Source organism: Thalassophryne amazonica, chromosome 9 (assembly GCF_902500255.1).
Source record: "Thalassophryne amazonica chromosome 9, fThaAma1.1, whole genome shotgun sequence".
Taxonomy (NCBI): domain Eukaryota; kingdom Metazoa; phylum Chordata; class Actinopteri; order Batrachoidiformes; family Batrachoididae; genus Thalassophryne; species Thalassophryne amazonica.
Window position 1 is genome coordinate 81,411,597 of NC_047111.1, and position 53,685 is coordinate 81,465,281.

At 41.5% G+C, this 53,685-nt stretch overlaps 1 protein-coding gene across 1 annotated transcript; it reads left to right on the forward strand.

The window, feature by feature from the left end:
- The first annotated feature begins 981 nt into the window (after positions 1 to 981).
- On the forward strand, positions 982 to 29,800 carry LOC117517508 (transmembrane protein 47-like). Its single transcript, XM_034178538.1, has 3 exons — positions 982 to 1,285; positions 8,448 to 8,588; positions 28,552 to 29,800. The coding sequence occupies exons 1-3, from the start codon at positions 1,015 to 1,017 to the stop codon at positions 28,731 to 28,733; spliced, it is 594 nt and encodes a 197-aa protein (XP_034034429.1). The 5' UTR covers positions 982 to 1,014; the 3' UTR covers positions 28,734 to 29,800.
- Positions 29,801 to 53,685: the final 23,885 nt, after the last annotated feature.

Below are 53,685 nucleotides of genomic sequence, written 5' to 3' on the forward strand. Positions count from 1 at the left end.
TTTTTTAATCTTGTTCCCTTATTTAAATATTAACTTACAATCTTTTTATTTTCTTTGATTGACTGGTTTGAAATGCAACATGTACTAAAAAGGCCAAATGTAAAAGTGGTACATTACAGTACATGTCAAATTCTGACACAGAACAAGACTTAATTCCAGTGGGCCTCAAAAACAAAATCGATTGATTGAATTTATTTAGTGCAGCGCCATACGTATATATCAAAGTATGTGCATCAAATAATGCATGGATAACACAATTAAGTAAAACACCTATTGCCATTGCGATCCATAAAGCAACAAACCAAAACCATACAATGATAGCAGAATACAAGATAAATGATGGCAATGTTTTAAAAGTGTAAAACAAGTGAGCAGTGCAAGCACACATAGTTAAGAAAATTCGGTGTATAATACAAAAATGGTATAAAACTAGAAAAGCTATTTACATGTTGTAAATAGCTTTTTTAATTTTTTAATATTAAAAAAATTAAATGTCATTAATAGGTATTAAAAGGTTTAAGTTCCTATCCTGTTTTATCTGCTAAAATGCATAAAACAACACATACCCAGTAAAATCACCAGTGTAAAACAGTACTGGTGATTTTACTGTGTAGAAACACAAAAGGACTAGATTCCTATATGATTTTTTTTTTTTTTATTCTCCACTGTAAAAACACCAAACGTTCATAACAGTAAACAAATACTGTGGGTTGTTTTGGTGCTGAATCACAGACTCCATCTTGTTTTAAAATTTGGTTTTTAAAATCGAGGAATTATAATAAAACCTGCACAGCCAAAACCACTGCAAGAACCACTTTCTAATATCATTATAATTTTTGTAAGACAGTATTTTTTGTTTTTATCTCGATATTTGGAAAATAATTCCGGTCAGTCAGTGGGGAGTGGCATATCGAGCTTTTATTTTGAAACTCCAGTGTAAGGTCTGCATCCTGTGTAACTTTTTTTGTTTGTTTTTTGGGAGGGGGAGGGGGAGCAGAGCGGTGAAGACGATGGATGGAGACCGAGCGTGGCCGTGAGCGCGTGCAGCAGCAGCAGTTTGTCGCGATGTCGGTGAACGAGGTGATCGTGTTTCGGCCCTTTAAGCTGATCGCTCTGCTCTGCGTCTTCCTGGCTCTGTGTCTGGACCTGGTGGCGCTGCTGAGTCCGTCCTGGGTCACCGCCGACCACTTCTCCCTGTCCCTGTGGGAGTCCTGCTCCCAGGAGGAGGTGCGGCACGCGACGCTGGAGGAGGCTCCGTGGAGCTGCTTCTCCACCCTCACCTCCGGTACGAGCACGCGCTCATTACTTTATGCTCGACTTTTTTTTTTTTTTACTTAAGCAGTTTTTTCTTTAAATAGACGGTGCACTTTAAGTACTTTTTTTTTTTTACCTGCGCGTGGAAGTCAGAGCGCTGTCCTGAAATATTTTATTAATCAAACAGGATTTAACAGAAAGTAATAGTAAATATTTCAACAGTCATTTATCATTAGAATTTGTTGTGTTTACCTTCTCATAACTTTGTTTCAGAACCACCAAAATTTAACCAAAAACTTGTTTCGCTCTGGAAGTTTTGGGGCTTCTTTCAGGTCTTTTAGTGATGCTGAACATCATGACCCGCCACCCAATTTCACGGAAGTTCGTGATGGCATTATGAAAAGTAAATTAATCTGGGATTTCTGATACCATCGCGACAATGTTACAGGGGCACAAATTAATTTTGAGACAGGGGCATGAAACATGGAGTGGCAGTGGGGGGGGGGGGGGGGGGGGGGTGGTCCTGGGGAGTTAGGGTTAGGGGAAGGGAGAGACTTATGTTATGGTTAGCATTAGGAGAAGGGGTAGATTATAACTGGTAAAATAAAATAAAAAAAGACATGTCACGAAAATGTGACTCATTTCGTGACAGGGGCATGAAAGAAAAAAGCGTGACACTGGCTGGACCCGCCTGTACACAGACAGACTGACTTCTTCCCAGTCAGTTCTGGTGTTCATCATGGATGTGTTCTGGGTCCGATTCAGTTGGTGTTGGATAAAACTGTGTCAGTTGTGTTTACATGCAGTTTTGTTTACATAAGAATGTCACCATCATTTTTGTTACATATTATAATACCAGAATAAATAAGGGGGAGTTTGGTACCATTGTAAGACATGGGCGCAGCATCTAAACTGAATCATCAGAAACGTTTGCTGTTTTACCCTCTGGTCTCTGTGTTGGAGTTACACTGCAGAAGAGGCGATGGTGAACTAGGTGAAGATAATGCACTACTCAAGACTAGTAAGATTTTTTTTCCCAGAGATTGGATCATTCAGCCAAAGCATTCCGAAAACGTAAGGGCTCATTTATACTCCGCTTTCATAAGTAAATCTATGCATGTGTTTCACGCGGAGAAACCATCGCTGTCCGATTACTGCTATGTTTCTTTTCCATTGGCACAGATAAGAAAAATATCCACTGCAAAAAATTAATAAATAAATTGTTGGAGCAGTACTGATGGCGATGGCGCGATGCGAAGCTTTTGAAAATTGGAGGTTAAAATGGAGCATTATGAGTCTGCCTTCAGGGAGAAATTGTTGTATGTATGGTTTGCAGGTTGCAAACCATATTTAGCTGCATTACTCCCCTCTTCTGTGTAGGAGTGCATCTGCATTCATTCTCTATACATGCTTATTCCAGTTAAGGGAGACTGGTATTATTGTGTTAGTATTATTCACAGCTGTAAGTTGCGAATTATTTATTTATTCATGTTTTCTTATTTTATTTCTTGCCCTTGTACAGCACTTGATTTCACATATTGTACTGTTTAATGTTTAGTTCTGGTTTGGCATGGTAGGGGTACTTTTGGTGTATAATTTTTTATACTTGTTTTTATTTCTTCATGTGTGATGTCTTGATGCCTGCTGCAAATCAATTTCCTTTGGGATAGTAATAAAGTTGAAGGTGAGGTAGCAGGAGCCTATCCCAGTGGTCATTGGGTGAGAGGTGGGGTACACCCTGAATAGGCCGCCAGGCACACATAGACAAACATATTCACACCTGTGTTCAATTTAAAGTTTCCAGTTCAGCTGACCTTTATGGTTTTGTTGAGGTGGGTGAACATGCAAACTCCACACAGAATGGACTGGGTTGGAAGAAAACGGGAAAGTCCATTTTTATTCATGGACCAGTTTAATTTACTGCTTGCAAAGATGAGAATTATGGGTGATCAAACAACACAGTGGATTTTTAAACACTGATATGCATCATGGCATCTGGTACCGTGTGTGGGGCTGCCCACAAGGGTGGGGGAAAAAAGGCCAACACAGGCAGTGCCAACATACTGTAGCACGGCAGTAAAAACAAACCAACGGCTCAGTTTGATTCTTTTAAAAAAATCCAAAATACAGACATACTAGCAGGCCATAAGATGTCTAAATTATACTGCAGTGTGGATTGTTGACCCTCCTCCCCATAACTAACATGACCGCTTTAATGAACTAGTGTCATTCAACAACTTGGTTACTGCAAAAATATGTAATGAATCAGAGTTGTCTTTACATATTGATTTGGTGGAAGTGACATTGTTGATTTAACTTTTTTTTTGTAGGCTAAATGGACAATCTTTCAAAAGAGAATAAAGATGGGTATGTAAATAAACTAAACTGTTAAAGCACTTCATTGGTGTGTTTAGTCTGGCTTTTACAGAGGTTTGGAATCACCACCATGGCTTTTGTCAAGCACGGTGCCATGTGACAACAGTGTTTACAGCCCTCAGTCCCCTTTTTCCTCACGCTGGAAGAGGAAATCTGCCATAAATGCAGGACAATGTACCAGCACTTGGTTGGTGTGTACATGGCAGACAAGTGTAACAGCAGTCAAATGAATCATACTGTAAATACTAAATTTGTAAAAAAAAAATGAAGTCATGCTGTCATTAGTTGTTGCCATAAAAGTATAAAATCTAAAAAAGATCCCGTCACAAAGATTGGTGCATGTGCTATAAAGCACAGAGGCCTCTGTGTGACCACTCGCTTGAACACTGTGGAATGTGTCGGGCTGACCAGGAGGCGGGTTTGTGGTGTGGATCCCTGCATGGTTCAGTGAAACAGCAGCAGAGGAAGGGCCCCAGTCAGAAAAACATCACAGTCTGCTTTGCTCTACACATGTACATATAGTGTAAATAAAAACAGAAAGTTGGGTTTTTGCTTTGGTTTGTTGTTGTTTTTATAACCTGGATCTATCCAGTTTGTTTTTTATCCCCTGCTGACCAAAGGCCCAAAGGGCAATTATGTCATTGTAAGTTCCATCCATCCATCTGTCTGTCCATCCCAAAACGGGTATCAACTCTTCTCATGTTTTTAGGAGGAATTTCATGAAACTTGGTACACGTCCTTGTTATAGGTTGTTAATACACGTATTATCATATTGAACGAATTGGGTGCATTTTACCAGAGTTATGGCCCTAGATTAACAAATCTAGGCTCAGTTTCATGAGTGCGTGCCTGCATTCTGAAATCAACTCCTCACATTTTTAGGAGGAATTTTGGAAAACGTGGTGCAAATCCTTGTTGCGGGTTGATAATACACATACGTATTGTAATATAGTATGAGATTGACACATTTTACCAGAGTTATGGCCCTTGATTAACAAATGTAGACCCTGTCAGTTTCATGAGTGGGTACCTGCATTCTGAAATCAGCTCCTCACATTTTAGGAGGAATTTTAGGAAACTTGGTAGATGTTCTTGTTAAAGGTTGATAATATGCATATTGTAGTACTGTACAAGATTGACACATTTTGACAGATTTATGGCCCTTGATTAACAAACCTTGACAGTTTCATGAGTGGGTGCCTGCATTCTGAAATCAACTATCACATATTTAGGATGAATTTTGTGAAAATTTGTACAAGTTCTTGAAATGTTATTAGAATGTAGCAAGCACTTGTACCAAAGCAGCATTTGACAGCAGGGGATATTGTGCTCTCGGAGAACTCTAATTTCCACATCAGCCAAGCTTTTCAATACTCTTTGTGAAAATTGGTTGTAGAGCTGAAAAACGTTTGTCAATCACCAGAAAAGTAATCAACTGTTTTGATTGATTCAGTTCATCATCTACTGTAGATGGATAACTTGAAAGATTTACTTCACTTAGTCATCAGTTTTTACTACAAAAGTAAGTTAGTTTGCTATAAATAACATTATGTCAATAATGGAATGAACAGTGCTATTTACTAGGGATGTCCCAATCCAACCGCAGCGCAATAATCAGACCAGATAAAGGCATATTTTTGTTTGATTGATGGGGATCACAAATGCGAGTCTTTACATACTCTCACTAGGCTTTCTTGCGTTTTTCTGGTCTCATTGCATGATGTGTTCTGGGCCAAACCATGTTTACGTCATCATGATGTGACTGGTTTTGAGACAGAGGGGTTGTCCTACACAGGGTTGCCAGGTTTCTGTGACAAAACCAGTCAGTTGGCCAATTAAACCCGCCCAAAAGCAGAACTAAAAAAAAAAAAAACAGGAAAAAATAAAAATGGTTTACAGGGAAATCTGTATAATTTGCCTGTGATAAAATCTGGCCCCAATATTCCCGCACCACAATAATCAAGAACATCATTCAAACATTACTGCCTTTGTGGCATATTTCAAGTTGTTTTGAGGCCATGATGGTCTCTCACATGCCATGCAGGATAAATTATACAATATGGCATTTATCAGTCAATCGTGTTGCACACATGACTTTTAAGGAAGCAGCAGATGATGAGGGAGGATTTTGTGGCTTTTTTTTCGTTTGCTGACAATACTCATTCATAAGTAAAGTGAGAAAAGATCCATTTTAAACCCAGATGTTCTTCATTGAATTGCTATCAAAGGAGCAGTAATAATAGTTGTAATTAAGTGGAACCGTCACATAATTGATGCAGCATCTGAGATCCGTGCTTCTCTACGGCAAGCAGTCACACTAGATGTGTACCGTGCCCCAGTCTAGGGATGGGAATTGACAAGAGTTTATCTATCAGTGCCATTATTGATTCTGCTTGTCCATCCAGTTCTTTGTCTGTGCCTGATCAGTTTTCTTTGCTGTAAGCTGTGGACCTGTATAGGTTTTCAGGATCATTGCAGCTGTTTTCTTTGTTGCTACATGCCAAGTTTGGCATCATGACATCAGACATATTTGTGGAGAATGTGCGGACTAAATTTGCATTCAGATATGTCCCTGTGGAAATGTTACTTTTCTGAAGCCAAACGATTAAGAAGCTCGGCAAGAAAATACCCAGCAGCCACTGTTGTCTGAGCTTTTTCGCTTCAACAAAGGAATTGAGTCTGACACTGATAAGTGTGACATCAAAGAGCGAAAACACAAAGCAGACGGCAGTGGAGGGACAATAGGAGGGCGCTTCCTCCTCAGTACTTGTCTGTTTTCTGTCAGTGCCTCACTACACGCAGTGCAAACGCTGGCTCAGAAAGCTTTAGAATTTTTCATTTCAACTACCTGCCGTTCCACAAGAATCCTTTGAACGTGTGGGTGGTGATGTGTTATATTTTTCCAGCAGGAGCGGCTGCCGTGTGTTTGGATTAAGTAAAACAGCAACAGTGTGTTAGTACGAACAGCCATAGAAACCCGAGCATCATCAACACAAATCTCCACGGAGACATGAGACAGTATATCTGCAAAGCTAATGAAATGCCAAAGATTTCAGCAAAGACAAAAGAATCAAATTGATGTGTGAGTGAGTCTAGAAGGTCAGTCAAGTGTATAAGCTATTATTTGATTAATTTTGATCAGCCTAGTCTCTGTGATTTTCATACAAAACACAAAATGATATTTTACACATCTGCCTCGCTAGTGTGTGGTTTTGACTTTGCATGTAAATTAAAATGAGCTTGTTGATCACTTTGTCATATTGACACTATAAGTCAGACATAAGTTTGAATACCTGCACCCAGTCCCCAAAAATATGCCTTAATCAGTTAAACCCAGGTTACCTAGCCTTATAGCAATCATTATTTTAAGGTGCAAAAAAAAAAAAAAAATCCCCAGTCTTGTCGAACCATTTTAATCACTAATGACAAGTATTTTAACTAGACATTGGTCTAGCAGTGGAAAATATCAACTAGACATAAGTGAAGAGTTAATGGTCCGTGTCATCGGGCGACACAGGTACGGCAGGAGACATACAGCTGTTTATCATCCAAATATCACGGACAAAGTGACAAGAAGAACCAAAACCACTTACTTATGGAAGGAAATATTGTCTTCCTTGTTCCTCCGTTTGTAGCTTTGCCAACATGCGCAGCTTTCCGGCATATTCCACCTGTTTCTTGAACTTCTGTGCACGCAAATCACTAACTTGCCCGGAATTAAAATGGCGATCACGCCTCCTTACTGACAGGATTTACTTAATGGTTTTCATTATGCTGTTGTTCTTATTTTAAAAGTTCAATAAGTAGACTGATATGTTAAACATGGTGCGAATTTACTGAACAAGTAGTAGACTTTTTTTGTTTTGTATATTGTTCTGCAAGCCACTTTTAATTACAAATTCATCCGCACACGCCTGAGTTTTCATTATCCTTCATTTGTTTGGCATTTTTTGTTCAAAATTTAGAAGGTGAACACTGGGTGTGTTTAAAACAATATTGTGGCACTCTTAATTCATAATGTGAAGTAAAACAGAGCATGCCATGTAAAAGAAACAGTTTTATTGTTGCTTAATAAACTGTACTATGTGGTCAAGACTATTTCTATTTAGTTTCTTTTGTCTTTGTTAGCATAGTTGATATTGGAGTAATCCAGAAGTAATTGAAAGTAATCAAATGACATTAATATTATGGTACTTGGATTACGTTACTGATTACATTTTTCAACAGGTAACTGTATCGGAATACATTTTTAAAGTAACCCTCCCAACCCTGGCTATATGATATATTTAACTGAAATTGCTGATCCACACAACCAATGATTTATAAAGGAAAATCATGGAAATCATCAGGGGTGCCCAAATGTTTATATACAATTGTATATATTCATCCTGCAGAGGGTGGAGGAATTATACAGTCTGATTACCACAGGTAGGAAAAACCTCCTGTGGCATGCAGGGGGTGGGAGGTGCTGTCCCGGATGCTGAGCAGTTTCCTCAACATCCTCCTCATTGACACCTCCACCACAGATTCTAGCTCAACCCTCAGGACAGAGACAGCTCTTTTGATGAGCATGGTCAAGTCAGTCAAGGAAATGAGGAAAAGAATGTCCAATAAGTACAGCAGCTTGCTGTCTGAACAGTCCAGTCCAGATGGAGCCCCTGGTTTCCCACAGTCTCCCCAACCCGACACAGTAGAGTCTAGCATTCCCAAAATGGTGACAGCCAGAGCCAACCCACTTGAGCTTCAAGCTGGATCTTTGTAAGACTTCAGAGGGTTTGTCCGTTATTTATATTGGCTTTGCCGGTCTTGTTTTGCAGACTGGCAGATTGCCACCCTGGTTTTGCTGGTGACTGGCGCCGTGGCGACTCTGGTGGCCTTTTTTGTGGCACTCATCACTCTGTGCCAGGGGACACAGACACGGCACTACCGCACAGTGGCTGTGTTCCTCTTCACTGCAGGTACGTATTTGTTACTACACCTCCTCATCTGCCCTCTGCAGTCACATGTGCACCTACACGTCAGGCTCACGCAGATTTGGAAACAGAAAAACGTTTTGCCACAACAGTTTCCGAAAAGAAACATAATGCTCGCGTGAAACAGAGCGGTTGAGAAGCAACTCAGTGAGCCCTGTGGGATGAGCTCAGTTTTTCTGTGGTGTGGAGTCTGGAAAGCTGCTGGGTCATGGGCCAAATAATCATACCCACAGAATTTACAGATTTACCAATGACATTAAGTCATTGTAGAGAAAAAATAAAAGGCTCCACAGACTCGCACAGGGCTCTGTTGTACTTAGACTTTTTTCAAAATGCATTTTAGGAAGAAAGCAGATTTTGACACTGAAGAGGGAGGATCTTTATATGAAACGTGTAATCAAAGTGCACTTTTAGCATTCAAGACACATTGTTCCACATAGCCACCTTGTAATTACTGAGACATAACCAATGCTTACATTATGTAACAGCATAAAAATACTTCACACATACCACAGTACAACTTTTGTCAGTTATCAAAATAAAAGAAACATAAGTTACGTATCGGTATTGATAAGATTTTAATCTATCGATTACCTTATTGATACCTCTTTTCTGTGTACTAAAAGTAGGCTTTACAGGTTTTCTATGTCAACAACATTTTATTGAGTCTTTAACTAAATAAATATGAAATTGGTCACTGGATCCTTAAACTCTGGACATAAATAAACTCTACATGTTGGATTCTTGATCTCTGGACATAAATAGAAATAAACAAAATCTGTAGTTTTTGTCAAAAGTATTTCCTTTCAGAGATTTTGGCATGAATGTCACTCCATACCTCTGAGCTGAACTCAGCCGGCTGCTGCACGTCAGCGCAGGACGTCTCATTTTGGGAAGAAAAAAGTTTTGATCGATTGCAGTTTAATGTTTGTATTACAGTGTTTGGAAAGAGGTGTCATTTGAGTTAAACGGCAATTCGCTTTGAAGTTATTAATTCCAATCAGACACGAACTTGACTCGGCAGAGAGCCGCGCAACATTTGGAGCTATGCAAACGGAACGGAGGACGATTCTCGTTTCTTTCTCACAACAAGACAGGAGTCCGTTAGTGACTTTAATCTGCACAAAAGTGACTCACAATTGACATTTTTTTATGGCTTTGAGAGAGGTTAAGAAGCGGATTTGCTACTTCTGAAAAGCAGCGAACCAACGAAGCAGCGGGTCGGAGCACTGCTTCATTGCTTCAAACTTCAAATCAGAGCAACGCTGTAGAAGTGGTTGATTACAGACCCACTGCAGGGTTTGTAATCAACGTAGAAAAATGATCATTTTCCCGACAAACACCCTCAAAAACAACAGCTGTTCTGAAGGACCGATAGGAAATCATTAAGCAAAAAGTCTATTGATGCCGGTCGATTGAATAATTTCTTAATGATTCTGGAAAAGAACCGATTAGTGTCTGTTGACTAAAACTTTTGCTTGTTGTCTCTCTCTCTCTCTCTCTCTCTCCCTCTCTCTCTCTCCTCTCTCTCTCTCTCTCTCTCTCTCCTCTCTCTCTCTCTCTCTCTCTGTGTGTGTGTATAGTACCATATTCTTGAGCACACCAGTGTTTCAGTATAAAAATGTTTTTGTATATCATTGAAAGTCTTAATTTGAACTTTCTTAATATTCATTTTCAAAATAAAATGAACATGGTCCAAAGAATTTACCTTTAAAAAAAAAAAAAAAAAAAAAAAGTTAAAGGGTATATTAAAGGGAGTAACACATTTTTTGATAGTTTAGTTGATTGTTAATTTAGGGTTCCATCCCAAGACAACAGGAAGTAATCATTAAATAATGAATTAATGTGATTTTATGTAAAATCACAGAAAGTATTTAGCTTTAACGGTGAGTAGAGTAGTCACAAAATATTTATTTTGTTTAGTTTATAATGGTCAGCATTCTTTATCAATATATTTCAGATTTTTTTCCAGCATTGTTGCTTAATTACTTTTTACACAGTGCTGTAGGATGTTATTGTCTTGAATTTTGCAGGTCCTTTGATGGGTTCATCATTGTAAAAACAAAGTGTGTGTGTGTGTGTGTGTGTGTGTGTGTGTGTGTGTGTGTGTGTGTGTGTGTGTGTGTGTGTGTGTGTGTGTGTGTGTGTGTGTGTGTGTGTGTGTGTGTGTGTGTGTGTGTGTGTGTGTGTGTGTGTGTGTGTGTGTGTGTGTGAAGGCACTGTTAAAGCCTTCATACATTTTATTTTGGAAAACCAATGAAGAGGTTTCTGTTGAAACTTTGTTCATATATTGACGTGGTTCATTTTCCCGATTACCACAAGCTTTGATTGGTTAGACAATATATTGTGAGGTGTGTGTGTGTGTATATAATGTAAAACATAAAATGACATGGAAAATACAACATGTTTTTGTCTCTTTAAAAGTAACCCAGGCACAAAGGAGCAGTGTTTGTGGTCCATTTACTGGCTGTGGGAATCCTGCTGTTATTGTTTCCTATGTGTAATTGCTATAAAGGCCTCGTTACGGACTGATAGCTCTCAGCAGGAGCAGAAATACGGCTGTGTGCTATTTATTTTCTGTCCAGTAACATGACCTGAGCAGCCAGACAGCTCAGTCTGGGCTCCAACGGCAGCGCCACATTCTTGGGCTGCTGTCATGTCTCCTCACAGCCACGTGCTCCTTCCTACAGGAAGGAAAGGTGGAGTCTGTGGCTCAATAACACAAAGTGCCTTCCCAGAGCGCCGCGACACCTCATACGCACAGAAAAGAGCTGCAGGGGCCAACGATGAGAGCACAGTACGTGCACTGACGCCACACGGTTACCGCAGAGAATTCTCGTTCCTGGACGCTTAAAGGAAACAACAGTCCTGTTGTGGCGTGAAGGTCACAGGAATGATGTTAGAGAGCACTCGTTGTTTCACAAAACAAAGGAAGTTCATATGCTGTGTAAAAATGGGGGGAAAACATTGAGGTGTTAAGGAGGCAGTAGCTTCCAGGATGTGACACATTTCCAAGTTAGACTGGATACTAGAACAGCATTTCACATCACAAGTGACTGGATTGATTCAAATTGGGTATGGAGAGTTTGGAAAACATCAGTAATTTGACACTGTCATGATGAAGTTTTCCTTCATGCTTGACAGAACCAAAGTTTGATTGATTTGTTTCAATAAAAGGTGGCGGTCCTGTATCAATAGTTAGCTTACTAACACCTGATTAGCGATGGTTCAATATCTTGTAAATCACCTCAAAGGTATTATTCTGTTACAAAAACATAGCTTTTAGATTCAAAACAGTTAATTTTTTGCTTTTTTTTTTTTTTTTACATAATATAAGGGGGGATGTTGGGCATATTTATACAAAGATACAGCTGTCTGGGAGGGTATTCTGCCATCTAGGATCAACTTTGTTTGAGCAGTAAACCAACATATGGATTCACTTTGATTGGCAGTCATCATGTTGCATCGCTCAGCATTTGCATACAATAGACTTCTCGCCTAGCTGGCGGCATAGCATCCATTTGTCTGTTGCCACTGTTAATCATCCACTGACAGCTGGTCACTTTACCTCTGTCTCTCATTGTTGAGGCCCTGTTCAGTCTGAGGTTTGCAATCCTGCTCAAGACAGATATGTTTTTTTCTCTGAATTTGAATGGCGCAAATCAGATTTAAGCCAGATTGTTTTCTTGGAGGTGGGTTGAGTTGGATTTGAGCGGGATTCACTGTGGTCTGAATGCTTAAATCCGGCTAGCTCTGGACCACAACATCACACTACATCCACGTTCCCACAGTGTCTTCTCCTGTAAAGTGCTCAGTAAAGCAAAGAAGCAATCTTTCTCGTGGCATCTTATTGCCACACAGCAACACGCATGCAGACACATGTAGGGATGGGTATTGATAAGATTTTATCGATATCGATGCCATTATCGATTCTGCTTATCGATCCCATTCCTTATCGATTCCCTTATCGATACCTCTTATGAATTTTGTACTAAAAGTAGGCTTTACAGGTTTTTTATGCATTTCATTGAGTCTTAAAGTAAATAAATATGAAATTGGTCACTTTATCCTTGATCTCTGGACATAAATAAAAAAACAAAACGGTGTTTCGCTTTGAAGTTATTAATTCCGATTGGATTCTGTCGTTCTAACTTGACTTGGCAGAGAGCCGCACAGCGTTTGGAGCGAATGGAGGATGATTCTCGTTTCTTTCTCGCAACAAGACAGGAGGCCCAGTTAGTGACTTTAATCCGCACAAAATGACTCACGATTGACATATTCAGGGATTAAAGTGGTGAAAAACAAAAAAAAGCTGAAACCCAAAATTACCCCCCAACACCACCCGCACAAAAATGTTTGAATTCTAGAAGCTCTGAAATGCAATCTGGGGCTATTCCAGACAATAAACTGCAGTGAGTGCAGCATCCATTTAGGTGAGGAAAAAAAAACCCAAACAACTTTCCTTATTCAAATTCATTACAGTGGTATTCTGCTATTACAAGGATGCAGCAGTTTTCTAGCTTGGCAGATAGTTTTGGAGGAAATCACTGAAGAAATTCACACATTGAAAATATTGTTTGACCGAAACAAACTGTCATTAAACTTAAATAAAACAGGGATGAAGTGGAGATGTAAGAGTCACTAGGTGTTCACAGGAAACATTTATTTATGTATGCATGTATGTATGTATTTATTTATGTATGTTCATTGTTAGTTTTATATTTTCTGTTGTGTTTTTATTCAGGTTCTTTTTGTCTCTTTCTCTAAAATGTTATATAATAACTAATCATTAAATTAGTTATTATCACTATTATTGTTGTGGTTACTGTTATTATTATTAATATATAAACAAAAATAAATTTAAAAAATATTACAATTTGTAATACATTTGACGCTTTTATGACAACAAACCCTTATACAGAAAAATGCACTGGAACGTGCTGACAGCTGCAACTGCTTAATGCTAACTTTAACATTGAAAATGCCATAGACATGCTAACATGTTAGCATTGGTCCCGTTTAAAATACATCTGTCAACTGTTTCAGAAGACCATAACAGGTCGGCTTAACATAAAAAAGGTAAATAATACTCAGACGTATGCTCTTTATAGGGTTTTAGCAGGGGAAAAATAAGATAAAGTGAAAGAAAAAAAAATGAATAAACGAAGCAATAGATCGAAGCACTGCTTCAATCTGCGAACCACTGCTTCGATTGGTTCAAGGTTCAAAGCAAAGCCGCGCTGCAGAAAAGTTGATTACAGACCCGCAGCAGAGTCTGTAATCAATGTAGAGAAATGATCATTTTCTTGACAAACACCCTCAAAAACAACAGCCACTCTGAAGGACGGATAATGGAATTGGTTATGGAAAAAGCTTATTGATGTCAGTGGATCGACTCATTTCTTAACGATACCCGAAAGGAACCGGTTCTCGATACCCATCCCTAGACACATGTATGCGCATTCAGATGTCACCGTCCAAAAACCATCACAGGTTTCGTTATAGCAGTATTGATCTCGTCTGCAATGACAGACCGCAGGTTTATGATGTGAACTTGAAAAGTTAACTTTTTGTGAGGTTATAAATTTAATTCCTTTCTGAAATATTACACAAATTCATGTTTACCTGTTTAAAGCCAGGCACATGAATAATCCATCAAGGTGATGGTTATTCCTCCTTGGTAAAGATAAAACATAGCCAGGCTGCCCTTGTTACTCCAGTAAGCAACACCCCGTACACACGCACATGCACAGCTTGAATTCGGCTTGAAACTGATTGACTTTGGACGTGTGTGTAGGATCAGCCAGATGTGAAACATGGATCTGAATGTTATCTGGCTAGAAAGCAATTTGGATTGAATCTGGCTTGAACTAATGTGGCCATTGAGTAAGACTGGTATTGAGGGTGGTTAGCAATGAACCTGTAGTCTTCTCATATCACTCCTCTTAACATTTTGGCCATGTAACATACACTCAACAAAAATATAAACGCAACGCTTTTGGTTTTGCTCCCATTTTGTATGAGATGAACTCAAAGATCTAAAACTTTTTCCACATACACAATATCACCATTTCCCTCAAATATTCTTCACAAACCAGTCTAAATCTGTGATAGTGAGCACTTCTCCTTTGCTGAGATAATCCATCCCACCTCACAGGTGTGCCATATCAAGATGCTGATTAGACACCATGATTAGTGCACAGGTGTGCCTTAGACTGTCCACAATAAAAGGCTACTCTGAAAGGTGCAGTTTTATCACACAGCACAATGCCACAGATGTCGCAAGATTTGAGGGAGCGTGCAATTGGCATGCTGACAGCTGGAATGTCAACCAGAGCTGTTGCTCGTGTATTGAATGTTCATTTCTCTACCATAAGTCGTCTCCAAAGGCGTTTCAGAGAATTTGGCAGTACATCCAACCAGCCTCACAACTGCAGACTACGTGTAACCACACCAGCCCAGGACCTCCACATCCAGCATGTTCACCTCCAAGATCGTCTGAGACCAGCCACTCGGACAGCTGCTGAAACAATCGGTTTGCATAACCAAAGAATTTCTGCACAAACTGTCAGAAACCGTCTCAGGGAAGCTCATCTGCATGCTCGTCGTCCTCATCGGGGTCTCGACCTGACTCCAGTTCATCGTCGTAACCGACTTGAGTGGGCAAATGCTCACATTCGCTGGCGTTTGGCACGTTGGAGAGGTGTTCTCTTCACGGATGATGCGAAGGAGATGTGTTGCACTGCATGAGGCAAATGGTGGTCACACCAGATACTGACTGGTATCCCCCCCAATAAAACAAAACTGCACCTTTCAGAGTGGCCTTTTATTGTGGGCAGTCTAAGGCACATCTGTGCACTAATCATGGTGTCTAATCAGCATCTTGGTATGGCACACCTGTGAGGTGGGATGGATTATCTCAGCAAAGGAGAAGTGCTCACTATCACAGATTTAAACTGGTTTGTGAACAATATTTGAGGGAAATGGTGATATTGTGTATGTGGAAAAAGTTTTAGATCTTTGAGTTCATCTCATACAAAATGGGAGCAAAACCAAAAGTGTTGCGTTTATATTTTTGTTGAGTATAAGTATACCATCATATACTGCTGGCTGTCTTGAAATTACTTATTAACACAGATAAATATGTTTTAATTTACATTGTAATATAGGTGGGTAATATTCCCTAAATTTGTGTTGGTACAGTCTTTTAAAATGGCAGCAAGAGTCGTGTGTGTGTGTGTGTGTGTGTGTGTGTGTGTGTGTGTGTGTGTGTGTGTGTGTGTGTGTGTGTGTGTGTGTGTGTGTGTGTGTGTGTGTGTGTGTGTGTTTAAATGTAAAAATTGTCCAATTCATCCTTTGCACTGATTTGTTCTTTTAAAAATATGACCAAAAATGCACCATATGTAAAATAAAATATGCTGTTGGGGTCACTTGCAGCGTCACAAAACCTGAATAACAGCTTTAAAAAAAATAAATAAATAAATCCCACCAGTGCCCATATAAAGTCAGGCAGATTAGTATTTGGACTGTGACACAAGTATTTTAATTTGCCTCTGTACTCCACCACTGTGGAGTTGAAATGAAACAATCATTCAAAGGGTTCAATAAAAAAAATATTGACATAATCATCAAGGAATTACAACCACATTTATACACATTCCCTCTGTTTTCAGGGGTGATCTTATATTTCCAAGTCACTGAATATGTCTTATACTTTATACAGACAGTATGGTACTGTGGTAATCTCTCTGGAGTAGGTAGCTCTCAAAGACAAAGTTCCCGCCAAGAAGGAGGCTAGTGAGGGAAGCCACCAACACACCCATATAGGCCTGGAGTTACATGCTTCTGTGGCTGTGAGTGGAGAAATTGTGCCTACTGGAACTTTTTTGTCTGTTGCATTACCAGCTAAATATGGTGTTTCATGCCACCACTTTATGGGGGCATGAAACAGAGAAGGATTTTCTTCAGTAGAAGAAAAGAAATTAGCTTCAGTTTGCCAGAAGGTGCATGGGAGACTGAAGCTTAGATTTGACCTCTGTGGTTGTATTAAAGTCCTTCTATATTGCATTCAGCCACAGGGCTGTGACTGATGGTGCAACAGACAAAAGCTGCACCATCGTGATTTGGCTATATTTTCATTTTTTTTTTAAGTATCTTAAGTTTTTTTTCTGATTGTAAATAGGTAGTTTGTGTTTGTGTGAGAGATCTGGTTCAATCACAGATTCCACTGCCAGACTTTAAAATTGAGAGATGTTCTTGGGCATGTGGAGCACTGCTTTAGCCCACTGTTTTCACAAAAAGACACGTTGAATTCTAGCGCTGTGCAGCCAGCTGAGGCAGAGGATATTTTAAAGCATTTCTAACATGAAATTAAGACGTAATCCTAACTGAAGATGTAATGCAAAGTCCACTCACATGAGCAGGAAGGAGCACAGAGATGAGGCAGAAGGATTTTGGCCGGCCTGTGAGTGACATACGAGGTCTGTTAGAAAAGTATCCGACCTTTTTATTTTTTTCAAAAACCATATGGATTTGAATCACGTGTGATTGCATCAGACAAGCTTGAACCTTCGTGCGCATGCGTGAGTTTTTTCACGCCTGTTGGTTGTGTCATTCGCCTGTGAGCAGGCTTTGTGTGAGCACTGGTCCACCCTCTCGTCGTTTTTTATTGCGAATAAATGAACGATTTGGAGCTTTGCTGCATCAATTTTTTTCCAGAAACTGTGAGAGACCTCCAGGTGGACACCGTTCGGAAAATTTATATGGCTTTCAGGGACGATTTTATGGGGATTATACAGATTAAGGAGTGTTACTGCCGCTTTAAGGACGGCCCACAACTGCTGAGAGCGCGGCGCGCTCCCAGCGCCGATCGACATGCTCAGACCCCGCTGAAACAACCAGATCATTTCCAACGTGAAGGCTTTGTTGATCCGCGACCTCTTCTGACTTTCACAAAAAGGCAGAAGTCGTGGACATCAGCACTTTCTCTGCACATTCCACTGTTACACGAGTTTTTTTCATGGAAAGAAAAGCGGAGGGATGTGCCACGGAGCCGTTCATTACGCGGCACAAAACCACCTCCGTGTTGGTCTCACAGGACGGCTTTCAGGTGGATTTCAGATGGATTCCGGTTGCTTTTCAGTCGTGTGATTGTGCATGAGCTGGACATGCCCCAACATGTCCTGGAAGGCTTCATCACGGCGTTGCTTTGCGCCATGCGGCTCCACCACGACGCACAGTGGAGCCGCTCCTCTTTCCATGACAAAAACTCCTTTAACAGTGGAATGTGCCATTCATTTCTAAACTGGATGCTGTCTTGATCCGGTATGTCGTCTGACTAGCACAGGAATTGTGAAAAGACGTGGACATCAGCACTTTTTCAGCCCATTAAGACAGACGTGCGGAGGAGTTCCGCCCGTCCTTAAAGCGGCAGTAACACTCCTTAATCTGTATAATCCCCATAAAATCGTCCCTGAAATGTTGTGAAAGTGTAGTGACACAGACCCACAACAGGGGGCGTAAATGAATGGACAATGAATGAGCCGAAAATAGAACACTTTACTGTTGTGAATGTGCACCACGAAATACAGATGGTTACAGAATTTGTATGCAGTCAATCTACAGAGGTGACGTGTGGGCAGGCTCGAGGATAGAAGACATCTGTCCAGAGAAGAACCGGATCCCACACGATTTCCACTGCCACCGAACCCGGAGGATACTGGAGCCGCCAAGTCCCGAGTCCCCAGGTGGCCACCGTCTCCGGCTGTCGGATCTGGTACTGCTGGCAGGAAGCAGAAACAGTTAGGTGTGGGTGTGTGCACACCCAGTAACACAGTCAGCTAAGCAGGTGGGAATTGCACCTCCACCTCCGCAATACTGAACACAGTCAGTCCGCTAAACCTGACCAGTTGCTTGTCTTACAAGTCGTGAAGGGTGAGATCCCGCACCCTGCCGTCACGACTGATTCAGCCTCCCGCTGACACAAGCAGACAGGTCCTTCTGAAAAGAATAAACACACGGTTACGTGCAATACAGCACAGTATCTGACTGAGAGAATTACCTCTAATGGTAGGCGATATCTTGGCAGCGGGGTGGAGATGTCGTCTGGCTTTTATGGAGCAGTTGGTGAAGTGGAGATGAGTGACAGCTGTCAAGAGTTGATGAGTAACAGCTGTCACTCCTGGATGTTCCCGTGAGGCGGCAGCGCCCTCTCGTGCCTGAAGCCCACACTTCAGGCAGGGCGCCTTCTGGTGGTGGTGGGCCAGCAGTACCTCCTCTTCAGCGGCCCACACCACAGGACCCCCCCTCAACGGGCGCCTCCTGGCGCCCGACCAGGCTTGTCGGGGTGTCGGGTGTAGAAGTCGGCCAGGAGGGCCGGGTCCAGGATGAAGCTCCTCTTCACCCAGGAGCGTTCTTCGGGTCCATACCCCTCCCAGTCCACCAGATACTGGAACCCCCGGCCCATATGACGGACGTCCAGGAGCCGGCACGTTGTCCACGCGGGCTCCCCGTCGATGATCCGGGCAGGAGGCGGCGCCGGTCCGGGAGCACAGAGGGGTGAGGTGTGGTGTGGCTTGATCCTGGAGACGTGAAAAACAGGGTGGATCCGCAGTGAAGCTGGGAGTTGGAGCTTCACTGCAGCCGGAGTGCGGACTTTGAGGATCTTGAAAGGTCCAATGTATCTGTCCTGCAATTTTGGCGAGTCCATCTGGAAGGGGATGTCCTTCGTTGACAGCCACACCTCCTGCCCGGGCTAGTATGCAGGGGCCGGGGAACGCCGGCAGTCTGCATGGGCCTTAGCCCTCATCCGGGCCTTCAACAAGGCAGAACGGGCGGTGCGCCACACCCGACGGCATCTTCGCAAGTGGGCCTGGACCGAGGGCACACCGACCTCTCCCTCCACCACAGGAAACAATGGGGGCTGGTACCCCAGACACACCTCAAACGGGGAGAGGCCGGTGGCAGAGGACACCTGGCTGTTATGTGTGTACTCGATCCAGGCCAGATGGTCACTCCAGGCCGCCGGGTGCCATGCAGGGGAGGGCCTGCTCCAGTTCCTGGTTGGCCCGTTCTGCCTGTCCATTCGTCTGTGGGTGATACCCAGACGAGAGGCTCATGGTAGCCCCCAGTTCTTTGCAGAAACTCCTCCAGACCTGTGAGGAGAACTGAGGACCACGATCCAAGATGATGTCAGTCAGTATCGCATGCAGACGCACGACGTGGTGGACCAGGAGGTCTGCTGTCTCCTGGGCCGTTGGGAGCTTCGGGAGGGCCACGAAGTGGGCCACCTTGGAGAACCGGTCCACTATCGTGAGGATGGTGGTCATGACCTGGGACGGCGGGAGGCCCGTGACAAAGTCCAGGCCAATGTGGGACCAGGGGCGACGAGGCACCGGGAGCGGTTGCAGAAGTCCTTGTGTCCTTGAGTGGTCTGCCTTGCCCCTGGCACAGGTGGTACAGGCCTGAACATATTCCCGGACGTCGGCTTCCGTGGACGCCCACCAGAAGCGCTGCCGGACCACTGCCACGGTCCTTTGCACCCCTGGGTGACAGGAGAGCTTGGAACCGTGACAGAAGTCCAGGACTGCAGCTCTGGCCTCTGGTGGGACATAGAGGCGGTTCTTCGAGCCCATGCCTGGGTCCGGGCTCCGTGCCAGGGCCTCCCGGACGGTCTTCTCCACGTCCCAGGTGAGGGTGGCCATGATAGTGGACTCAGGTATAATGGATTCCGGCGGATCCGACAGCTCAGTTTTGACTTCATCTTCGTGTACCCGGGACAAGGCATCCGACCTCAGGTTCTTGGTCCTGGGGCGATAGGTGATCCGGAAGTCAAAACGCCCGAAGAACAATGACCAGCGGGCTTGCCTGGGGTTCAGCCGCTTGGCGGTCCTGATATACTCCAGGTTCCGCTGGTCCGTGAAAACCGTGAATGGCTCCGAAGCTCCCTCCAACAGGTGTCTCCACTCCTCAAGAGCCTCCTTCACCACAAGAAGTTCCCGATTGCCCACGTCATAGTTCCGCTCTGCCGGGGTCAACCTGCGAGAAAAGTAGGCACAAGGGTGAAGAACCTTGTCGGACTCCCCGCTCTGGGATAACACGGCTCCTATCCCTGAGTCAGAGGCGTCCACTTCAACCACAAACTGGCGGCAAGGATCGGGCTGCACCAGAACTCCCTAAACGCGGCTTTGCACCAATCCAACCAGGTGAAGGGGACTTTTGGGGAGGTCAGGGCTGTCAGGGGGCTAACTACCTGACTGTAGCCCTTAATGAACCTCCTGTAGAAATTTGCAAAGCCGAGGAACTGTTGCAGCTTCCTACGGCTTGTAGATTGGGGCCAGTCTCTCACCGCTGCAACCTTGGTCGGAGTTGGAGGATATGTTAAACCCCATGTTGGACAAAGAAGTACGGTGGAACTCGCACTTCTCGCCCTTCACAAACAGCCGGTTCTCCAACAACCGCTGCAGGACCTGACGTACATGCTGGACATGAGTCTCAGGATCCGGGGAGAAGATGAGTATATCGTCTAGATATACGAAGACGAATCGATGCAGGAAGTCCCGCAAAACATCATTAACCAAAGCTTGGAACGTCGCGGGGGCGTTAGTGAGACCAAACGGCATGACCAGGTACTCAGTGTCCTAACGGGGTGTTAAATGCCGTCTTCCACTCGTCTCCTTTCCGGATCCGAACCAGGTGATACGCATTCCTAAGATCCAGTTTTGTGAAGACCTGGGCTCCATGCAAGGGCGTGAACACTGAATCCAACAGGGGCAAAGGGTATCGAAAAAAGGGTGTCTTGTGTGTGATTAATGGGAGAAGGGTGCCATCTAGTGCCCGTACCTTCAGAGGCGAAGGAAGCGCCACCAGAGGGAGCCCTACCTCCCTTGCCCATCTGCTGTCCAGCAGATTCCCTTCTGACCCCGTGTCCACCAGTGCTGGGGCTTGAAGGGTTAAGTCCCCGCTTAGGATCGTAATGGGAGACGTGTGGAAATACGTGTATGTCCCACGTGAATGTCTTGGCCCACCCTTAACCCAGTTTCTAAGGGCGGGCGTTTATGTTTAACCGTTTGGGGCAGTCTCTCTGCTGATGCTCACTTGAGCCGCAGATAAAGCACTCCCCGCGGGCCAGTGTCCTCTGTCTGTTAGTTGATCTGGATTTGGCCCTGCTCGTGTCCATAGCATCGTCAGCAGGGGGAGCTGTTGCCACACGGAGCGCCGAGGCTGTGGAGCGTGGGGAGGACCCGGAAGGGAGAGGGACGGCGCGTGCCCGGCCACATCCTTCGTCTCGCTCCCGACGGCGTTCTTCTAATCGATTGTCTGAACATATGACTAAATCGATAAGTCCATCCAAATCCTGCGGTTCCTCCTTGGCCACCAGGTGCTCCTTCAGGACCGGCGACAGTCCGTTTATGAAGGCGGCGCGGAGCGCAGTCATATTCCAGCTGGACCTCGCAGCCGCGATGCGGAAGTCGACTGCATATTCAGCTGCGCTCCGAGTCCCCTGTCTCATAGACACGACTGATTCAGCCTCCTGCTGACACAAGCAGACAGGTCCTTCTGAAAAGAATAAACACACGGTTACGTGCAATACGGCACAGTATCTGTCTGAGAGAATTACCTCTAATGGTAGGCGATATCTCGGCAGCGGGGTGGAGATGTCGTCCGGCTTTTATGGAGCGGTTGATGAAGTGGAGATGAGTGACAGCTGTCAAGAGTTGATGAGTGACAGCTGTCACTCCCGTATGTTCCCATGAGGCGGCAGCGCCCTCTCCTGCCTGAAGGCCGCACTTCAGGCAGGGCGCCCTCTGGTGGTGGTGGGCCAGCAGTATCTCCTCTTCAGCGGTCCACACAACATGAAAGCCATATTAATTTTCCGAACGGTGTCCACCTGGAGGTCTCTCACAGTTTCTGGAAAAAAATTGCAGCAAGGCGCCAAATCGTTCAGACATTTATTCGCAATAAAAAAACGATGAGAGGGGTGGACCAGTGCTCACACAAAGCCTGCTCACAGGCGAATGACGCAACCGACAGGCGTGAAAAAACTCACGCACGCACGCATGTATCAAACGCCAGAAAATGAGTAAATAAGATGGCAGCTAATGCTACAAACACAGCTTACCAGTTTGTCTCACTAGCATCCGCTGTGGCTTCTTCAGTGGAGCGTTGTATAGTCCAACCATTTCTCTGGGTAAGGATGCAGTGGTGTGAGTTTTTTTCTCCACAAAATAAAAAAAAACAGTCATAGGGATGTTTGGGTGGATTTTTCAAATTCAGCACCGTTAGCCAGCACCGGAGATCATCGTCTTTCAATGGAGGAGGGAACAAGTTAAATGCTCATCCACAGCACTCAGATCTCTCCTTTCCATGTTCTGAAACATTGTTCTGAAAGTGATAGTTTCCTCTTCTTCCAGTTGTTGTGGCACCTACAAACTGAACAATTAATGCTGCTCATGTTTGGACACTTCTAACGTACTGTGTTCCCACATAGCTAATGATTAGATACATTGGCAAACCGGAAGTTGTTTGACAAAATGGAGCTGCCCACCCTGACTTCCTGAATAACGTGAATACACTAGTGAGTTCTACCTAATGGCCCAGTCACACGGCACACAACGATTCCTGAACGAAGGGGAAAAGTAAAAAATTTCACTATTTGTGAGAAAAGGTGGACGAAAGAGCTTTTATCACCGAACAGTCTGCGAAGCAAGAGTGCAAAAGAGACAAAAGAGGAACTTAACAAAACCGAAGCTCACGATCTCGAAGCTTTAACGAAATGCGCCTGGAGCCACAGCTGGAGCAGTGTGTGTCTGCATTTCTGAGTTCCGGGACTCGGCGCTGGGATGGAGCTCAGAGCACCTGAGTCCTGGAGAAACTGCAAACAGAAGCTATGGAGATCTGTGTGTACGTCAGTGGACCACCTGCTCTGGTTCCTCGTCCAGAACAAAAGAGGGATCATCTCCTTCATCATCAGAATCCACACTGTCTGTCGACACGCTGCGCGCTCCGTCTTCCTCCAATTAAAAAAAAAAAAAAAAGTGTGCTGTGGTCACTGCTGTATCACAGTATTATGTTCTAAGCCATATATATTGATTTATAACAGAAAACTGTCAAAAGGGAGAATAAATATGTGTAAAGTTGATTGAATATATCAGAGCAGTAAATGAATCAGTGCGTGTGAACGCGCGCATTGACTCACATGTGCGTTATTCCACCAGCTGATCACTGATCCACAACGTGAATTCTTCCTTCCAGAACGGCTCTTTATATAATCATTTTGATTCAACTACCTGTTGTCACATGTACAGAAGAGCTGGATTGTCATTCTTACGCTCATATTGTTATATTTAATAAAAAATAATAAGCGCACGCAGGAGCTTCTGCTGCCACTGATGCTGCATTCAAGTACCGTCGGAAATTACACAACTTTTTTGTTGTTTCAAATTCAACAGTTGCTTGTGGCAAAATAATTAATTATATCCACACAAAAGATTAATTCTGGCCTATGTAATGTGCCTGAGCCCATTGAAGCTGAACCACCACACAGATAAAAAAAAATCCAAGCAAGCAGGCTGAGTTTGCCCTGTAATTTACGACAGTACATGAAGCAGCAGCAGCCTCCGTGCTCACAAACCGGCTTCTGCACTGTGTGAAAACACTCAGCTGCTCCAACGAAGTCAAATTAAACAATAACGTTACAAAAACTAAACAATTAAAAAACGTCAAGAACGACAGCAAAACAAAACGCAGACGAATTGAGGTTTTCATTGCCCTTCGTTCAAATTTTTTAACAGTTTAAAAATCCTGACGAAGCGCCAGCTGCAGGAACGAGGCTGCGTGAAGGTTAAACGATGTCAACGACAGTCAACAAAAGTCCAGATTTCTTGTTTCGTCAGGGCTTCGTCACCCTTCGTTAAGTGCCGTGTGACTGGGCCATTAGAATTGGAATGTATTATAGAAGACATACTGAATTTCTTGTAATGATGAGTGTCTGTGGTAAATTTTGATACGACTGCTCAGACAAACATTACAGTTTGAGTGGCAGTAAGATTTCATAGAAATAATTCAGTGATAAAACATTTCAAGGTTATGAATATTGTTTTTTCGAAGTAGTAGGGTGGTGGTCACAGTGGCAGGTGTGGTGACAAAGCGGTTAGTGCACTTGGTTTCAGTGTGTAAAGTTCCCAAAGCGGTTAGTGCACTTGGTTTCAGTGTGTAAAGTTCCCAGTTCAAACCCCACTCCTGCCACATTTCTCAGTGTAATGTGAAGTTGTATCAGGAAGGGCTTCCGGCGTAAAACTTGTGCCAATTCAACCTGCGGATCCACCTCGGATTTGCTGTGGCGACCCCGAGTGCAAACAAGGGAGCAGCCGAAGGGTCTTACTTTTAGGGTGGTGATCACAGTGGATTTTTTGGGTCTTTAACTTATTATTTGTATTGTTTAAGAATAAATTAATGCAGGTTCAACCATGTTGACTTTGAAAGCTAATTTGATTTAGACTAATTTATTGTTAACAGAAATTTAAAAAGTAACTGTGATGGAAATATATTTTATTATTTCTACTTATTCAGCTCGTAACTGTACAGCATGTGTGTACCTGAAAACAGAAAATGTAGTATTGTTAAAGCAATAGTACACATAAACATTATAATCACTATTTACAACATTTGTCAAGACTGGACGAGCACGCATTGTTGGCCCAAAGGCTGCTGGAAAACACCCATTGTTAATATGATGAGTGGGCCTTTCACTCACTGGCATTTTAAATACCCAGGAACAACTCCCCCACCACCACCACCGTGACACCACACCACCTGTCATGGGATGACAGAATGGGCTGCTTTAAAACTCCAATAAAAACATTTTCCTTTTTGTTTCTTTATGTTAGACTAAAAATGTACATTTGTGAAATCTAACAGCAGATGTTGAGTGACAAAAATCCATCTGTGGAATCGTAGCAAACGTCTCGGAGCTCAGGAATCAAACCAAGAACGTTGCAGGCCACACAGAATTAATCCAATCAATCAATCAATCAATTTTTTTATATAGCGCCAAATCACAACAAACAGTTGCCCCAAGGCGCTTTATATTGTAAGGCAAGGCCATACAATAATTATGTAAAACCCCAACGGTCAAAACGACCCCCTGTGAGCAAGCACTTGGCTACAGTGGGAAGGAGTGAAAAGAGTGAAAAGTTCAAATATTTGTGTTTAATCTAGTAATTTGACGCTGTTGTACTGAAGGCTCACAGTGAATACTGCAGCACTCAACAGGAGATTGTAGGAACTTAAAAGTCCAGTTACATAACCCTGTTTTGACATTCCTGTATGGAACGTCTGGCTTCTGATAAGACACTTCATATTTTTAGTATTATTACTTTCATCCGTTTGAAAGCTCATTTGGATGCAGTCGTTAGAAGTGGCAGAAAGCGCTGCACAAGGAAGATAAACTCTTTGTGTTACCACTTTGTGGACACCTCCAGTAATTTTTATTTCTGAAAGCCGACAGAAAAAAAGAAAATATTTTTGTGCATTCTTCACATCCTTTGACTGCTCAAAGCTTTATTTTCATAGACATATGGCGATTGTTGTTGCATGTTTTGTACTAGAACGGAGCATTTTATCGACTCTTGTTTGATTATTGAAGTGCAAATATCCCCCATGTGTCTGTAGGAAACGAGGAAAAGTGGATCAAAATGAGGATTCCTTTAGGAAGGAAAGGATTAAAATTGGAGTAGGAACAAAGCAATAACAGCCAGAAAAGGTCAAAGGAAGACTTTAAAGTTGGAAGAAATTCAAGAAGTAAATTATAGGATAATAGAATGAAAAGCAAGAAAAAGCTGGTGAGAAGAATGAGACGTACAGCTGAGTCCTACAGAGCCAAGTTTAAAAAGCAGGTTAAAGTAAAACCCACACAGTTTAATTTTAAGAAAGTACCGACACTTGTAGAATCAGTAACACAGTCACACTAGCCATATTTATAAAAGTTTTCATACTACAAGTATTAATCAGTGACATTATTTGCCTGGTGTCATTTCAGGAAAACACCAAAGTTGTACTTTAACTGATTTGATCACTTCCTTTTGTGTTTTCATTTTTCTAATTGCTCATACAAATCAGCAGAGTGGCTTATACACACAACTGACTTCCAATATCCAATCATATACATCCACAAGGTAATAAGGCTCTATTGAATGTTTACACTCACTACCGGTTTCAAGGGCTGCAATAGTATCTGCAAAAAGGCCCTCCATCTTTTCCAACCTTCTGCTCATCTATAAGGTTGTTTGTAGAACAGACTTGGGTGTGTTTGGCTAAATGTTGGATTAGTTCTCCGAGGAATCCTTGATGTTTCAATGAGCCTTTTGTCCCATATCTAACGTCATTACTGTCTGCTTCAGCTGTAAGTAGAGGAGGTAACAGCAAACCATGGCCAAATAAAACAAAACAGGGGATGACACCATGTTTGACACAGAAATGAGACAGTGTTCAAAACAGTGGACACAACGCCGTATGACATGATACCAGAAGCAAACAAATCAGGAGATGAAATGACAAATCAAACAGGTGATGAAACGGTGGATAAAACAACAGTTTAGCCAGCAGATTAAATAACTAAAAGAATACAGGCAACAAGTCTGCGACTAAAGCAGGTTGTGAAACAGAACATGGGACTGGAAATGAAACAGTATTCATCACACAGATGAAATTAGTTTGAAAATGTCAGACTAAACCAGACTCCAAACAGACAAAACTGGCTTCAAAATGGGGTATTATCAAGCTCCAACCTCTGGCGGCCTCCCTGGAAGAAGAAAAAAATTACTATTTCCTGAATGGCCCCTTGAGGCTGGCTACAAAATCAGTGTTAAAATGTCCAGCTTTAAAGCAAAAATAAACATGTTTACAGCCTGGTAGAAAAAGTGTTTTGGTCTCCATAGATGGTTTAACTCTCCATGACAGTTGTACTGAAAAAACGTTGACAAGAAGCATTCAGATGAAAAAAGAAACACACACACACAAACACCAGCGGGATAAAACAATATCACCTACTAATTATTATATTGTTCTTCTTCTTATTATTATTATTATTTAAATAACAGGCTTTTAATTCAAGGCCTCAAAGACACACGAAATAGTCAAAAATCTGAACAGCAGCATTATGTGTGTGTACGGCATTTATGAGGAACTCTTTTGTACATTCAGAAAAGGCAGGGTTGCTGCAAATGGTCACATACCAGAATATGAAACTTTGAGTTTCCTTTGAAAACTGTCGCTGAAAATGAATGTTATCAGTTTCTACTGTACAGGAGTTGGAATGGAAGGTCAGGCAGAAACAATGTGGTTATTAATGCAGCTGCTTAGCTCATTAGGTTACATGGGGCCTTCAGTACAGAGTTAAATGCAAATGTTTTAGGCAGGCTATGTGTAAGACATTAAATGAATAATTTTGACACTAGATACTTTTTTGTTTGTTTTTTAATAATTCACCCCTGAACATTTTTTTTTTTTTAAGAACAGCTTGGACTTAGAGGTTTGGTAGCACAGAGACCAATAGATGTGGCTGGTAGTTGTGGAGGGCCATGGCAGTCCTTTCTGACCATTTTATTACAGGTAGCTGTAATTAAATATGTCTTGTGTGGTTAGTTGACAGGTCTGTGCTCCAGTATTTGCGTTGAGTGAAATTTTTGTGTTGATTAATTTTGTATGCAAACATAGTTAGCACTTTTAGCAGCTGTCAGTAGCTTGATGAGGTTAGGTCCAGTTAATCCACAGTTACTGAGGAAATGAGATTATCATAATTTTGAATACCCAAGGATTCAATGTTTGTAATGTAATGCCGCCACAAACTGCCGTGAGACTGGGTTGGGTTTGGACTTGGCTAAGTTCTGCGCTCCATCAGTGCCTTTCTGTGCAGTGTTTTGTCTTATGATTGACATTGTTTTTGCTGTAGTGGTGCTGCAGGCCTGCGCTCTGGTCCTCTACCCAATCAAGTTCATCGACGGGACGGTGTTGCAGACCTACCACGAGTTCAACTGGGGCTACGGCCTGGGCTGGGGGGCCACCATCTTCATGTTGGGTGGTGGGATTCTCTTCTGCCTGCGGACGTCCATTTACGAGGACGCAATGTACTGAGCATCAACACAACATATGCACGCAAACACGGACAAATGTTCGATTGGGGGGGGGTGCTCATCTTCTCTACACCGACCTCTGCAGACCAATGCTCCCACAACTTTTTAAGACTAAGTATGAAGCCCTAATTTAGGCGAGAGCGGCATGAATACAACCCCACCCTGCACCCCTTTATGCCCTGTCCAGCCTGATTGTGCATCAGCTGGATGCCAACAGACCTGGTAAAGCACACAGAACTTTGTGGATGTGCACCTGACATTGATGCTGGACGTTTCTGCCGCCACACTGATGGATCTGCAGGCATTTGAAAGGATTAACCTCCTGGCTTCCTTTTTTTTTTTTTTTTTTTAAATGCAGAATTTTGCATGTTTTCCTGTATTCACATTTTACTTTTTTCCTTTTTGTAATTATTGAAAGCATGAAATTATTTTGCCTTTTGTGGCAGTTGAATTATAGTAGGAATGATGGAATTTTTTTTTTTATTTGGAAAAATACAAAAAAAGTACATGTGTACAAAGTATTTGTACATGAAAGAAAGTCCACATTAAAGAACTGTAGTTTAGAGTATTCCACTATAAATTATTTTGACATGCTTTCACTGCTCTGATGTGCTCGTTGGCGTTCTGCAGCCTACTTTACTTTGACGCTCTGAGTTTGTGAACTCTGAGCTTTGGCAGAAACACCACAGGGGGCCCTCATTTGGGGCCAAGGAGCAATGAGACAAAAATACAAATGTTTGTTTTTCAGAGCTTACATTCTTGGAAACCGTTCCTGTAAATTATGTTAAGTAAATTTATTGTTAAATATGTTTGGACTTTCATGTTATTCCAAAAGTCCCACAATTCAGAGTGTAAATATAGAAATTGTCCTGTTAGTTGCAAAATTTAGGCCTGAAATCATTTCTGAATTCTGTGGTATGATGTTACTGTATGATGGCTAAGGAGAACATCTGAACATTTTGTGAAATTAATGGCTTTTGCACCACTCTTACATTTACCTCTTATATACACCTTTAAAGGGGTCATATTATAGACATTTTTCTATCTGTAACCAAACAGTGGTTGCAACAAAAGGGTTGTTTTTTTTTCTGCGGAGGCTGCAGCCTCATCAGTCTCCTCCCTATTCCACCTATGTACGTAATTGGATAGTAAATTTGCAGCCAACTTTACTCTCGAGACAGTAGGATATTACATCCTATGACAAACTTATTTTCAGATTTGTTGTGCTGTTCCATACAAAGTTGCATGTCAGGCTTTACCATTTATCACCTCAGAGCTTCTACATAACAAGAAGAAAATGGCTAAATGAGGGTAATACATTATCATTTGCTATGACCACAGGTGGAACTCCTCTCAATTTATACAGAGACCCTTAAGCTTTCTTTTGTGTTCTGTCATGCTTTACTAATTTTGTTCATGAATGTTAATATGTTGAAAGTATGTCCTGTATACACACACTGACTCACTGTTTTATTAGATTTATAGGCGAGCCTCATGTTAATAAACTGTGTAGTTTGTGTACCTAATATAAAGAGAAAACCAGAAACTGGTGATATTTTAACTTTATCTGTACACATAATCTGTTTTATTTACAGTACCATGTTATTTGGACTATATGTTGCACCAAAGTATGTCTCAATTGTCAAACAATGACATGGAGGGGGGAGAAAACATAAGTCACGTTATTTTTTAAGTCACTGCTGCTTCATGCAACAACAAGCAAAATTAATTTAATTGCTGCCTTATTAATTTGTAGCACAAAGCAGAAGCTCACAGGCTTATTATTGCATGAGGTACAAAGAACTGTAAACTGAGTAAACTGCTTCTTGCGATGACTGAACAGACAAAAACATCAAGAAAAAGGTAAATGTGTGCTTGGGCATGTCACTAAATATAAATAAATTTTATAATATTTTTATGTAGTTAGCCTTACCTTTTCCACGCTGTACTCCTCATTGTGGTTCTAGTTGTATGTTGCACAAAGTGTAAACAAGGGGAATGGCTGAGTAGCACAAAGGTTATTTCCTCTCAAATTCAAGAGTGGTCTTTCAGATTGATAGCATGATTTATTAATTCCACTCATTCTATAAGATCCAGCACATATCCTGATTCAGATTTTCATCTTGTTTTACAGATGTTGACATCCAAATTAATGGTCCATTACTGCCACCTTCTGCTCCACAGTTTGAATGAGATGGTACCTCGTTCGTACCAGTACACAGGAGCAGCCTGTCACACTTGTAGATTGGGTAATCTAGTGGCCATGTACAATTTGTGTATGTGTGTAAATTGCGGAACCAGCTAATCAAGTAAAAAAAAAAAAAAAAAAGCGTGTGACATAGTTTTAGGTTGTCATTTTACTCTCATTCATGAAAATACTTTTTTGTTTGGGTTTTTTTTTTTTTTTTTTTTTTGGACCGTTATGTTGTTGTTTACACCAGATTTTTCCAAATTCTTTTCTTTGACACCCATAAATGAATCTGGATGTAGGCCCACAGGCCAAAAATAAATGTTACATGAATTAATCATGTATATTTATATTACATTACAAATATGTGTGTTGTGGTGCAGTAGGAGCACTTTTATCTCACAGGATGAAGAAATGGGGTTCAAAGCCCGCTTCGTTTCTCATTCTTCATGTACATATGGAGTTGCATCAGGAATTACGTCCAGCATAAAAAATATATATATATGTAGTGTGCCAAATCCACAGGCAAATTGAAACCAGACTCACTGTGGGAGCAGCCAAAATAATGTGTTTTATAGGAAGAAAAAAAAAAAACACTGGAAAAAAGAGTCTAATTAAATGGCTCCAGTTAATAACATTCAAATCAGTTAATGTTGTCCAAATTGACTTTGCATGAATAAAGTTCTTTTGGCTTCTTCCTTTTTCCTGCAGATTTGACACAGCAAATCTGAGACGAATCTGCATATTGATGATGGCACAAGTTTTACACCAAATGCCCTCCACATAACCTGGAGAGTGAGCAGGGGAGGCCTTGAACTACACACCTTAACGGCTTGCCCACCACTCAGCAAGTTGGAATACAAATGACATGTTAATTTGAATCAACCTCATTCATTCACATGTTACCAACTGAAGCACTGTGGTCCAACAATTCTTTTTTCAGTGTAAATCTAAAATAAAATGCTAAAACAATAAAAACATGACTCGTTTATCTGCAGTGTTCTTTTCAGTAGCCAAGGCGGATCAAAACAAAGGGAAGACAGGCCAAATGTGGCCCACAGGAAAACCAGGTAACCCTGATGTACCCGCACTCCACGAATCCTTAAAAATTACGTGAAATCATCAGAGGTATCTGTGAACTAAGAGATTAAAAATTTCCCAATCAAAGCTCTGACTTAAAGGGGCATTTCAAAACACTTTTTGAAGCTGAAGGTGGGAAAATTCAAGTTCCCAGTTGTTCAGAACACAGCAAAAGAAGTACCTGTGGTTCTGATGGTCACTGCTGCTATCCGTTTATATATGTGTGTGTATATATACAATATACAGTGCATCTGGAAAGCATTCACAGCACTTCAGTTTTTATACTAAATAAAATCATGCACGCTTTTAATGTCGAGATGATTTACCGCCCCCTGCTGGAATGGTGTGTGAGTTCAGAATGTAATTATCAACATCGATTGTTCACTGTTATGTAATATCTGTCGTTTCTCCAAAAGTATTAGACCTATCAACATTCTGTTTTGGTGGCATTCATCCTTGACCTGAAATACACACTGTAAACTGACATGAACCACAATAACAACATTTAAAACCTTGACCTGCCATGGTGCATTGCACCACAGCACCCATTGTTAACTGTTAGCCAGTTTCACTAATTTCTTCAAAAATATTTGTCCTATCAACTTTATTTCTTTGCTGTGTTCATCCTTGTCCCAAAATACATAAGGATACCAACCGGCAAATGTCAGCTCTCCCCAGTTTCTCTGTGATCGAAGCCGTACACACACGGACACAGAGGTCACTTGGCTATTATTTGATGTGTGTGTGTGTATGTGTATATATATATATATATATATGTGTGTGTGTGTACACAGTGGTTTACAAAAGTATTCAGCCCCTTGGTATTTCACACATTTTAATTTGTTTATGGTGTTTCAAATACAAAAAGTAAATCAGGCTTCTCAATATAAAAATTTCTAAAATTATCTTCCTTAGACTCAAACTGAAAGTAAATCTCTACAAGTTGATATAAATTAATTAAAAATATAATGGTTTATATAAGTAATCTGCCTCTTTGGTATAATACCTGTAAATAATCAGTTTAATTGCCAGTTTTCTTCAGACAAGTCAGGGGATGGATACATGAACATTTTCAAGTCACTGAATATGTCTTGAACTTTATTTACATTAGTTATGAGGAAATACAAACAATATGGCACTCTATGGTAAATCTGTATGGATTAGACAGTTCTCAAAAACTGAGTGACTGTGCAAGAAGGAGAAGAGTGAGGAAAGCCATCAAGACACCCAGACAACCCAGAAAAGGTTTTAAGCTTCTGTGGCTGTGATTGGAGAAATTGTGCACAGTGCAACTTCTGCGTTTTGTATCTCCAGTTATACAGCTTCATGATGAAGTGGTATAGACGAGGGTCTTCTTTCACTAAAACATCAAATCTAGGCTTGCATCTCAGATGTACCTTCTGGCAAATTGTAGGTGAACTTTCAGATCTTCTTTTTAAGAAAACCCTTCTCTGCTCCACTTCATCATGAAGCTGTATAACTGGGGACACAAAATCCAAAACTTGGACTGTGCACAATTTCTCCAATCACAGTCACAGAAGCCTATAACATCTTCTGGGTTGTCTGGTTGTCTTGGTGGCTTTGCTCACTCTTCTCCTTGCACAGTCACTCAGTTTTTGAGAACTGTCTAGTCCACACAGATTTACCATAGTGTCATACTGTTTGTATTTCTTTATAACTGATGGAAATAAAGTTCAAGACATATTCAGTGACTTGGAAATGTTCATGTATCCATTCCCTGACTCGAAGAAAACTGTCAATAAAACTGATTATTTACAGGTATTATACCAAAGGGGCTGATTACTTATGCAACCCATCATCTTGGCTTTTATATTTTTAATAAATTTATATCAGGTTGTAGAGATTTACTTTCAGTTTGAGTTTAAGGAAGATCATTTAAAAAAAATTTTACACTGAGAAGCCTGGTTTACTTTTTGCATTTGAAATGCCATAAACAAATTAAAATATGTGAAATACCAAGGGGCTGAATACTTTTACAAGCCAGTATATATGAAGGGCTCATTGTTAATTTATTAAAGCACCTTGATTCGTTGTTACAGTATGAACAGATATCTATGAGTACTCTATTCTATCTCTGCTAATAAACACCCCTAAGGCCAGTCTCCCATTGTTGTTTTTTCCGTCCCAATTCCAAACATAAGGAATACACCCCTGCGGTGCATCCCTTCATATTTCTGACAAAAGGAAAGCCTTTCATTTTCACCTGGCATCAAAGTGACTGACTGCACAGCCAAATCCACATTCAAGCTGAAATTATTTATTTCAAGATGCAGTCATGAAAGAAAAGACAAAACCATCTGTAAAAGACACATACACCCCCCCCCCCCCACCCACCCACTTTTGTGTCACAATACTCACAATGTGTCACAATTTTTTTAACACATTTTCTCGATTGATCACTATGATCTGCAATTCTGCTATTACCACAGATTACACGTTATTGCACATCCATATTGGGTATCTTATTTATTTATTTATTATTTACTACTAAAGTAGGCAATCGGGTGCTATAAATTGGTAGTGGAGACCTGTTTAAATCCTATATACACTCACTCATTCACTCATCTTCAACTGCTTACTCCAATTAAAGGTCACGGGGGGGCTGGAGCCTATCCCAGCAGTCATAGGGAGTGAGGCGGGGGGCACTCTGGACAGGACGCCAGTCTGTCACAGTGCCACATACAGACAAAAACACATTCCTATATACACTATAATTTTACATTTTTCTTTGAGCAGGAAAATTTGTCCAGGCCTTTGAGGCCTTTGAAGATCTTTAACTGAGAAAGGTAGACAGTAACTGGCATTGCACATTATGACCCCTTCAAGCTTTGCAGCTGGTTAACATGAAGCTAAATATTAAAACCTCAGTTTGCTGTTGCACAGTGTCACCTGGTCAACAGACTTAAAAAAAAAAACAAATGGTTAACACATCTGGAAAGTTGGCAGCTGCAAATGAGCAACTTCTGCTGTAACACCTTAATGAATATTTCACAGCTTTGATCAGCGGAATCAAAAGGCCAAATTCCTGTGATGTATGAACCTGAGCTGCGTGATCACTGAACTGTGCATGTGTGCAAGAGTGATTGACTGAGTTAACTGGCTGCTGTACAAGCAGCGCTGGCTTATGAATGAAATGAAACGAAAAAACCTGACAGGTTCATTTCAAGAAATACGTCGTTTCAACACCACACGTGTTAAGAGCAGAGGTGTCCAACTGTTTTCATTTGACAGCGCATAAATTAATGTATATGGAGGACCGTGGATTAAAAGTAAACAGTGATGTTTTGTGAATGACTCACTCACTCATCAACTGCTTACTCCAATTAAGGGTCACGTGGGGCTGGAGCCTATCCCAGCAGCCACAGGGCGTGAGGCGGGGTTCACCCTGGACAGGACACCAGTCTGTCGCAGGGCCACAAAAAGGCAAACAAACACATTCACACCCGCACGCACATTTCAAGTTTCCACTTCACCCACCCCACGTCTTTAGATGTGGGAGGAAGCCGGAGCACCCAAAGGAAACCCACGCAAACACAAGGAGAACATGCAAACTCCACACAGAAAGGCCACATGTAGGAATCAATCCCATGACCTTCTTGCTGTGAGGCAACTGTGCTAACCACTAAGCCACCGTGCTGCCGTTGCGTGAATTATGTACAATTAAATGAATTTTTAAAATAGAAAATTAGCATTCTAAATCTGAAATAAAATGTCTAAATAAAATATTCAGAACTCTTGAATCAGTTTAACGTTAGCAGGCTGGCAGAGACAGGAGAAGACTGACGTGAACATTTTGACGTTTGCCAGTCATTCGACAAGTGAGAGTATTTTAACTGAAAATTATATTCAAATCAAGAATATTTTAAAACGTATATAAAATACACGTGCATGCAAATCTACTGCCTGCAGCAAGTTTATTTTTGTTCAGCACAAGTCTGGGCTTTTAGTATGACGCAGTTACAACATTTGATCTGCTGCAAAGGTCAAAGTTCAAAATACCACTGGCTCTTCACTGTCTGCCCACACAGTTAAAGACCTTCTGGTATGAAATGTCTCTACATTCAGGGTCCAAAAGTTTGAGTATTTTGATAGTGTGGGATTTGTGTTTCCTTCATCAGTCAACACAACATTAAACTTACGTGTCTTACGTGTTTGTTTTTGTTTTGTTTTTATCAATATTATTTCATTAACAAACTAAATGTTATCACAGTTGTTTTTACAGATAAATATCTCACCAAAAAAAAAAAAAAAACTTTTTTTTCAGTGTCCTGTCTGGATATTTACTGATGATCACTCAGTAGTAAATCATTGTAAAAACCCTCATTATATACAACCTGATTGTGATTATAAATTGCAAAAGACAACTAAATTAAAATAATATAATTTTAAGGTGAATAGTACTCTTATGTTGTTTATAATTATAAATAGATATTTAAAACTTTTTAATAATTTTAAGGTTTTATGTGTTTTAAATGTACCTAAACCTTTTGCACAGTACTGTATCCAAAAACAAATGATTAATCAAAGGAAGGATTCATGTTTTATTAATTAATTAATTATGTGTTTGCTTTGTATTTAGCACTTTCATAGGCACCATTTTAAACACACACACACACACATATCATTTTAGTGTATTTCCACACTTTTTCCTGTGCCGCTGTCACGAAAATGGGGAGCTTTTCATTTCAGGGGTTATTTATTTCACTTTTTACAATCTTCCCCTTCCCCTAACTCTAACCATAAACCCCCCAAAGCCCCCTCCTCCACGTCACCCCGCATTTCGTGCCCCCATCACCAAAAGCACCCCACTGTTGTGACGATATCACAAACCCATAACTGAGTTTTCGTAATGCCGTCACACGAGCTGCCGTGACACTGGGTTGCGTATTTTGCCACTTTGTTGCCAACTTGTTTTTGCATTTAACACATGCATTTGTCTCATTACTGTTTATACATTTACTTCTGCAACATGTAGATTTAAAAAGGAGGAATTTATTGTTTGTGTTTATTATAAGAACGGTCAGCAAGGATTTGCACCTGTCATTATTAAACAGGCACAAATAAAACTTCTCCAAATCCAACTTGTGGTATTGTTGCAGCTGCACTCTGGTTTCTTGGGACTTGACCTCACCGTGCTGCTTACTGTATGTCATCAGCTTTACTGTGGACACACAAAGGAAACCACAATAAGAAAAAGTGTTCACTGCAACTGTTAGGACAGATGCACCAAGTTAAAGTTTGAATTTCATCCTGTGCACTGAAGCTGTGGAGATGAGCCTGGCCCCCGGGTGCAGTAACCAGCCAGGCCCTGCACACGTTCACTCTGCAGGGACAGATTCCAGTTACTGAGCCCGGGGGACAGAGATGCCTTCATGCCTGAGGATTCCTTTAGAATTCAGGTTATGACAGCAAATGCAGAATTACAAATGAAAAAAAAGCTATGTAAATTCCAAACCTGAAGGTGTCCAGCTCCCTCTGAGATCCACAGCAGTGCTGAAAGCCTGGTAAAAAGACTGAAAAGTAACACCTGTGCTGTGCATTACCCTCTGTGCAAACATCTATCAATGCTGGCTCCACCAAAATTACATATTAACTCGTACTTCTGTGCTATCAGTGCAGATTTGCAAGCATCTGGGTTGAGCCACTACTCAGGATACCCGCTGTGAGTATAACAGTCAAAGCAGAAAAATACATTCTGATAAGTTTGTGTCCTCTGTGTAGCAGGTTTGCCAGCCTATAGTGACATATAAAGCAAGGGGTCATTTATTCAGGGTCAAAGGTCAAAAAAGGAAATTCTTGGTCTTAGCAGTTACTTTGAAAAAACAGAGGAATGAGTTCCTTTGCATCACAAGTCAATACAGTTATTTCTTTTTCAGAAAAATTTAAGCAAAAGTGTTACATTGGGTGAAATAGAAACTTGATGTCACTGAATAATTTAAGCCCAAAGCTGCTCTCCAGCCTCAGTAGTTACTGAGTTACAGCAAGGGGTCATTTCATCAGGATCACAGGTCAAAACAGGTCATTTTTATGAAGAATGTTGAGAGAAATATCAGCACAAGATCTGATATAGACAAATACTGACAAAAGTTGAAGAGTCACCACACATATAGTGCATGCAGAAAGTATTCACAGCGCTTCACTTTTTCCACATTTTATGTTACAGCCTTATTCCAAAATGAATGAAATTCAGTTTTTTTCCTCAAAATTCTGCACAGAATACTCAATATACAGAGACAATTTTAAATTTTTTCAATTTATTTTCCTTTATATAGCGCCAAATCACAACAGAGTTGCCTCAAGGCGCTTCACACAGGTAAGGTCTAACCTTACCAACCCCCAGAGCAACAGTGGTAAGGAAAAACTCCCTCTGAGGAAGAAACCTCAAGCAGACTGCTTGGGCCATGCTACAGAAATTACAGAAATAATTCACAGAACAATTCACGGACGAATATACAAGAATTGCTGTTGGCGCACAGGACAGGGGGATCGCCAACACAAACACAACTCCCATCTCTGGATGGAGCTGCACCTTAAACAGAGAATAAACAGAATCAGGCATCAGAAAGACAAAAAATACTGTATAATTTTCCAGCATTAAACAACAAGAAAAACAGAAGTTATACTAAGGTGATTGCCGGCCACTAGCCCTAAGCTTTACTAAAGGACTCAGAATTTAGGTGAAGTTGAGGCCGCGGCCCGCTCCAATTACTAATAACATGAATTAAAAGAGTAAAAAGCGTAAAACAAAACTGTACCAGTATGCTAGCCATACGAAAGGGAAAATAAGTGCGTCTTAAGTCTGGACTTGAAAGTCTCCACAGAATCTGATTGTTTTATTGACGCAGGGAGATCATTCCACAGAACAGGGGCACGATAAGAGAAAGCTCTGTGACCCGCAGACTTCTTATTCACCCTAGGGACACAAAGTAGTCCTGCACCCTGAGAATGTAAAGCCCGGGCCGGTACGTAAGGTTTAATTAGGTCAGCTAGGTAGGAAGGTGCCAGTCCATGAATAATTTTATAGGTTAGTAGCAGAACCTTAAAATCTGATCTCACTGAGACAGGAAGCCAGTGAAGAGACGCCAAAATGGGTGTAATGTGGTCGAACTTTCTGCTTCATGTCAAAAGTCTGGCTGCAGCATTTTGAACCAATTGGAGACCCCTAATGCTAGACTGCAGTAAACCAGAAAATAGAACATTGCAGTAGTCCAATCTAGAAGAGATAAACGCATGGATCAGGGTCTCAGCAGAATCTTCGCTATATTTCACATTTGGAAGAAAGCAGTCCTAGTAATATTTCTAATATGGAGGCCAAAGGACAACGAAGGATCAAAAATTACCCCAAGGTTCCTCACTTTGTCAGTGTGATGTATGACACACGAGCCTAGGCTGAGTGTTAACTGGTCAAATTGATGCTGATGTCTCACTGGACCAAGAACCATCATTTCAGTCTTTTCAGAGTTTAAAAGTAGGAAGTTTCTAGACATCCATCTTCTCACTGCTGCAAGGCAATGTTCTAAGGATTTTATGTGAACGAGATTACCAGCAGTTATTGGCATATAAAACAGAGTATCATCTGCATAGCAGTGAAAGGTAATCCCAAAACGCTGCAATATGTGTCCAAGGGGTGCTATATAAAGAGAGAAAAGCAGGGGGCCTAAGACAGACCCCTGAGGAACCCCAAATTTCATGTCACTAAGGTTAGAGGTAGTGTTACTGTACAAAACACAGTGAGAATGACTGGTCAAGTATGACGTCAGCCATGCAAGGGCACTCCCAGTAATCCCAAAATGATTTTCCAGCCTATCAAGTAGAATATGATGATCCACTGTATCAAATGCAGCACTGAGATCTAACAGCAGCAGAACCGTAGTGGTGTCCGAATCCATTGTAAGCAGAAGATCATTCACCACTTTAGTGAGAGCCGTCTCTGTGGAATGATATTTTCTAAAAGCAGACTGCAGTGGCTCAAAGAGATTATTCTCAGTAAGATAGTCTACGAGCTGTCGTGACACCACTTTTTCCAGAATTTTAGAGCAAAATGATAGATTTGATATCGGCCGATAGTTTTTCAATACACTAGGGTCAAGATTAGGTTTCTTAAGTAATGGTTTAATCACTGCAGATTTGAAACATTTAGGAACAGATACAGAAGTTAAAGAAAGATTAATCATTTCCAGCACAATCGGCCCAAGAGTGGGCCACAGGTCCTTAAACAGTTTTGTTGGTATAGGATCAAATAAACAGGTTGTGCTTTTTGTTGACGTTATGAGTTTCGTCAGCATGTCTAGAGAGATACTATCAAATTCTGTAAATCTAGGTAATACCTCAGTAGTGGTGCCCACCTCAATAGCAGGGTGTAGTGGCTGGGTTAAGGCATGCTGGGATATGTTCAACCTAATGTCATCTATTTTCTTCTCAAAGCAATCTAGGAAATCTTGTGCTGCAAAAGGAGAGCGAGCTACAGGTAGTTGTCCATGAATAAGTGTTGCCACCATGTCGAACAAGAACTTTGAGTTATGCTTGTTTTTGTTGATCAAATCAGAGTAATAAGTCCACTTTGTAGCCAATAATGCATGCTTATAGTCTAAGATAGCATCACGCCACGCAAGGTGGAATACTTCTAATTTTGAACTAAACCATTTCCGTTCTAGACCTCTTGCTTTATGCTTGAGGTCACGCAGGTAATCATTGAACCAAGGTGACTGCGATTTGGGGGAGCGCAGTTTCAACACAGGTGGTGCAATCATGTCGAGTGTCGTTTTGAGCACTGAGTTTAAACTATCCACAAGTCTGTCTACTGACTGGGTATTTGTCAAAAGTGAGGCTAAGACATCAGGCAGTCTAGCTTCTAGTTCAGTCTTAGTTGAGGAGTTGATGCATCACTGCAGTGATAAGGTTGTTGTTCCATGAAACACGGCAGCGAAACTGTAAACTTAATAAGTGAGTGATCAGAGACCACTGATGTAAGAGGCATGATGTCAATATTTGTGACAGCAATACCACGTGTGAGAACCAGATCCAGGGTATTTCCACTAATGTGCGTCGAATCCCGAATGCATTGCCGAAATCCTAATGCATCCACAATTTCCAGAAATGATTTGCAGAGGGGATCAGAAGGCTTATTTATATGAACGTTAAAGTCACCAATGATCAGAATGTTATCTGCACTAGTTGACAAGTTAGAGATGAATGCACCAAATTCATCTAAGAATTCAGAGACATCCTGGATGAAAACCTGCTCCAGAGCACTCTTAACCTTGGGGGTGTTCCAAGACGGCACATCTCTCAGCTCTACTTGGAGTTTTGTTTGGTAGTTTACTTGTTTGTTGTAACAGTGTTTCTCTGCTTATCGTTTATGGTCACCAGTCACTACTTGATATCTGTGCATCACTAGACAAACTTCAGCTGAATCTTAACTTTGAGTATTTGTCCTCTGACCTGCCTCCCCCATTGCACTCTGCTATACTGGTGTTCCTGCGCAAAGAGCCTTTCCTTGGGAAGAAACGCCCATCGAAAAGGGGCAAGCGAGGTAGCCTTTTGGATCCCGTCGTGGGTTTTCCGTTGGAATTCGCCCGAGGGACCGATGGATCTTTCCCGTGCCTATGTCTAGTTTCAGCGGCAGTGTGGATCAGCTGTTGCCTCCGGTGTGGTGCCTTCGGACCAGCTGGCAGTGCGGAGTGGACAGCAGGAACATTCGCCAGCTAGCACATTGCCATTACCTATACAAGATAAATGGCATAGGTAACATAATTACTATGCAATTCAAACAATATACTTTATGTATTTTAAATAAATAGTGTCATTATTATTGATTTAGAGTAATTATATTTTATTAATACTAAATACATAAAGCTGAGGATTATGCATTTCAAATTAATAGGATTTATTACAGTAATGAATATGCATTATGTAAGGTTTATTTGGTAGGTTTGTATTAAAATTATCTAAAAAAAAAAGTAAATGGGAATTTGTCATGTAATAAAATTACATAAATCTTAAAAGTTAGGGTTAAATATTTATGTGAGTGTAATGTCACAATTCTTCGCCTTGCGCTGATAAACACCAGATAACTTGCCAACAAGACTTTTTTGCTCAATGACTTATTTACTTCTCGCAAGCTGGATTTCATGTTTATGACAGAGACATGACTACGTCCCGGTGAGTCAGCCGTGTTTTCTGAACTTCTCCCTCCCAACTGTGCCTTTCTAAGTTCTCCTCGTCCTTCAGGAAAAGGTGGTGGAGTAGCGTCCATATTTAAATCCTGTTTTCACTGCAGACAGCTTCCTTCAGCCATATATTCCAGCTTTGAGCCGCAGCTGTTTGAAACGCAGTTGTCTTTGTCAATGCTGTGTGCTGTAACATACTGCCCTCCTAAGTTTAATAAAAACTTTATTAAGGAATTCTCTAACCTTCTGGCGGAGATTGTGCGCTCCGCTGATCGACTTTTAATAGTGGGTGACTTTAACACTCATTTGTGTTGTGAGGCTAAACCTCTGGTCAGTGACTTCTTAAATCTTATCGATGGTTTTAACCTTACACAATGGGTATGTGGAGTCATCCACGAGAAAGACATTTATTGGACCTCATCGCGAAGTGTCGACGTTTGCATTGAAAAAAATGTCAGACTAGCATCTCTGATCATATGCCGGTTATTTTTAGTCTAACTCTGCCGCCATCTCAGCCTAAACGGCTGCTCCTGCACAGCATAAGCACGCTCTTGGCTCAACTACTGCGGCACTATTCACTGAGGCCTTTAATGTGGCTTTGCCTTTTTCTCTCTCTGACTCTGGCTGTAATGCCAATGAACTAACAAATCTGCTACATTTAAAGTGTACCGACATCCTAGATTCTATTGCTCCTTTCAAGACTGTTCGAGATAAGCCGTTGGCTGAACCCTGGCTCAAGGAAACGACTCGCGTGCTGACGTGACTGTAGGCGTGCTGAAAGGAGATGGAAAAAAGACAAGCTTCATGTCTCATTGGGAATTCTTAAAAACTGTTTAGCAACATATCAAAGTGCGGTCAAGACTGCTAAAGCCCAGTATCTTTCCAACATTGTTTCTAATGACAGTCATAGGCCTTGGATCCTTTTTACTGTTTTAAATCATATTATTCATCCTGTTGAGTCTTCCTGCACTGTGTTGTCAGATGTACTGTGTGTAAATTTTTCTAAACTTTTTTGTGCACAAAATATCTGGTATCAGAGCATCATCTGACACTCCCCCTAATGTTGTTTCATCATTCAACAGTTTGTGTTCTGTAACTTTCAATGAATTTGACCCTGTATCACTTGCTGAATTGAGCACTGTATAGTGCAGCACTTGAAGCTGTCTGAATGTCCATTACGTCATCCCTTCCAAGCTTCTTAAAATGTGTTTGACACTGTTGGGTCTCACCTGCTGAAGGTCTTAAATGTTTCTTTGTCTTCAGGTTGTGTCCCAGCTGCCTTCAAGCATGATGTTGTGCAGCCTCTCCTCAAGAAACGTAATCTTGACCCTGCAATTGTCTTATAGGCCCGTATCATAGCTGCCTTTTATGATAACAGCATTTTAGAAAAATTCCAATCTGGCTTCAAAGCATTGCATAGCACAAAAACTGCCATCTTAAGAGTTTTTAATGATCTCCTTTTAACAGTTGATTCAGGCCACTCTGCAGTGCTTGTGCTACTAGACTTGTCTGCTGCCTTTGATACAGTTGACCATCCATCCATCCATTTTCTTCCGCTTTATCCGGAGTCGGGTCGCAGGGGCAGCAGCTCAAGCAAAGCCGCCCAGACCTCCCGATCCACATACCTCCCCCAGCTCCTCCGGGGGAACCCCAAGGCGTTCCCAAGCCAGCCGAGAGATGTAATCCTTCCAGCGTGTCCTGGGTCTTCCCCGGGCCTCCTCCCAATGGGACGTGCCCGGAACACCTCTCCAGCGAGGCGTCCAGGGGGCATCCGGAAAAGATGCCCGAGCCACCTCAACTGACTCCTTTCGACATGGAGGAGCAGCGGCTCGACTCCGAGCTCCTCTCGACTGTCCCCGATTGCCACGCGATGTTGCAGAGGCGTGTCAGCCAAGACAGTCCCACAACATCCAGAGATGACCAGTTGACCATCAAATTTTATTTTCTCATCTTGAACAGTTTGTGGGTATTAAAGGCACTGCCCTATGTTGGTTCATGTCTTACTTGTGTAGCGGGATGAAAGTCCCGGGTCCCAATTGAAAAGACGTTCCCGCTAGCTTGGCTAACGGGGGAGTTCCCCTTTGGCTGACCTGGTAGAGGAACGGTCTTTTGTGCGAGCCGCGTGGGTTCAATCCCCACCGTCGTCCCAGCCACAAAGGTCCTGCTGCTTCAATCTGGCGTCACGAACAGGATGTGGGTCACAGAGTATGCTAACATGCACCTGTGAATTCGGGATGAAGTCAAAAATGGTGGGGAGATATGTAGCTTCACTTGGAAAACAGGACCTTTTCTGTACATCTGGGGCTTTGCTCGTCTGGTTCAGCTCCTCTGACCTGTGGAGTTCCCCAGAGTTTGATCCTGGGCCCGGTTTGTTCTCTTTGTACATTTTGCCTTGCGGTAATATTTTTAAAAAATACAATATTCCCTTCCACTGTTTTGCACATGACCTGCAGATTTATCTGCCCCTCAAATCAGGCAGCACAGTGACTTTGTTGGCTTAGCTGCAGGACGTGAAGAATTGGCTGGCTCAAAATTTTTTAAAACTGAATGAAGACAAAACCAAAGTTGTTGTGTTTGGCCATCCCAATTCCCCATCATCCACTGACTGTGTTCTTGGCCCCTTGGCACGTTTCTCCCAGTCTGTGGTAAAAAAAAAAAACCCCAAAAAAACCTTGGAGTTCTAATAGACAACTCATTTAAGTTGGACAAACAGATTAATTCTGTGTTTAAAGCTAGCTTTTTTCAACTGCGAGTCCTAAGCAAGGTGAAACCTTACCTCCCCTGCAAGGATTTTGAGCGTGTTGTCCACACATTTATCACATTGTGACTTGACTACTGCAGCTCTCTCCGCTTACACCTCGTACAGAATTCTGCTGCTCGCTTACTGACAGGCACCAGGCGCAGTGAACACATCACGCCTGTTCTGTCATCTCTGCACTGGCTTCTATTGCATTGATTTTAAAGTCTTGCTCATTGTATTTAAATGCCTGAATGGTTTGACTCCACCTTATCTATCTGAGCTGTTGTCCTTACGCTTCCTCAGGGATGATGAGGTCCACCAGTCATTTGCTTCTCAATGTGCCAAGAACACATTTGAATACCAGAGGAGATAGGGCCTTTTCTGCAGCTGCTCCCAAATTGTGGAACAGCTTTCCTTTTAATATTAGATCTGCATCCTCTTTAAATGTTTTTAAGTCATCATTGAAGACCCATCTCTTTGCACAGGCTTTCAATACCTAAGCAGAGCTGCATGTTTGTATTAAGCCTTTATTGTATTTGTTAGTGCTTGGATTCTGTATTTTGTCTTCTTGTATTTTTGTACTCTTTGATTCTGTACCTGTGAAGCACTTTGGGCAGCTCTGGTTGTACAACCTCAATTCCATTGAAATTGGGACGTTGTGCAAAATGTAAATAAAAACAGAATACAATGATTTGCAAATCCTCTTCAACCTATTTTCAATTGAATACACCACAAAGACAAGATATTTAATGTTCAAACTGATAAACTTTATTGTTTTTGTGCAAATATCTGCTCTTTTGAAATGGATGCCTGCAACGTGTTTTGAAAAAGCTGGGACAGTGGTCTGTTTACCACTGTGTTACATCACCTTTCCTTCTAACAACACTCAATAAGCATTTGGGAACTGAGGACACTAATTGTTGAAGCTTTGTAGGTGAAATTCTTTCCCATTCTTGTTTGATTTACTACTTCAGTTGTTCAACAGTTCGGGGTCTCTGTCGTCGTATTTTGTGCATCATAATGCACCACACATTTTCATGGGCGACATGTCTGGACTGCAGGCAGGCCAGTCTAGTACCCACACTCTTTTACTGCGAAAATGCTGGCTTTTGAGCTTTGCGCTGGTAACAATCTGGATGGTCTTTTTCCTCTTTTGTCTGGAGGACACGATGTCCATGATTTCCAAAAACAATTTGAAATGAGGACTTATCAGATCACAGCACACTTTTCCACTTTGTTTTTGTCCATTTCAAATGAGCTCCAGCCCAGAGAAAGCTGCGGCATTTCTGGATGTTGTTGATGTATGGCTTTCGCTTTGCATGGTGGAGTTTTAATTAGCACTTGTAGATGTAGCGACAAACTGTGTTAACTGACAATGGTTTTCTGAAGTGTTCTTGAGCCCACACGGTAAGATCCTTTACACAATGATGTTGTTTTTTAATGCAGTGCCATCTGAGGGATCGAAGGTCACGTCAGACCTCAGGATATGTCATTCAAAGCGCATATTAAACAAATATGTAGGACTGCTTTTTTGCATTTACGCAATATCTCTAAAATCAGAAAGGTCTTGTCTCAGAGTGATGCTGAAAAACTAATTCATGCATTTATTTCCTCTAGGCTGGACTATTGTAATTCATTATTATCAGGTTGTCCTAAAAGTTCCCTAAAAAGCCTTCAGTTAATTCAAAATGCTGCAGCTAGAGTACTGACGGGGACTAGAAGGAGAGAGCATATCTCACCCATATTGGCCTCTCTTCATTGGCTTCCTGTTAATTCTAGAATAGAATTTAAAATTCTTCTTCTTACTTATAAGGTTTTGAATAATCAGGTCCCATCTTATCTTAGGGACCTCGTAGTACCATATCACCCCAATAGAGCGCTTCGCTCTCAGACTGCAGGCTTACTTGTAGTTCCTAGGGTTTGTAAGAGTAGAATGGGAGGCAGAGCCTTCAGCTTTCAGGCTCCTCTCCTGTGGAACCAGCTCCCAATTCAGATCAGGGAGACAGACACCCTCTCTACTTTTAAGATTAGGCTTAAAACTTTCCTTTTTGCTAAAGCTTATAGTTAGGGCTGGATCAGGTGACCCTGAACCATCCCTTACTTATGCTGCTATAGACGTAGACTGCTGGGGGGTTCCCATGATGCACTGTTTCTTTCTCTTTTTGCTCTGTATACACCACTCTGCATTTAATCATTAGTGATCGATCTCTGCTCCCCTCCACAGCATGTCTTTTTCCTGGTTCTCTCCCTCAGCCCCAACCAGTCCCAGCAGAAGACTGCCCCTCCCTGAGCCTGGTTCTGCTGGAGGTTTCTTCCTGTTAAAAGGGAGTTTTTCCTTCCCACTGTAGCCAAGTGCTTGCTCACAGGGGGTCGTTTTGACCGTTGGGGTTTTACATAATTATTGTATGGCCTTGCCTTACAATATAAAGCGCCTTGGGGCAACTGTTTGTTGTGATTTGGCGCTATATAAAAAAATTGATTGATTGATTGATTGATTGATTGATTGATTGATTCTCTGAATCTTCTGAATATATTATAGACTGTAGATGATGGAATCCCTAAATGCCTTGAAATTGAACATTGAGAAACATTGTTCTTACACTGTTGGACTATTTTTTTCACGCAGTTGTTCACAAAGTGGTGATCCTCACCCCATCTTTGCTTGTAAACGGCTGAGACTTTTGGGGATGCTCCTTTTATACTCAATCATGACAGTCACAATTAGTGTCCTCATTTCCCATATGCTTATTGAGTGTTGTTAGAAGGAAAGGTGATGTAACACAGTGGTAAACATACCACTGTCCCAGCTTTTTTGAAATGTGTTGCAGGCATCCATTTCAAAATGAGCAATTATTTGCACAAAAACAGTAAAGTTTATCAGTTTGAACATTAAATATCTTGTCTTTGCAGTGTCTTCAACTGAATATAGGTTGAAGAGGATTTGCAAATCATTGTATTATGTTTTTATTTACATTTTGCACAATACCCCAACTTCATTGGAATTGGGGTTGTAAATGTGCTATATAAATAAATTTGACTTGACTTAACCTCAGACTGGGGCGAGGGTTCATCTTTCAGCAGGACAATGACCCTAAGCACACAGCCAAGATATCAAAGGAGTGGCTTCAGGACAACTCTGTGAATGTCCTTGAGTGGCCGAGCCAGAGCCCAGACCCAAATCCGATTGAACATCTCTGGAGAGATCTGAAAATAGCTGTGCACCGACGATCCCCATCCAACCTTAAGGACCTTGAGAGGAGCTGTAAAGAGGAATGGGCAAAACTGCCCAAAGATAGGTGCATTAAGCTTGTGGCATCATATTCAAGAAGACCTGAGGCTGTAATTGGTGCCAAAAGTGCATCAACAAAGCATTGAGCAAAGGGTGTGAATGCTTATTATTTTCATGTGATTTCTTAGTCTTTTATTTTTAATACATTTGTAAAAAATAAATAAATAAAACTTTTTTCATGTTTTCATCAGGCTGGCCCATAGGAGGCGCTGGGGCACCGCCCTCCCAGATGTGGAGGAGAAAAATTATAATTTTATTTTTTTTTAAAGTATGATCAGTTTCAGTTTTACTTAATAGTATGTGCCTACATGTAATCTGAATTATTAAAACAACATTTCTACCAACTGACTCTCATTCAACAGTGCATTTCCACCGACAAAAGGAGAGAACGTATCATTTCTCGTAGGCGCTCACTCATCTGCCCTTGAAGTGCAGTGAAATGACCAATTGTGTATGTTGCTAAGCAGATTAATAAATATTTGGCCAACCAGCATCGCCAAATGTAATATCTTGTAACTGGCGCCCACGGGGCCAATTGTGTGTTGTTGCTAAGCAAATATAATAAATATTTGGCCAGTCAGCATCGCCAAATTTAATGGGTCGCCCGTGAATTTATCAAAGTGCTGCTGTTTTTGGCGGAAACAGAAACCACACTGACGTTTGAGTTTACTTTTTTTGCCTCCGTGTGTTTTGCTGGAGTAAGTTGAAAAACTTTGGGACTTTACGTTTGCTGCTCTTCCTGGTTGTTATGTCCTCGGAGGTTTTCAGCTGCGGACTGACTCGCGTTTGGACGCTTCAGCTCAGGTGAAGCGGACCAGTTATAACAGTTAGGGGAGGCCGGGGCAGTTTGTAACAATGTTCAGAGCTGCAGCCATGCTGGCATTTTGATTTTAGTTTACACGTAATTAGGATCAGCCCACAGAAGTGAAATATTCTTTGGATTATTCCACATTCTAAAACAAATGATTTGCTCAGTTAAAAAAAAAAAAACTAAAATAGCAATTTGCATTTTTTTTTAAAGAAATTCTAACTCAGCCATTACTGAGTACACACAAAACACTTATAGTCAGACTAACTCAAGTTTAGTAAAGCATTTAATTAAGTGGTTTTGTATACTTAATTTGCTTTGTCCTCTACTCGTAATTAATTTTAACCAATTTAATTTAAAGATTTTGGTGTTATTAGTTAGCCAAATTATTTAAGTTATTATAGCTTCTTTATTTTGCATCTTTTCCACTCAGTAGTATTCATGCAAAATATTACCTTAATTTTCTCTCTCTCTCTCTCTCTCTCTCTCTCTCTCTCTCTCTCTCTCTCTCTCTCTCTCTCTCTCTCTCTCACACACACACACACACTCCCTCTCTTTTTTCTTTTTTTTTTTTTTTTTTTTTTGAAGGTGGTGTGAACATTGTAGTTTGTACATAATATTCTTTTGTCAATTGAGGAATTTTTCCATATTTTGAAAGAGTCTAAATTTGGTGAAATTTTCTATACTGTTAAGGTCGGTGTCATTGTGAACCCCAGGATCTGTTTGGCTGAAGATAATGGCAGTGCAGTACAGTTTGGTGTACTATGTGTGTAATTGGTGTCAAATGGTGAAATGTTCCTTGTTCAACAACTTGAGCGTTGTGTTATATTTGATACTGTTCCTTTCCAAAGTATAAATGAGGCCTAATACAGCTGTAAATGGTTAAATTTATCTGTGAAACTGCTGATATTGAGAAGGACATGAAATGATTATTGTGGAATTGTAATTTTCCGACTGTTCATTTGAATGCCTGTACTGGACTAGGCAGGGAAATCTATTGGCACCCCAGCCCCACCAACACTTTTTCACCAGCTGCCACTGCATCAGGGGGTGTTGTGAGTAGAATTTTGGGGGAAAAAATGTATTTACTCCATTTTGGAATAAGGCTGAAACATAACAAAATGTGGAAAAAGTAAAGCGCTGTGAATAGTTTCCGGATACACTCAACTTCACCCACTCACCCACTCATTCAACCAACTTTTTTACTTAGATGTGGTCTAACTATGGCAGTTTTTAATGTTGGTGTGATTCGGCCACTCAGGAGAGTGTGATTAAAGCACATGTTGCACATTTTTTAACATCCCAGTTAGCAACACAACATCAAAGTATTCATGATTGTAAGTCTCTCTGTGCACATACACTCATAATTAGTGGTCTCAGATGTTTTTTATTGCTCTTCCTGAGCAAGTTAACAGGTGCATTTCTGGAAAATGTCTCACTAGGCAATTCTCGGCATGTGATGAACATATTAGCAAAACAGAAACATCTGATGGCTGACAGACAGAGTGAAACAAATGCGGTTATGTCCGATAACAAAGCTTTGGAGCTTTTCTTTGAAAGTGATGGCTCAGATTTACAGAAGAGATGACAAACTTCACTCCGAAACTTAACTTTTTCAGAGTCTGTCAAATTTTGGAACCTAATTGTGGTGATGCGCTGTTTGTGTCTCAGGATGCTGGTTTACTGCTGCCATGAACATGGACGTGGACTGTCTCCACTGCTGTTTTCACAGATGTATGTCTCATATTGGAAAAACTCAGAAGATGCCATTTTCAAGAGATAATGGACTCTCTATCTAACATGCCACAATTGTGGCAGAAGTTGAGCTGAAGGCAGAGTTGCAATTGGACATTATGCACAATGGAGCTTTCAGTGAAAGTAAAATTTTAATTTTACTTTGAAAGAGTGTTTGAGAATTTGGATCTGAATATGTGTGTGTGCAGCATGTTGTTTTAACGTGCAGCTCAGCTGTTAATACATAACAGCTTTGTACATAACGTGTATATAACTTTGTACATAACGTACGGCTTTGTACATAACATGAAATATGATTACATCTGATCTGTGACTGCAGATCTGATCACATCTATCAGATCAGATGATGACTGACACACACAGAAAGAGAGAGAGAGAAATTTTTTCACGGTTACATACAACACTTATAAGCATTTGTTTTGATTTTAACATACTGTGATTATGACTAATGGCTGTAGGTGCACTAAACCTTCTCAGTGCTGCTGCTTTTACAGTGACTGCATCAAAATTAATATGTCACTTAAAAACGAGTCATCATAACACAACATCACACTTATGTAAACTTTGGAATTAATCTATGCCTCAGTTCTTAATGTGTTTTTAATGTTAAGTGCTTTGGACACCAGTTGGTGCTGTAAAGTGCTCTATAAATAAATGTTGATTGATTGATTGATAATGTTAGCACATTCCATTCAAGTCTGTGCTGGGACGCTTCTAATAGTCACGTCACTACTGTCGGAAACACACGATAACTCACAAGTACTGTTTTCGGAAGTCTCTGTAGCTGTTTGTTGCGAATGCCGTATACTTTGAAACTGGTTACAGAAGTAAACAGAGTAATACTGGGGGATCATCGGATGGTCACTAACAGTTTCATTCGTAATTGTTATGATTTCGACATGTCCTTTAATGATACCAGTGACCTGGAGCCTCATGTACAAAGACTTGCGTGGATTTCCTACTGAAATATGACATATGCTAAAACCTGTAAACTGGCGTAAGGACAAAAATGTCCAGATGTATCAAAGTGTGCATACACATGGATCCAAGCACATTCCATTTGTACATCCCACTGAACATGTAATTGAGCGCACATGCACATGCACCAAGTTCCTCCCTTTCCCTGTCCCTATTTAAATATGCAAATTCCTGTAAACAGGCCCTGGGAGCTGTGAATTCCCCTCTGTCAGATCAGTTAACATGAACACAGAAAAGAAATTTTACCGAGTGTATGCTACAGATGACTGGAAATTAAGTGGAGACACGCAAGGATAATTTATTTGGTACCCTGTCACACAGAATAAACATGAAACAGTAAAAGAGTTAGTGGAAACGTGTGTGAGGCTGGAATGATGTGGGCTCAGGGCAGCACACACTTTATTTTATGTCCGCCCATTTAATTGCAAACACGTAGATTAATTGCTCATCAGTGTGTCGCTGATGTGCACATCACTCTAATGACTTCTTGTTTTAACACTATTAATGGTTTCCAGCATCACCTCTACGTGTCAGCAGTAGACCAATAGCTGTAGAAACATGCATACGGCAGCCATGATTTTTGCATGACGCACCACACATTTCCACAGTCATTTTACTTTTGATACATCTGAACGTGAGCATGGAGAGGGACATACGCCATGTTTTTGTGCGTACGCACGTTTCGTACATGAGGCCCCTGGGGGCTACTGTTGGAGATGTTGGCTTTTACCAGGGGAGTGGGGAAGGGGTCTAAGGAACATGTTGATGGTCCTATCCTCTGGATGAGGTTATCAACCACTCTCAAGGTGGTGGGAACAAACTGAACGAGACAGCCCACAAACTGATCTGAGTAAGTCCAGGGTTGGGGGGCTGGAACCAGACGATGAGCAGCGGATGGTGTCTACCTTGTTGGTGAAATGTGCAATGAAACTATTGCACTGCTCCTTGCTGGGATTAATGCCTGTGTGGGTTTGGGGTCTGAGACTATTTATTATGGGAAAACAATAAGTGATATTCTGTGATGAATCATGAATCTGTATCAGTCAAAAAGATGATGCTGGAACTTTTGTCTGGTGCCCTTCTAATGATATGCAGTTGTATGTCAGGTAAAGGACCAGTGTTCATAATGATCATTACCCCAGCAGTCAACGCGGAGGTGCACAGTGGCATTTTGATACACTTTTCACTTTCCATTGATAGGAAATAGGTTTGGGGATAATAAAGTCATGTGACAGAATAATAATACATCTTACCCCAGAACAAAGAGTGCTAAAACCTTCCTACAGGAAAGTAAGTTGTCTGCCTGGGTGCTTGCCATACTGAACTCATGACAGTCCCATGGTTTAGCTTTTGGGCCACAGTCCTGGAAGCATCACCATTATTCTGTGAACACACTAAACAGACCAGGTGGGAAGCGATCCCATAACCTTGTTGCTGTCAGGTAACAGTGCTAACCACTAAGCCAACGTGCTGCAGACCTACAGATTGTTTCATTATATTTACCTGAAAAAAGTACAGCTCCAAATCAGAATAAGTTGGGATGGTGTGGGAAAATGCAAAAACGACAACAAAAGCAATGATTGTTAGATTTATTTGGACTTTTATTCCATTGCAGACAGTCTGAATCCAAGATATTTCATGTCTTGTGTGGTCACCTTCATTTCATTTGCGAAGCTGGAATGTCTGCATTTCAGGCCTGAAACACAGACAGACAGACGGACGGACGGACGGACGGACGGACGGACGGATGGAATGTGAACAGGTGATTGTAATCATGATTTGGTACAAAAGCAGTATCCAAGTAATGCTGAGTCTTTGATGGTCAAAGGCTCTCCAGAGTTGCCTTCAAAACATTGCTTTGACAAAGGGCAAGGTCATTGGGTCAAAGGTAAAAATTTAATTGTTTATTGATTTAAAAAAAAAAA

Coding starts and splice junctions, on each gene's coding strand:
- LOC117517508 (XM_034178538.1), top strand. CDS start 1,015: ATGGAGACCGAGCGTGGCCGTGAGCGCGTGCAGCAGCAGCAGTTTGTC. Junction 1,286..8,447: donor CTTCTCCACCCTCACCTCCG/GTACGAGCACGC, acceptor CTTGTTTTGCAG/ACTGGCAGATTGCCACCCTG. Junction 8,589..28,551: donor TGTGTTCCTCTTCACTGCAG/GTACGTATTTGT, acceptor TTTTTGCTGTAG/TGGTGCTGCAGGCCTGCGCT.